At 48.2% G+C, this 70,089-nt stretch overlaps 3 protein-coding genes across 9 annotated transcripts in view; 2 read left to right on the top strand and 1 right to left on the bottom strand.

Moving 5' to 3' along the window:
• Window positions 1–4,798, top strand: part of GSTO1 (glutathione S-transferase omega 1) — a 10,695-nt gene extending 5,897 nt beyond the window's left edge. For both annotated transcript variants that reach the window (XM_079899399.1, XM_079899398.1), the window contains exons 4-6: window positions 1,142–1,240; window positions 2,652–2,758; window positions 3,549–4,798. In XM_079899399.1, coding sequence (XP_079755525.1) covers window positions 1,142–1,240; window positions 2,652–2,758; window positions 3,549–3,702 — 360 coding nt within the window. In that variant the 3' untranslated portion in view covers window positions 3,703–4,798. The remainder of the gene's footprint in view (window positions 1–1,141; window positions 1,241–2,651; window positions 2,759–3,548) is intronic.
• A 164-nt stretch (window positions 4,799–4,962) lies between these two features.
• On the top strand, window positions 4,963–27,315 carry GSTO2 (glutathione S-transferase omega 2). Of its 5 annotated transcripts, none has more exons than XM_079899395.1 (8): window positions 4,963–5,110; window positions 7,812–7,897; window positions 10,281–10,502; window positions 10,771–10,879; window positions 12,556–12,778; window positions 13,725–13,826; window positions 25,216–25,322; window positions 26,773–27,315. In XM_079899395.1, the coding sequence occupies exons 3-8, from the start codon at window positions 10,469–10,471 to the stop codon at window positions 26,930–26,932; spliced, it is 735 nt and encodes a 244-aa protein (XP_079755521.1). In that variant the 5' UTR covers window positions 4,963–5,110; window positions 7,812–7,897; window positions 10,281–10,468; the 3' UTR covers window positions 26,933–27,315. The 5 variants fall into 5 exon arrangements, with proteins under 5 accessions (XP_079755521.1, XP_079755522.1, XP_079755523.1 ...); XM_079899393.1 differs by lacking the exon at window positions 4,963–5,110 and adding an exon at window positions 6,558–6,613; XM_079899396.1 differs by lacking the exon at window positions 7,812–7,897.
• Window positions 27,316–39,463: 12,148 nt separating this feature from the next.
• Window positions 39,464–64,952, bottom strand: ITPRIP (inositol 1,4,5-trisphosphate receptor interacting protein). 2 transcript variants are annotated; one of them, XM_079899554.1, is made up of 2 exons: window positions 64,326–64,952; window positions 39,464–43,878 (listed from the first exon to the last, which is right to left on the bottom strand). In XM_079899554.1, exon 2 carries the CDS (start codon window positions 43,863–43,865, stop codon window positions 42,195–42,197), a length of 1,671 nt encoding a protein of 556 aa, XP_079755680.1. In that variant the 5' UTR covers window positions 43,866–43,878; window positions 64,326–64,952; the 3' UTR covers window positions 39,464–42,194. The 2 variants fall into 2 exon arrangements, with proteins under 2 accessions (XP_079755680.1, XP_079755681.1); XM_079899555.1 differs by lacking the exon at window positions 64,326–64,952 and adding an exon at window positions 44,158–44,946.
• Window positions 64,953–70,089: the final 5,137 nt, after the last annotated feature.

The following is a 70,089-nucleotide window of genomic DNA, read 5'->3' as shown; positions in this document are numbered from 1 at the left end:
CTTGGAAATGAGACACAGAGACTAAGACAATAAATGTTGAGGTTTTAGAGGTGTATGTATATATCATTGGAGATGACAAATCAAAGTCACACAAAAAAAGAATTTTTAAGGAATCAGAAATTAAGAGCATTGCAAAGGGATTTGACATTTGGAAAATAACAAGGAGCAGACATTTAAGGAGAAGCAGAAATGAAAGACCAGGCAGGCCCAGATGGAAACGTGGAAGGAAGGGCTGCCTGCACACCTTCAGTTCCAGTGACGGCAAGCTGTACCCTGGGATGGATGGGCTTCCTGTATTTTTTAAAGTGCCTTTTTACTTCCACTGGACGAGTGGACTTTTGTCTCTTGCAGTGAGACAATACCAAAGACCGAGCATTAAAACACAAACACTTCCACCACAAGCATCAAAGCATCTGACAGGACACCTGTCAAGTCTTCAGGTCATCAACCACTTTGAACTGTCTTCTCATGCCCTCCCCAAGATAGAAATCAGGAAAATCCCCTTCCCAGCTCCCTTTGCAGCTGGGGCCAAGGTCTGGACCTAGGCTCTTCCTCTCAGACATACACATGTTAGGGTTCAATTCAGAAATGAGCCATGTGGGGAAACAGGCTTGGTGTGGGGCACTGGTTCTACTGATGAGGGTGGCTGGTGGCAGAGCTCCTGGCTTTCAGGAGCTGCGGTGGTTGCCAGGTTGAATTCCAGAGTGGCATTGGTTACCTCAGAGTCCAGCTTCTGGCAGCGGCACAGACTGTAGCATCTAGTGCTCGGTTCACTGGTGGCAGCGGGTGCTTCCCATCAGGTCAGTTCCCAGCATGATTCTGAAATGTTCCAGACCTGTTTGTTCAGCCTCTCAACAATTCTGTGAGCCACTCAGTGTCCTTTTAGGACATTTTTGACCCAAGCTCACCAATCGGCTTCTCTTATTTGCAGCTTATAAAATCCTGACCAGTACAGCATCTAAGGCCACAAAACTGTTTTTAAGATCAGTACCCGACCTCTGTGAGCAAAGGAATTGGTGTACTTTTGAAGTTTCTAGAACATCCTGACACTGGGTCTATGAGGGTTCTATGGCGCTTTTATATGAGGGGGCTGGTATAGTTAGCGTCACACTGATAAACGAAGAAATTACTCTCTGTCTAGGTACCACCTTTGTTATTAAGCTTTCTTAGAAGGCAAAATAAGGAAGACTGCTCTGGCCTGAAAGAAGAATTGCATAAAGAATTCAGCAAGCTAGAGGAGGTAATTAATCCCTTCTCCTTGATTTTTATTGAAGTGATACATTGTATCTGCTGTCACCTTCTACTCTTTTCTTCATACTCCCATTTCCAAAATCACTTTAATTAGCAATAATACCAAATAGGAAATTTTAGTTTACAACAGATAGCAGCTGTAAGCTGTTGTGTTTAAGATACAAACCAAAACACCTAAAAATGGTTTGTCATGGGCTTGCTTTTAAAACGTTTTATCGCACTGACATGAAAATATCACGGAAAAATTTCACCCACATTTCCAGTTTTTCACCTGTTATTTTTCCATGCTTGTTTTCAGTCCTTGAACATATATATTTTTTATATATATAAATTTATTTATTTTTGGCTGAGTCAGGTCTCTGCTGCTGTGCACGGGCTTTCTCTAGTTGCAGCGAGCAGGGGCTACTCTTCATTGCGGTGTGCGGGCTTCTCATTGCAGTGCTTTCTCTTGTTGCGGAGCACGGGCTCTAGGCACGCGGGCTCAGTAGTTGTGGCTCGTGGGCTCTAGAGCGCAGGCTCAGTAGTTGTGGCGCACGGACTTAGTTGCTCCGTGACATGTGGGATCTTCCCTTCCCGGACCAGGGCTTGAACCCGTGTCCCCTGTATTGGCAGGTGGATTCTTAACCACTTCACCACCACCCTTCACCCTGTGTATGACTCCTGTACAATTTATCCATTTTAGTCCTGATAGACAGTAAACATTTCCACTTTGGGGATGTAACAAATAGTGCTTCAGTGAACATTCTTATACCTATCTTTTGGTGAACATATGTTCACATTTCCAAGGAATATAATTACTGGGTTATACAGTATGCATGAACTCAGCTTTAGTAGATACTGTTAAAACATGGTTGTACCAAATTATTGACACATTCCTATCAGCAGTAGATCCACACCCTTACTAAGTTTGTCTTGTTCATTTTAGCCATTCTGATGTATGTGAAGTGGTATGACATTTTGGTTTTAATTTGCATTTCCCTGATGACTAATGTAGTTGAGCACCTTTTCAAATGGTTACTGGCCATTTTGACCTCCTCTTCTGTGAAGTCCAAGTCTTGCCCAGTTTTCTGATGGGTTTTCTGCCTTTTTTCTTTTTGATTCCCAGGAGTTCTTTCTATATTCTGAATACCAGTCTTTTGTTGGATATATCTATTACAAAGATCATGCACTCTGTAGCTTGTTTTATTTTTCTCCATTTTCCAGTTTATTTTATTGACCGTTTTGCTTCATCCCAAACCAAGAGATTCTAAAGCTTAAACTAATCAGACAAAAAGCCAACTTGAATATGTCAGGGTTAAACCTGCTGCTCTCACTTTCTTAACTCTTGCCTTCATCATTTCTTTTGATGAATCTTACCAGATGCACAAATAACAAGTACTCTTATGCTGTTTAATGTTCAGGTTCTGACTAATAAGAAGACAACCTTCTTTGGTGGCAGTTCTCTTTCTATGATTGATTACCTCATCTGGCCCTGGTTTGAATGGCTGGTAGCCCTGGAGTTAAATGAGTAAGATATTTGAATATTTTGTGCTTAATTTAGGATAATGCCAACTGAAATAGTATATACTAACCTTTTTTTATGAACAAAAATTAACATATCTCACTCAACTGGCATGAATGGGAGCAAGCACACAGGAGGAGACTTGGACGTGCCAGGGCATGTCCTATACCTACACTCACCATTTTTCATCCTTGGGGCCGGTAGGGGTGGGGAGTTCTGTGGCATGTAGTAAAATGTTTTAAAAGTAATTACTCCTTCCCTCCTGGTTAAAAATCCATAAGGATGTGCATTTTCATAAGGATTTCAGGAAGGACTGTATGATCAATGCTACTTCCCATTTACCATCAAGAGTCCCACACTATTTTCCAAACTCAGTGTTTCAAAGTTTGGCGGCGACCTTGGCTTACTGCCAATTCTTCGGGCTTAGAGCTATTCAGGGTTACTTTTAGTCACAATCTGACCATAGAATAACAAATATATAACATTCTTGGTTGTCTTTCATTTTCTCGTTTTAAAGAACTATCAGCCTCTGTTTGGACAAGTTCTCATGCTAACTGAGCAAGTCACTTCACTCTAGTCTTAGATTCCTCTTCACAAACAAGGACCTCTACAATATCTTCCAAATCTCATATTCAATGATTACATGCATCTTAAATAAGTATTTTTAAAGAACTATTTTTAAAAGTTAGAGGAAAACAATATGAAACTGCAGAGTGGTAATAATGATATATAGGAGAATTTGCAATGCCTTCCTACTTAGCCTTGCTCACACCTTCATTCTTTCCATCTCCCACAGGTATGTAAACCACACTCCAAATCTTAAGCTCTGGATGGAAGCCATGATGAAAGATCCTGCAGTATCATCCCTCTTCATTGATCCAAAAGCCTTTCGAGGTTTCTTAGATCTCTACTTGCAGAACAACCTCGAGGCCTGTGACTATGGGCTCTGAAGGGGACAGGATATATCGGATAATATATCGGTTCGCTAATATGAATAATAACATGCTTTTATTTTACCAAGTGCTCTCACGTCTCACTGGATCACCTTCTCTGATTTGACACTATGGCCTTACTGTGGGCTTTCCTCAAGTCCCTCCTGCAGAAATGTAAACACATTTCCTGTCTCAGGATGCTCAAAGGATGCTAAGGGTTCTATCAGAGTCCATGCTGAAAACCTCTAAATCACCCCTAGTGAGAGCTGAACTTCAATCTGGATTTCTAACTGCCCATAGGACATTTCCACTTGGATACCGTGTTGTCATTCAAGAGATGCCCTTTCAAGTTTGTCTTCTGGGTTCTAAGTTAAGAACCTTTCAATTCTTCATTCTTTCCTTTCCATCACTGACTCAATTTTACACCTTTCTTCTTACTGTTGTTGCCACTGAAGTCCAGACCCACGTCACCTCAAAGCCAGGTGACTAGGTGGTCTCCTACTTGTTCTCCCAGTCTCCAGTCACTAAGCCCTTCAAATCCTTCCAACCAAATCTTATGCTGGGCACACAGAAGGTGTCCCATATATGTAAGTGAATACTGTGAAGACCACCTCCATCAGTTCAGTATATAAGGCTGGATTTCATTCTACAGATGATTCAACTAAGGTCCTGAGGTTAAGTGAGGCCTTAAGACGCTGGCAGAAAGTTCTGGGGAAACACACCCAGCACAGGGCTCTTATATCAGAACTAGGGGGCGGGCTGTCGACCTGCCCCAGTACAGTCTAGTTTCCTGTCCTTATTCTTAAACGTAAGAGCGCGTTAACAGTCACCTAAGGCTCACCCCTGGATTTCCGATTCGGTAGGGTGGGCCGGGGAGTTCACATTTGAAATGAGTCTTCCGCCCCATGGTGATGCAGGCGACCAGGGGGGCCGCACCCTGAGAGGCAGCTGAGAATTGGTTGACTTCACAAACGGCCTCCAGCCGTCCACCTCGGCCGCCACCAACGCCCAGGCTCCGGGCGGACCCATCTCTGCCGCCGTCCGCCTGCCCCACCCGGGGCAGGCTGCGGGCAGACTTCGATCGGATGTAGACCAGGGGACTGAAGTGCCATGACCAGCCACTACCTGGCTTCCACTTTGGCCAGCCACAGGCACCCGTGAGGACCCAAGACTCCGGGACCCAGGGGCCTGTAACGCGGCCGCCCATTGGCTCAGCTTGGCACTGCGAGGCCGGGGCACATACAAAGGCTTGGAAGATTGGCTGAAGCTCCGGGTGCTGCGGCCAATTGGCGGATAGGATCGCGTTCTCGGGGGCGGTTTCCGCCTGGGCCCCGCCTCTTCCTGCGGCTCACTTTCTCCCCATCCGGTTCCGTCGGCCGCGCACCTGGAGGTGCATCGGACTCGTCTCTCTTTTCACCTGCGCCGGGTGGGTTGCTGCTGCCTGCGTAGCATTTGAAGGGCTGAGGGGTTAGAGGTCAATTTTGAATTTTTCACGAATTTGGGAACCCAGAATAGGATTGCCAACTTTTAATTTTGCGTAACCGTTTTAAAAGAAAGCTCAACTACTTCACCAAAGTTTCATCAGAGAATTTACCATCAAAAAAAAAAAAAAAAAAGCGCAAGGGCTATAATCTGAGAGTAAGGAACAGGTCTTTAAAGCGAATACCTTTAACTTAAAGGGGAAAAAAAAGTCATTAAATTGTTCTCGTTTTCTGATTTGACTGGAGACAAGTAAGGACGACCCCATATCACTAATTGTCAGCCCTGCATTGGGCACCACTAATTTAGCTACATTATAGGGCACTGACAGACAGGGGCATTTGGTCCCCAGGAATGTTCTTTCTTGTCAGAACTATGGGTCTTCCCTGCAACATTCAAATAATAAAAATAATAGCTAACGGTTGCTACGTATTAAATGCTTCTCATCCATAGTCAGAATTACTTCAACCCAGACCATACAATGTGTTGGTACCATTAGCTCTGAATTAACAGATGAGAACATCAGGGCATAGAAAGTTGCTGTGATTTGTCCAGGGTCGACCAGTAAATGTTGAAGAGGTGATTTAAACCCAGCCTGAACTCTTTAACAGTCATTCAGACCATTCTTAAAATAAGCGTTTAAATATGCCCCTGCCTCAGACTCTTTATTCATCAACTTTTAAGTTTTGGAGATTGAGCTGAGAGAGGACTGTAGCCACTTTTTTGACACACCACTGTTGTTCCTGGGGTAGGACAGGAAGTGTTGATGTTCCTTTTCGAAACCCAAACAAATCGAAATTTGTTTGATTTTACAAGTGTTTCATTTTGGCTTATTTTAGGATCTTGAAAATCTGCCTTTGCTTATTCAAGTGTTATTATATAAGGTTGTTAATTTCTTTTCTTTGATCCCTTAAGCTATAAAATAGGGACAGGAAAGCAGAATCACGTACTTAAAAAGAAAGTCTCCTTTGACCCTGCTTTCCCCAGTGGGAAGATGAAGTTCCCCCACTGACAACTTTAGTAATCTTATTTAATGTCCCAAAGACATTAGAATACAGGATTCTCTCTGATCCTAACTTCTTTGAAATAAGTCCTAAATCTAGACCCGTTTGAAAAAGAGCCTTTTTCCTCACTTGCCTAACTCTTTGAACTTGGTGAATAATAGTGGAACTCTCAGTAACACAATCTGTCATGTAAATTAGGCTTCTGAAATACTAAGAGGAATGTCCTCCAGGTTCTGCCACTATCAGAGATTGGTATGACAAAAAAAAAATTTTTTTTAATTGCAAAATGCACACCCCACTTCCTCTCCTCAAAACAGAGACTCAGGTAAATAAGAGTGAAGAGATTATTATTAATGTGGTGGCACTTTTTTCCTAGAAGGCTTAAGTCATCATCACCCAGGACTGAAGTTCTCCACATTTTCAAAACAGATGCCGTCATATTTCAGGTAGCTGGAAACCAATTTGGAGTAGGTTTAATATAGCCTTATTACCATTTATTTCTTGAGTGACTCAGTATAATAGAGGTGTAAACATGATATACAAGGAACATTTGCAAAGAGGATTTCAAAGAGGTACTTACTGAGTTTTAGAGAGCAATAGGGTTAAGCTTAAAGGTCATAATTAAAATCTTTCTAGGGAAACCATAGTGTTCAGTGGTAAGATTAAAAACCACATTACTGAAAGGTAGCCTGCAGCATTCAACCCATTCAATTGGTATTAAACTGGTAACTGATGAAATAAGCATTCTGAGTTGAATTTTAATTCTAATGTGCTTGGCAAAGCCGAATTGCAGTGCACTTTATCTTTTTGGATATAAAATAAGAATGCACTATGCTATTAAAAATGTGTCCTTATTCACTAGTATTAATCATTAATTTTGAAGTACACTAAACTCTTACTATACTGAGGACGGCCACCTGAACAATTTCATTCGCTACATCAAAACCCTTCAAGTTGGCGCTTAGTGTTCTCATTTTACAGGTGAGGAAGTTGATGGTCAAAGAGGTTAGATAGCTTGCCTAAGTGCCAAAGCCAGGGTTTGAATATAGTGCCCAGTGAGAACTTTGACATAATATTGCTTCCATTCAGAGGAAGAACTTTCCATCCCTTTGTCCATTCTCCCCTGACTACATCAAATAGACTTGCATCATCTCAGAATGTGACTTCCCATATACAGGTATACAGCTGACCCTTGAACAACATGGGTTTGAACTGCAAGGGTCCACTTATGCGTGGATTTTTTTCACTAAATATGTACCGCAGTACTATATGATCTGCAGTTGGTTGAATCTGCAGGTTCATAACCACGGATGCAGAGGGCTGACTGTAAAGTTATACTTGGATTTTCTTCTGTGTGGCGGACCAGCATCCTGAAACCCCTAGTTGTTAAGGGTCAGCCATACTTTTAATAAACAGTATTTTCCAACTCTCGGAGTTGCTTTTCTTGAAAAGGTGGGAATGAGGAGACACAACATGAAAGTACATTCTTTTCTGGCATGGTAGAAAGGTGGAGCCAGGAACTTTTTACTTTACAATGGAATCCTTAGCTTAGCTATTGCTAATCCAGTCATTGTCAGTGTATACCAGGGGTGGGCAAACTAAAGCCAGTTGGCCGAGTCTAGCCCACTGCTCATTATTGCACAGTTCAAGAACTAAGAATGGTTGCAAAAAAGCATCAAGTGAAGAATTATGATTTGTGACATGTGAAAATTACGTGGAACTCCTCAATGGTAAGAAATGTCCCTCCCACCCTGATGCAGGATGCTCAGTAGTCGGGGAGGCTGTGCTCGTGTGGGGGTCGGAGGTTAGTGGGAAACCTCTATATATTCGGCTAAATTTTGCTGTGAACCTAAAACTTCTCTAAAAAACAAAGCCTATTAAAATATATATGAAGTTCAAATTCAACGTTCATAAGTAATGTTTTATTGGAACACAGCCACACCCATTTATTTATATATTATCTACGGCTGTTTTCACCCTACAAGGATAGAGTTGAGTAGTTGAGACAAGATGGCTTGAGAAGCCTAAAACATTTACCGTCTTGGCCTTTACAGAAAAAGTTTTCCCATCTCTCGTATAGATTAAGATCCTGGTTAGAGTGCTGCCCCTGGAGTCAAACTTCCAGGCTTCATAGTACCCTTTGTACCTCTTACTAGATGTGAGGCTTTGGACAAGTGACCTAACCTTGCTAGCCTCAGTTTACCGAGGCAGGAATACAACCCTTATAGGACTCTTTTAAGGATTAAATGAGTTAATACACATAAAGCACCTAATCCATGTTAGTATAATTTATTTTGATTTTTGAGAATTTCACATTCCTCATACGGCCTTTCCTTTTAGAATCTGTTTATATTTTCTCTCAACTATTTGAAATATACTTTCTCTATGTGAGCGTTATATTTGTCTGATCAGGAGGCAGCTCCTTGTCTACCAGAAGCTCTCACATGACATGGTTATGTTGATTGTTCCTATTTTACCCTCCAGTTTGTACTTTTTGATCAAAATTAGCTCCAGAAGAGTAGTTATTACTTCCTCTGTCTTCCAGATGCAGAACTGCCAGCATGGCAAGTCAAGAACCAGTTTGTCTTTTCCAATGCCAGGCTTCTTGGTGGCATATATGCATTTTCTTCCCAGAGGACATTTATTCATACATTTTGCCATTCCCCAGTTCTTAGAAAGTGACAACTTACCATATCTTACATAAAATCACTCTGAGTAACTTAGCAAAGAATGTAGTCGAGTGACTATTCTGAAGATTTTCAGATTCTTATTCAGCAGAAAAAAATGTAAACACAGTTAGCCAAGAATTTCTGGATAGGTTGGAATTCCAAAGACCAAAAGGTGCCCATTCATAAGCTACATAATTAGGTTCTGGTACTTTAATAAAAGATATTTAGATTCAGCTAACATTTGTTGAGCAGCTATTATGTACTATATCTTTTTTGGGCTTCATGTCCTTTCCACACTGTTGCCAGCTTTAGAGGCCAAGTCAATGAGCCAGACTTCGGACTTTTAAAGTTCTTCAACCCTACTAAATGGTCACTTTGGGCAAATAATTTTCTTTTTCTTTTTTTTTGGCCATGCTGCGCAGCTTGCGGTATCCTAGTTCCCTGACCAGCGTTAGAACCTGGGCCCCTGGCAGTGGAAGCACTGAGTCCTAACCACTGGACCACCAGGGCATTTCCTATTTTTCTGAGATTATTTTCTAACTTGTAAAATAGGAATAATAATAATAGCTGACTGAGTGGTTGTGGGAATCAAATAAGGTAACCCATGGAAATCATTTAGTCACTGTGAGTGAAACATAATACTTTTATTTCCTTCTTTACCTGTCAACCCCATAAAATGCATTTACAAGCAATTCCCATTTCAGCTCTATCCTGTAAAAATTAAAAGAATTGTATTTCCACCTGCTAAATTTTAGGATCTCCGCTTCTTAAGGTCAGAGCAAAAGATAGCTACCTCCTTTATCTCATGTAGATGGGCGTGCTATCCAAGTGGCCCCTGTATTGCTGGCTGTTCGCAATGTGTCCTTGGTAATTAAAAAGGGTCTTCTCTGAAATTTATACTGGGAGTTGGAAAGAGCTCACAAATTTGTCTTTGCCTCTAGGTATCTTGTTTCTGTTCATCACCAGTTTTTCATAGTTTGAGTAAAATCTCATAAATACGGCCAGAACTAGGGTGAGGCAATGAGGACACAAAATTTAAGGAGACACTTTTAGGGTCGTGCAAGATCTTAACACTAATACGTTTTTCTTCTTATCTGCTAGATCATGAAAAAGTTTGGCCTTATTTTAAAATAAAGTACTCATTATACACAGGGTATGGCCAATTGTCTTAGATAACACAAGAGGGAGGGTTTAGAATGGGAAAGAAAACGTTAGCGTTACCCTGGTCAATTTTTTATTAAACTCCTTTGAAATAAGTGGAGTTTAAATGCCCATTCTTCACGGATTCTTGATGCAGAGAAGAAACGGCACAGGACGTTGTGAGTTCAAAGCAAGGTGTAGTCTTCAGGTGTTTTTTGTTTCTTTTCTGTTGTTTGTTTTTTTTGCTTTTTGTTCTTTCCCCACTCCTGCTACGGCCTCCGAACCTGGGGCTATGTCTCTGCAGGTTGAATAATCCTAGCTGCCATCCTGGATCACTCCCCCTCTACCTCGCCAGTGACCTGTTGCTCCAAAGCTGAATATGGGGCAAGAGGGGAGAGCCGGAGCGCTGCTGTCCTTGGAGCCTGCAGTGGCGGCAGCAAGCCACACGGCCACAACTGTGAGTCTTGGTCGCTGCGCAGACTCCAGGAGAGCATGACTGACGATGCAGCCAGGACCTTGGGGAGAGGTGAGTCCTCTTGACAGCTGTCCACGGACTGGGGGCGCCCCGTGGCTGGATGTTGGCTCTGGTGAGGTGGCTGCCGGCCTTGGCCTCCAGACCAGCGTGGCGAGGAGGGACAGGGTTCCTCCGCACAAAAGGCACGTGCAAAAAAAAGGTGTCTTCTCTGGGACATGGGAGACGGAGCACCCGTGGCCCTCTTGGGGTCCTGGGGAGGTGAGTGAGCCCCTTTCCCCTCTGGGCTAATCCGCCTCCCTGTATCCCCCTCCGCCCGCAGGGAGCGCCCCCCCAGGGCCTGTCCCAGAGGGCCTGATCCGCCTCTACAGCATGAGGTTCTGCCCCTACGCGCACAGGACGCGCCTGGTCCTCCAGGCCAAAGGCATCAGGTGAGAAGCAGGGGCGCCCCCGTAGGCGTGTGGGAACGTCTGATATCTGGGGAGCCCTGGTCAGATTTCAGAGGCTCTCTGTGCCTTTCTTCTGAGGCAAAGTCAATAAGCGGTTAGCAAAGGACAGGTTCTTGAGAGTGCCATCCTGAAATGCAGAGACAGGCCTGTGCAGGAGACTTTTAGGGCAGCTCAGAGTAAACTGAATGATGGCTCAGTGAGCTGGTTCCTCCCCTAGAGCTTGTGAAGAAAGGCACCACGGAGGCTACCGGGGCCTTCTCTGACTGCTCTGTCCAGTGTAAACCCCACCCCACCCCAGGCGTCTTCAGGTCAATTCTGTTCTCTTCATTGCGCTTGCAATGTTTTCTTATTTGTTTATCCGTCTTTCCTTTACATCTCCCAGCCCCTCCCCCAACACACATAGAAACACACACTGACACACACACAAATGTAAGTTCTTGAAGGTAGGGACTTGTCTCTCCTATTCATGGGCCAGAAGAGAGCCTGGCACGTAGTAGGTGCTTAAAACTATTTTTTGAATGAATGAACAAATAGTTCCAAACAGTGAAATAGAAGGAACTGCTATCAAAGAGGTGTCCTGAGGTTTCCCACACACCTGATAAATAGGTACACACCCGTCCAGAAGGAATTTTGCAAGACGAGCTCCTGCAAAGGACATCTGGATTTGGAAGGCAGAGCAACTTTGCTGGAATGTGGACGGCTGGATGGACCAGCTCAAAGCCAAGGTGTTGAGAAGTGTTACTCCAGCCTCTTGACTCTGGCCTCGGAGAATCGGTAGTTCGGGAGTTTCGGATTCATGTTAAAGAGATGCAGAGACTAATACAGAGATGTTTTAAAGAAAATTATGTAATTCTGCTCTGTGGAGTTTCTACGGCTTATATTTCCAGGTTCTTCCTTCTTGCTCAATTCTACTTGGCCTTAAGGTTACTTTTTTTTTAAGAAAAATAACAATTGATGTTTTACCCCCAGTGATGAAGTGGCAGCTTAGGAACTGATGTAAATACTTCTTGGGGGCAGGGTTTCTCACCCTCGGCACTGTTGACATTCGGAGCTGGATAGTTCTTTGCTCTGTGTGTTTGGTGAGGGAGGAGCTGTCCTGTGCACTGCTGGATGTCTAACGGCATCCCTGGCCTCTATCCGTTAGATGGCAGTAGAATCCCCTCCCTCCAGTTGTGGCAAACGAAAAATGTCTCCAGATACCAGATTTGTACTTTCAAACTTTAAAATGTACTGAAATCTGTGGCGCCATGGTTAAGCTTGTGAGCTCTGAGTCAGACTGCCTGGCCTCCCATCTCGGCTGTACCACTTCTTAGTGGGTGATATTGGGCAGGAGATTCAACCACAGGGAGGCTTATTTCTCATAGGGGCTGTGTTAAATGTTTTCTTTGCCTCCCCTCCGTTGCTGCTCATCATGATTCCCCGATTCGCTGGGGAATCATGAGGAGCTAATGGGATAAGGCATCGAAAACATCCAGCACATCTTACTGCAGGAATGAAGACGATGTTGTTATGTATTTTTCTTTGTACAAACCTAAATTAAAAAAAAACTCATTGCAAATTTTAATTTTATAGATTGATTGCTTCTGCTTTCAAGATGAGTGTCTGCCTGCCTAAGCCTTTCATTTTTGTTCTGTCCTGTTTTCCCTTTGCTTTGCAAGACATGAAGTTATCAACATTAACCTGAGAAACAAGCCTGAATGGTACTTTACAAAGCACCCTTTTGGCAAAATTCCTGTCCTGGAGAACAGCAAATGTCAACTGATCTATGAATCTGTCATTGCTTGTGAGTACCTGGATGACGCTTATCCTGGAAGGAAGCTGTATCCATGTGACTCTTATGAGCGAGCTCGCCAAAAGATGTTATTGGACCTATTCTATAAGGTATATCCAATTTTTTTTTAAAGCCACTTACACTCTGTTTTACTTTGTATGTCTTTCCCAAACTCCAATCCATTTTAAAAGTCAAATCGTTGGTGAAATTGATATGTTTTAATACACATGTGTGCCTTAGGAGGATAACTGGTGTGGAATTATAGTAAAGCTGTGACCTCTGATATTAAAGGTTAAAGGCTTAGCCGATAGGTACTTTTCCATTTGAACTAGCAGTCTCAAGAGTTACGGTTATGGCATAGTTATGACTGTGTAACTTGAGACAGGAATATTGAAAGAATTGAAAACTGGTGATACTTTAAAGGAACCATTTCCAAGATCCCAGGTTAAAAAAAAAAAAATTGGGATGTGAAAAAGGTAATACACAGAAGGAGATTGGCCTTTATGGGGAACAAGAGTGCCAACCATCCAGGAAATGTGTAGAAGAGAGAAAAGGGGGCACCTGTTGATAGTGGGAGAGAATATGATGGAGAAATTTTACGACAGTTCTCTTTGAAAAGAAACAAAAATAACTCAATGATATTAATAGCTGATGTCTGTTGAGCACTTGGATGTGCCAAGCACTGTTCTAACTACCTTATAAAGGTTAACTCGTTTAATCCTCACCACTGCCCTTTAAAGTGGGTATTATTATTGCTCCATTCCTCAGATGAGAACATTGAGGCTTAGAGAGGGTAAGTGCCCTACCCAAGATTGTACAGCATGGAAATAGCTGACCAAGTAAGGAACACTGGAGAGCCCCCTCTAAAACACCTTGTTTACCAGGGTGCTGTGACAAGTGGATTCCTGAAACCACAGAGGCGGCCCTCAGAGGGAGCTGGGGAGCCTGGATGTGGGTGTTGGCCTGTTCAGCTGGAGTGACAAAGCTCTGGCTGCATTTTTAGGCAGAGCAGGAGCCCTCAGACTTCTCCACTAAGAACCTGTGTCCTCTGATCAGGTCCCACATTTGACCAAGGAGTGTCTGATAGCATCGAGATGTGGGAGAGAATGCGCTGATCTGAAGCTAGCCCTGCGTCAGGAGTTCTGCAACCTGGAAGAGGTACAAAACGGGTCCCCCTCCTGGCCAGATGCAGTGGAAGAAGTGATGCAGGTCCCCACCCTGGTCACCCTGGCACCCTCCACTTTCACAGATGTATTCTTTTCCTACCAGACTTTGATAAGTTCAGTTACTAGGCATCTGATTTTAACTTGTGGATACTTGCCCTCTGCTAACCTGCTCTGGAACTTTTCTTGAAAATCTGGCAAGGAGTGAGGGAGGGCATGTGATGAATTTCTTCCTTTCCCAGAATCACCACATTCCTTAAGTATCTCTGCACGGATCCTCTAGCTTCTGCCACTGAGTCCAAGGTCTATGTGGGTTAGAGATTGTGTTTGGCTGCTAGTAAAAGGGACCTAACCACTGTAAATTTGTCCTTTAGGATTTATTCTTTCACACACACACACACACACACACACACACACACAGGTAAGGTAGTACAGGGCTGTTTTGATGCCTTCTTCATGAAGTTACCAGGGACTGAGGCCTTTTCTCTCTTCCTGTTCTGTTATTTTTGGTGCAAGGCTTGTATACTCAAAATAACAAGATAGCTGCTAGAACTGCAGCCATCACATCCAAGTCCCAGGTCACAGAAAGGAAAAAATGGCAAAAGGCCATACTACTTTAAAGGCTTTCCTGAAAGTCCTACCCCATGACTACTTAAATCTCATTGGCCAGAACTTAGTTGTAGAGTCATAGGTATCTGCAGGGGAGGATGGGAAATTTAGTCTTTTAGCTGGGAACACCTTGCATAAAATCAGAGTTCTATAATCAAGAAAGAAGGGGAGGGCTTCCCTGGTGGCGCAGTGATTGAGAGTCCGCCTGCCGATGCAGGGGACACGGGTTCGTGCCCCGATCTGGGAAGATCCCACATGCCGCAGAGCGGTTGGGCCCGTGGGCCTGTGGGCCATGGCTGCTGGGCCTGCGCGTCCGGAGCCTGTGCTCCGCAACGCGAGAGGCCACAATAGCAAGGAGCAATGACTGTTATCAGATCCTCCATTAATCTGGCAGTAATGGGGAATTCCCTGGTGGTCCAGTGGTCCAGTGGTTAGGACTCTGCACTCTCACTGCTGAGGGCCTGGGTTCAATCCCTGGTTGAGGAACTAAGATCCCACCAGCCCTGTGGCGAGGCCAAAAAAAAAAAAATCCAGCAGTAATAGGGCTACTTACCCTGTACATCTAGAATAACCTGGAAGGCGGTTCTTTGACTTCCTTTATCTTTGTTCCAGAAACTGATAAATTACCCCTATGGGTGGGTTGTAATTCTTTTGGCAGCCAGAGAATGCTATTTTTATCCCCTAAAGGGAAGGCTGATTACTAATATGCTTCCATTTGACCTTTGTTAAGTGGAAGCAGTTCAGTTTATTTACAATGCCAGCTGCCTATCTTAGATTTATACAGTTGCAGTATTTCTGGATGATGAATAGTCATGTGTAAGAAATGTCAACCTTGGGGCTTCCCTGGTGGCGCAGTGGTTGAGAGTCCGCCTGCTGATGCAGGGGACACGGGTTCATGCCCCGGTCCGGGAAGATCCCACATGCCGCGGAGCAGCTGGGCCCGTGAGCCATGGCCGCTGAGCCTGCGTGTCCGGAGCCTGTGCTCCGCAGCGGGAGAGGCCACAACAGTGAGAGGCCCGCGTACCGCACAAAAAAAAAAGAAAAGAAATGTCAGCCTTTGGTCCTGAGAACACAGACTGTGGTCTTGACTCCAAGGAGGCAACTAGGATGAGGTAGACTCTTGGATCCTAGACTTGGCTTTACTAGATTACAGAACCTTTGGTAAGGTTCTGGACCTCTCTGTGCCTTGGTTTCCACATTTATAGGATGAGGAAGTGTTTTAAAACAGAGAGTTTCTGGGTTCTACAGAGGGACCACTGAGTAGGGGAGGTCTGGTGGGTGGTTCCAGGTCCTGCTTCAGCCACACCAGCCCTGCTCTTATCACCGGATTTAACAAGACATCCAATAAGCTCGAATTTGGAGAGGGAGGGGGACCTCTGCTTTCAAAAAGAAGTTTGAAAGCTCTTGCCCATAGAGAATGTTTAAGGTCTTTATTTCAAAGATCAGCTGAACTGATTTTATCATGTCTGGTTACCTTTTTACAGTTAATTGCTGGGCCAGGGAAAGGAGCTGGGAAACAAAACCCTTTAAACTCAGAGATAATTAAAAACACATTTTGAACTGTGTTCCTCCTACTCTGTGTTTGGATGATGGATGAACTTTGAAAATTACAGATTGCTAAAGAAACGTATAATAATACGACGGAGGCACAGTTCTTTAGCTGGGTTCTTCCAGGGGAAGTGAACCTGTATTTTTGTGCCAGGCATGATGCTACAGGTGCTTTGAATACATCCTCTCATTTAATCTTGCCAACAACCCTGTCAGATCTAATAAATAGCATCAGTGAAAGCTACCTAAACCAGGGCTGGTTCAAGGACCACTGAGTATTCAGCATTGTTCTACCAGATTTGAATGTAGCTTTTGGCCCTAAAATGTTAGCAGGAATTATAACTACAACAAAGGCAGTATCAGAATCTGAAACATGCCCACTGAGCTTGAATTATTTGATTAATTCCTCTCAATACCAGTGTATTGACTCTAGGAGATTCTAGTGAAATTGAAACTTGTCCGAATAATTCTAATAGAGATGGCCCCTCTCTATTAATAGAGATGACGTGTACAATTTTTTCCCATGGTTTTGTACAATCAGGATTTCTGTGAGTTGAAAATATTTTAAATATCCTTGGGCTTTCTGAGTGATAAACAACTTAAGAGACCAGTGTATAATTTTCTGCCACGTTATCCTCAAGCAAACGGCTCAGTTTAACTTTTGCAGCCTTACACTGACATTTTCTTCTTTTGAAATAAATGCCCTGTTTGACTTTTAAATTTTTCTTTAAAAAAAAGTTTCATCGAAATTAAAGGCTTATTGTGCTTGTTATATAACCATATTTTTCTATGTCATTTTTACAATTCTTTGAGATACATTACTGCTGTTTTTCTTTCTAACCAGCAGGCTCCCCTCTTGCTTTCCTGTTCTGAACATTTTCCTGAGTTTTAAAAACTGCTGGGCTGCCCTTCTCTAACCACACGTTCTGTCTTCAAACCTATTTGCTAGTCTTTACTGAATCATTAATCTCAGCAGCGTAATTTTTTTAAGCTTTAGTTTTTTAATCTTTCTTACTGACTTCCATTTCAAAATAGCACCTGATCCCATCTTTCTTTTATCTTTGTGGATTGGAATGTTGGCAGAACCTCTCAGCTGTTCTTTTTTCGGGTGGCAGTGCCTTCATTCTAAATATTTTCATTATGGAAGTAGTCCAGTCAAGTCTAAGTTCAGTGAAGGACAGGATTCAGCCAGCTTCCAGTCACTCCCCATCTCTTCCCAACCCTCCCAGTTATAGGCAACTACTAATTTACTTTCTTTCTCTGCGGATTTACTTGTTTTGGACATTTCATATACATGGAATCATTTAACGTTAGCCTTCCATGTGCTTCTTTTACTTAGTGTAATGTTTTCAAGTTTCATCCTTTACTCCTTTTCATGGCTTAGTAGTATTTCGTTGTATGGATACACCAACCTTGTTTATCCACACATCAGTTGATGGATACTTGGGTTGTTTCCACTTTTTGGCTCTTATGAATAGTGTTGCTGTGAACATTCATTTATGAGATTTTGGCTCAGACATATGTTGTCAGTTCTCTTGGATTTGTTAGCTAATTCAGCATGTCCACCTACGTGCCATTTTTTGGTTGTAATCACCATTCCTCCACATTAGGGAACTGGTTATCTTCTAGTCACCGTGGCTACTTGAGCAGTTTTAGTGCTGCTAGTTTGGTAACTTAATTCATTGTCCAATTCTGACAGCTGCTTTCTAGGTAAACTAATATTTGCTGTATTTCTTTTAATAAACTTCCTCTATACCTTCTCCCACCATGTAAACAATAGAATAATAGTTCTTCTTGTTATTTAAAAATTAATTTTACTCATCTTTGATTATAAAGTAATACTTGTTCATTAGAGAAAGTTTGGAAAATACAGAAAAATATAGAAACTAAGAAAAGAAATTCATAATCCCACTACCCAGAAACAACCACTGTTATTATTTTTTCTCTCCTTTTCTTATGTATATTATTATGTAGTTGAAATTGTACTGTATATAGAACTTGGTTACCATTATGACATAAGAATTTTTCCCATATTTTAATAAACTCTATAAATGCTTATTTATGGGTATAAGGGTGTTTATTAGAGCAGCCTTATTTGTTATGGTGAAAAATTATAAACCTTAATGTACATTAGATAGGGAATGGTTAAATGAAGGCTTCCCTGTGGCGCAGTGGTTAAGAGTCCGCCTGCCAATGCAGGGGCCACGGGTTCCAGCCCTGGTCTGGGAAGATACCACAAGCCGCGGAGCAACTAAGCCTGTGCGCCACAACTACTGAGCCTGCGCGCCTAGAGCCCGTGCTCTGCAACAAGAGAAGCCACCGCAATGAGAAGCCCGCGCACAGCAACAAAAACCTAACGCAGCCAAAAATAAAATAAATAAAATTTTAAAAATTTATATAAAAAAGGAATGAGGTAGATCCATGTGTACTGAGATGAAAAGATTGCCTAGAAATATTAAATGAATTACACAGTAATACAAGTGATATGATCCAATTTTGTAGAAGAAAACAAAACTTAACTATATATGCATATATATATACATGTAAATAAACGCCTGGAAAAATGTCTGGAGAGACACACATCAGACTCCTACTGGTGACCGCTACTGGGAAGGGGATTAGCACTGGTTAAGAGCAGGGATCGGAAGGGAGAGTCTTTACCTTTTATGCTGCTTTCTGTGTTTGAATTTTTTTAAATAATGAGAATGTATTTCTCTATTAGATGTGTAATTATTAAAGATGGAAAAAAATCACTTTTCATTCTGCATAATTTACCATATGTATAAGCCATAGTTATTTATCCAGCAACACTCATTAGAGTTATTTAGTTTGTTTCAGTTGCTTACTGATGTGAATGATGCTGCCAGGAACAGCAGCTTCTTTGCATAAAAATCCTTTTCTCTATTTTAGAATATGTCCTTAGGCTGCACTTCCAGGAGTGGAGTTACCAGATCAAAGGGTATGACCACTTTAGAGGCTGGAGCTGGATGTTGCTAAATTGCTTCCTCCAAGACATGTGCTGTATACCCCCCACCCTCAGTGTATGGAAAATGCCCTTTGTATCATCCCCTTTTCACTGTTGGGAGATTTCACTTAAAAAGATATTTGCCTGTTTTGAGAAACAATAGTTTCTCATCGTTGATTTCATGTATGTTTCTTTGATTGCTAGTGAGGTGGTAGATTTTCCCCCAAAGTATTCCATCTCTTCGTGTTTTATTTATGAAAATGGTCTACTACCCATCTGTCAAGGTCTTACTGATTTTCCTTGTTGATTTATTTTTTTAGAGTTCCTTATATATAAAGGATATTGGCCCGTTTCTAAGGCACATTTTTTGGTTTTGTTTTAACTTTTTGTCTTTGTTTTGTACATATATAAATATAACATTATTGTTCTATAAGTCTTTCCTGTTGTGATTTCTTCTGATACTTTTATACATAGGAAATCCTCTCCTCCTTCAGAGATTTGATATTCATTTATATTTTCATCCACCACCCATCACTTTAAAGATATTTGACTTGTCAAGACTTACCCAACTAGCTTTTCCCCCCTACTATCTTACAAATATATTTTGACAAAAGAATTAAGCCCGTGAAAAGGATTCCAGGATAGAATTTTCAGGGTGGTCCTTTGATCCCACCAAATGTTGACAGGTTGCATTCCGAATCTTCACAGGGAGCTCCAGGTCGTAAGTGGTGGTCAGTAGGAGCGGCGTGTTCTGCACAGACCCTACTTCTCAGGCTTCTTTCTAGAGAAGTGGCTTTATTTATACTCTAAGTTTGTTCTATACCCTTGGTTTGTTTTAAAGGGAATCAGTTCATCTTCGTTAGCTCAGCCTCAGCTATAGTATGTCAATGTAGCAGGGACCTGAAATTTGAAATCTTGAGAATCTCCCCCTTGTCTTATATGAACTTAAAAGATTTCTGCCCTGGAGTTGAGTACTTTGCTTCTGCTTCTGGATAAGGGCCTGCATTGCTGATGTACCAGCAAGTGGCTTTGTGTATTTTATTGGGGGAGGGGGGTCTGCTTCATTTTTTTTTTTAATAAATTGCTATTTTATTTTTAAAATTTATTATTTATTAATTTACTTATTTATGGCTGCACTGGGTCTTTGTTGCTGCATGGGGGCTTTCTCTAGCTGCGGCGAGCAGGGGCTACTCTTCATTGCGGTGCGCGGGCTTCTCACTGCGGTGGCTTCTCTTGTTGCAGAGCACGGGCTCTAGGCACGCGGGCTTCAGTAGTTGTGGCACGCGGGCTCAGTAGTTATGGTGCACGGGCTCAGTTGCTCCGCGGCATGTGGTATCTTCCCGGACCAGGGCTCGAACCCGTGTCCCCTGCATTGGCAGGCAGATTCTTAACCACTGTGCCACCAGGGACGTCCCAGGTCTGCTTCTTAAGAACTATTTCCATCAAGAAAAACCTCTTTCTTTCTCCTCCAACCAGGACAGCAGCACCCGCTGAGAGCCACCAAGCTGTCCTGGTTAGAGGTCCGGGATTTGTCGGCTGTGGTGTAAATGACCACGTGCAGGGCAAGTGGCCAAGTCAAGGTCTAAAGTGCAGTTATTGAAGCTGCACTTGAGAGTCCAAGATTGTAGACTGAAGCTTTTTAGAATGCTTGGTTTGAGGAAGTCTGGGTTTTGCTTCTCTTTACAATCTTGCTCCTTAAAAAAATTTTGCAGATTTCCTTTTCCTCCTTGTTGAACCTCCTGGCGGGGAAGCCACGGCCAGTGAGCCTCACCACGATGGCCACGAGGGAGAGCCCCGCGCCGCGCACTTCTTCCTTCTACGTGCGCTCTAGCAGGAACCTCCTTTCATCCACCTGGGGGAGCCCAAGAGGCCTTCGCAGTAGATGAGTGGCCCTTCCAGGCTTTTCAAGTTTGGGGTGGAAGTAGCGATACTCACGTCTCACCAAGCAGTCCCTCCCTCTTGATTTGCATGTTCACGCCTAACCCCTTGTCACATCTAAAAGCAAGGAAAGGATCTGTAGTCATTTTTCAGTGAAGTGGAGAACAGAAAAGTTTTAAAATTAGAGTTTTCTACTATTCCAGAGCATCAAATGGCTTTCCCTAAAATATCTCAATTCTTAACCTGAATTGAAGATGTGTGAACACTTTAAGGAAGCCTGAGGGCTTGAAGCTAGAGGCTCAGTTCCCTCCCCAGGCCATGCATGGCCTTGTGGGGATGTCTAGGGCCTTGGTGGAAAAGTGTCTTCTCTAAGCAGGCCATCTTGCCTTGCTTGATGATACCAAGGACAATAGTTCTGAGAGTGAGGGAGTCCATCATGAGAAAAGCTATTCAACATTAAGAATGGCCAATATCATTATATGTGGCAGGTGGGTGACAGGAATAACTCAAAACAGTTTTTTTAAATGACATTGGATATTAACATAAGCACTGCTAAGTGGGTGGAGATGTAACCACAGCTTCCTGTTTTGTTTCTGATGACAGAACAGTTAAGAACGATAAGACATTGGACATTAAGACGGTCGGTTTATTTTTAATTCTGAGTATCTGAAAATTTGTCAGAGCAGATAATTGGCTGTGAACAGGGACTTAGTTTAAACTGAGAGCACAGAAGAACTCTTTTGAGTCAAGTTGCCTGAAGACCTTCTTATCCATGGAATGAAATAGGAAGGAGAGAATTTTGAAAAGTTCCTTTGCCATGATTGTGTCACACTTCTTGGTTAGTTAGCTGCTCTGGCAGAGCCCCTGACAGAGAGACTGAGAAAGAGGAAAACTGAGGGGGAAGTTCTCACAGGGATGCTCAGAGCTGAGCCAGTCCTTGGATGTAGAGGGAAAGAGGCTTTCAGAGTTTGCTGATTCTAAGCTTTTTGCTGCTACATAAATTTTAAGAACAGGCAAAGAATTCACAAGAGACTTGGGGAAGCCTCTGTGATTAGAGTCATCATACATACATATCTGAAGTTGAATGACACAGGGTTGACGCTAGTCTGGGACTTAGGAGAATGATGTTTTTGTCTCAGCTCTGGCACTAACCAGAGAGCCCTCTTACTTCCCTGGGTTGGAGTTTCCTCCTCTGTAAGCGAGAGTCTCTTGTGCTTCCACGCAGGAGACAAGAATCAGCTCACCAGCATGTTTTCCTCTCCACTTGAACTGCCAGGAAACTCAAGTCAAATCCAAAGCTTTATTTATTAAAGAACTCTGCAGGAGCCTTGGCTTGATGTCTTGAGACCGTTTTCCTTCCTTATTTTGACCTTCTGTTCTAGCTTTTACTTTCCCTGATCTTAGCATGGTATTATTTTTCATATTTAATATTTTAGTGTACACGTTTTTGTACACTGCAACTCTAATCCTTTGTGTAATGAGCATAGTATAAATAAATGGAAAAATGGAAGGGGAGTCACACTAGAAGAATCCCAGTGGCCCTTCCAGTACTGAAGTTCTGTGATTCTAAGCGGACAAGTCATTTCACGTGTCCGGAAAGTCTCAGGTTTGCAGAGGAGGGAGCTCTCCTACTTAAGATCCTGAAGACGGTAATAAACCTCCAAGGAGGCCTGGCCAGGTTGTGCTCCTGGGTTACTGCAATGTGTCTGTAGGGGAGCCAGCACTTTGTGCTGGTTTATAGGAAGACTGCTTCTCTGTTGGGATTTTTAGACTTGCTCTGTATGAAATCTGGTGGAGAAATGCTTGTTTGAGGCAGGGCTCAAGAATCTACAGCTGTATCAAGAACTCCAAGGAATTTTAATGTCACACTTGGATTAAAGAAAGTCCGAGGGAACGTGTAAATGTATTTCAGGGGTGAGGGAGAGGCTGGCAGAAGATAATTGATGCCGCATTCATTTCATCCTTATGCTTATCTTGACTTTTTATTGTACCAAGCACCTTGATAAGGCTTAAATTGCTTTATGAGTGTTTATATAAAAATTGATTGTACCTGTAAGATCATATATATTCAAAGGCAGACTCCTACTCTGAGTAAATGAAAAGCTTGAAAAATACATACTAAATAAACATCAATTACTAAGCAGCTATTCATTTTCAAAATATCTCATCACTTTACCAAAGGACTCATCATGGGTTCTAGTAAATGTCCATATGTGGTCTGTTTTAACAAGGACTTTCTCAAGAGTACCTCTGCTCTGTAAAGCAGAAGAGTTATATAGAAGTTCCAGAGTCCATCAGTTTAGATTCAGTTCTCGTTTGTGCCATGAAAGGCCAATAAGAAGCTGGAGGTATATGTTTCAAAGCCAGTGATAAAAGTTTGGGTGATTACTATCTGTTCCTGAACATAAAGAAGGTTTGGGGCTTTCTGGAATCCATAAAAACTGAATAATTTGTTCCTTTCCCCTGTAAATCAGGACTTATTTACACATGACTGAAAATAGCCTCTGTTTCGAGTTTTCATTGGCCAGATTCTTCCGCTTTAGTACCATCTTGTGAGTTTCTTCGAACAAAGTAATGCCACCTAACATTTTTTCAGACTTTCAGGACACTAGTCAGGGGGGTCTCCTCTATGCCATACTGGGAGGTAATGAAGACATAGACTTTAGGGCACCAAGATTTGCTTTCTCCTCTGAGAAGGATGGCAGGTGGAGGATCCCATTGATCTTTTCTGTTGGGGAAGGATTTGCTTTCTGTAGATGTAACCTCTGGGGGGGTCTCTGTGCTTTCTGATCACGAGAGCTCATGTATATTCATGCATGATTCCGTCACTCCTCACCATAACCTCTGAGGAGGGCACTAACATTACCACTATTATACAGATGAGAAAAATGAAGCTTGGAGGAGGAGGTGGGTAAGTTGCCCTGGGTTCCATGTTGAATGAGACGTAGAGCCCAAGGTAGGATCAGGTCTGCTGGTACCAGAGCTCATTCTTTTTTTTTTTTTGTACATTTATTTATTTATTTATTTTTGGCTGCATTGGGTCTTCGTTGCTGTGCATGGGCTTTCTCTAGTTGCAGCGAGCCGGGGCTACTCTTCGTTGCGGCTTCTCATTGCGGTGGCTTCTCTTGTTGCGGAGCACGGCTCTAGGCATGCGGGATTCAGTAGTTGTGGCATGTGGGCTCAGTAGTTGTGGCTCACGGGCTTTAGAGCGCAGGCTCAGTAGTTGTGGAGCACAGGCTTAGTTGCTCTGCGGCATGTGGGATCTTCCCGGACCAGAGCTTGAACCCGTGTCCCCTGCATTGGCAGGCAGATTCTTAACCACTGCACTACCAGGGAAGTCCCCAGAACTCATTCTTAACTTCAGCCCTAGACTACATCATAGAGGCAACAAGCTGTCCTGGAGTACAAAGAATCAAACCTGAGAAATAAGGACACAGTAATCTAGATCTACACCTACGGGGAAGTATTTAGTTGATTATGCTTTTCGTGGGCCAAAGAGAGTCTTTTGCTTGATTTAACTAGGTAACTAGCGTCATACGTTTCTCTGTGGGAAGACCTGGCCCAGCAAAACCTCTGCTAAGCACTGTTGCTTTTTAAATTCTCAAGTACCTTTCCCCCCCACTGTCTTTGGCTATCTCTCTGTCAAGAGTTTATCTGTTTTCTTGATGATTCATCTATCCAGGTTGATTTGTCCCATTTGGGAATGCAAAATTTTATTTTAATGTAAAAAGTTGATAGTGTTGGGTGGCCAATCCATGTGAAGTTCAAAGAGCTCAAATAAACAAAGAAAATATGATAGAAAGAGAGTGTTGGGATTTGAGCGAGCCCATTAGATAGCCCTGCTCTTCCCTGCCTTAGTTTTGAATTGATCGAGAAACAAGGCAGAAGAGGAAGATGTGTGGAGACTGTGGTATCCCCTTTATTACAGATAAAGTGGACCCTGGAGAATGGGGGTCACAACTGCAACAAGTGGGGTTCCTAATGTGGCCTCTCCCTCCCAGTAACAGGCAGTGATGGTCAGGGGCAGGGCCCCCTCTCCAGGGGCTGAGCTCATCCCTGGAAAGCTTAGCACAGGGAGGAACCTGTTCTAGGCTGAGAAGGAGTGGCTGGGCTGGGCTGTCCTTCAAAATCCTCCAGTCAGATGAGCTGCACGAATGCCCCAGTGTTGAAAGGAGGGCAGGACTGAGCATGCCAGGAGTACAACCCTAAAGGAGGTGGAAGAAAACTCAGAAAAAGGGAAGACGCATTCACCTAACAAAATGGAAGGAGAATCAAAGTCTTGGTTCTCCTTCTTTGGGAATTAATTTGCTATTTGTACTTAGTGTCTATAAATACATTAGTATATAGGTAAATTAACTTGCTTCTGCTCTGTTTAAACTTTCAGATTCTTGGCTATCAGAACACAGTCTTCTTCGGTGGTGACTGTATATCCATGATTGATTACCTCTTTTGGCCTTGGTTTGAGCGGCTGGATGTGTATGGAATAGCTGAGTAAGACACTTAACTGTGTGGTTGTGGATTCCTAGGGTTGCCCTAGTGCTTGAAATGGTCTGTGTGCCATTTGTCCTTCTCTGGACATGTGACACATGTGAATGTGAAACACAGTCGGGTTTTAAACTGTGTGTTTCCTTGTTCAAAATGCATCTGTGCTCTTATGCCACTAACTGTGGACCCAAACTTTACCCATATTTCTGCTGATAAGACTGTGTCCGAAAGCCTCCTGCCATGCTACAGAGCCTGCTGTCCTCAACACCCACCCAGCACAGGCCGATGGTGAACACAGAAGCAGGGGAAGGGTCTCAGTCACAGGGTTTTGGCACCTTGTCTGCAGCTTCCTCGGTGGCCCTCCACCTGGTCCTGCTGTGTCACCCAGCGGATCCCACACACCTTACTCCTCACACCTTTGTTCCCCAAGGAATCGTTCCCCAGATAGGCAGACCCTTCAAAAAATAGATGATTTTTAAAGTTATATATGCTTGATGTTATACAAACAAACAAAATGGCCAGCCATACGCCATGGGAGTGTAGGGATGTTTAAGGTAGAAGAAATGACCTGGTAGACTCAGGGAGGCTTCATAGGAGCCCTGGGCAGAACATGTGCTTTGTTCCCACGATGCTCACAGGAGAGGTTGAACTTGTGCTGGCTCTGCTCTCAGGCCAGCCGGTTGCATGGTGGGTGCCGGCCACTCTGGTGTTTGGGAATCCAGTCCTGCAGAGGTAGAACCGCGTCTCCTTCATAATGCACACACTTGAGTCTTCCCAGGAGGCATCTCCTGTGCGTCTCACTTAGCGAAGTTCAGATATAACAAACTTGGATATTTAAAACTATGTCACACCATAAACTTTACAAAAACCTGTCCCTTCTGGGAACAGAGTGTTGAACCACATATTAGGAACCCTCACCTCTTCTCCTGGATTTTACACTAACAAGTTTATTGCCTGGGCAAGTCACTTTACAGATCCTAGACCTAAACATCCTGATGGGTCTTTGAAAGGACCCAGTCAGCTCCATTATTTCAAGGTTTAATGATTGTTTTACTCATTGCTTTCCAAAAAAAGTGCTTTTGGAAACTACTTGTCTTTATTTTTTTCAAGCCTCCTAAAGTAAAACCTGAGAATGACAGAAGGATGTATCTTTCAGGGGGTTGTCTTTTTGTTGGCAAACAGTGAAGCACAGATACCTTATTTCCCCAGAGCACTCAGTCCACAAGCATTTTAACCGCAGGGTTAAAAGCAACAACTTTTGCAATTCTAAAGCACACACAGCCATTCCAAGAATTAGATTTTCCTCCAGTAAGTGATTATGCTCAGTTGATAGTAAGGTAACTGAGATAACTTTATTGCCCCAGTAAATCCATTTCTTGTAGCTTGTAAGTCTAAAAAGTGATCCATGCCCCCTTTTGCCCTTTAGCCGTGCTAACGATTCTCTCCTGTCCTGCAGCTGTGTGAACCACACCCCCGCGCTCCGGCTCTGGATCGCAGCCATGAAGCAGGACCCCACAGTATGTGCTCTTCTCATAGATAAGAACATCTTCCTCGGCTTCTTGAATCTCTATTTTCAGAACAACCCCGATGCCTTTGACTATGGGCTAAGTTGCTGAGCCTTGCAGTCCACCCATTCACCACCCAGAATTCCCAAACATGTCGTGATTCTGCATCAGCACTTGTTTGGGTGGGGCAGTCAATCTCTGTTCATTTTCTTTGAGGTTCCCAATAAACATGGAGACAGAATCATTTCTGATAATCATTTGTATGGCTCCTCTAGCCCACAGCGTCCAGTGATTCTCTAGAAATCTCAGTGCTAGATTGTCCAGGGACATTTTGAGAGCCTGTGTGCCTCCCAGTTCCACGGTTATCGACCCGGTTTGACCTCCAGGTTGTTGGTGTTGAGGTTCAAGGCCGCTCCATCACTGGTGCTTGTCACTACAGATGGCACACCCTCCACAACTTCCTGGGAAGAAAATGCTTGCAGTCCAAATACTCTCCCTTTGGCAAATGAAAGCTGCAGTCCCTGTGGGTGTGGGCGAGTTTCATTCTCCCTCAAACTTTGGCTGTGGGCCTGGGAGGCACCGAGGGTCCTGTGACTGAAAGAATTCCAAAGCAGGAAATTAAACACCCATTATCACCCTGGACTACCGACGTCAGAATATCACCGGTGCTGTCAGGGCTCAGGATGGCTCACAAAATGTTCTATAGCCAACATCCTGCCTTAAAAAAGGACACACATCCCAAACCCAGTCAGAGGTAAAGGTCACTCTGTTGGATTTGCGTCACAGACGCTTTCAATTCATCCCAACGCATGCCTCTGGTTGCCTGTTGTGTACCAAGCCTGGGCTGTGTGGGTGATAAAGATGACAAAGACAAAGGAGCCCCTGATCTCTCCAGTCATCTTGGTTGAGATTTTAAACGTAGAGCTTTTGGAGCTGCTTGTCTTGCAGTGGGAATGCTTCTCTTTTTTAAAAAATTATTTTTAATTGAAGTATAGTTGGTTTACAGTGTTGTGTTCATTTCAGGTGTACAGCAAAGTGATTCAGTTCTACATGTATATATTCTTTTTCAGATACTTTTCCATTATAGCTTATTACAAGATTTTAAATATACTTCTCTGTTCTATACAGTAGCTTCTTGTTGTTTATCAGTTTTATACAGAGTAGTGTGTATCTGTTAATCCCAAACTCCTCCTTTCCCCTTTGGTAACCATAAGTTTGTTTTCTACGTCTGTGAGTCTGTTTGTGGGTTTTTTTGGTTTGTTTTTTTTAATTTTCCATGCCCCCTGCCTTGATTTGTGCCAAAATAAATGATGTTTCGCTTTTAAGATCAAAATCCATTAGTCCTTGATAATATGTAGGAAAACAATTGGCTTTGTACATTAACCTTGTATCCTGCAACCTTGCTATAGTTGTTTAGTAGTTTCAGGAGCTTTTTTTTTTTCTTGAAGTATAGTTGATGTACAGTATTGTGTTAGTTTCAAGTGTAGAACAAATTGATTCTGTTTTATAAATATACATGTATATCCTTTTTCAGATTCTTTTCCTTTATAAGTTATTATAAGATATTGAATACAGTTCCCTGTGCTGTATGGTAGGTCCTTGTTGTTTATCTCTTTTATATAGAGTAGTGTCTGTTAATCCCAAACTCCTAATTTATCCCTCCTCCCCACTTTCCCCTTTGGTAACCATAAGTTTGTTTTCTACGTCTGTGAGTCTGTTTCTGTTTTGTAATTAAGTTCATTTGTACCATATTTTTAGATTCTACATATAAGTGGTATCATATGATATTTATCTTTGTCTGACTTCACTTAGTATGGTAATCTGTAGGTCCATCCATGTTGCTGCAAATGGCAATATTTCATTCTTTTTTATGGCTGAGTAATATTCCTGTGTGTGTGTGTGTGTGTGTGTGTGTGTGTGTGTGTGTGTGTGTGTGTATCTTCTTTATCCATTCCTCTGTTGATGGACACTTAGGTTGCTTCCATGTCTTGGCTATTATAAATAGTGCTGCTCTGAACATTGGGGTGCATGTATCTTTTCAAATTAGAGTTTTTGTTTTTCCAAGATAAATGCTCAGGAGTGGGGTTGCTGGATCATATGGTGACTCTATTTTTTTTTTAATTTATTTATTTTTGGCTGTGTTGGGTCTTTGTTGCTGCGTGCGGGCTTCCTCTATTTGTGGCGAGTGGGGGCTACTCTTTGTTGCAGTGCATGGGCTTCTCATTGTCGTGGCTTCTCTTGTTGCGGAGCATGGCCTCTAGGCGCGCAGGCTTCAGTACTTGTGGCACATGGGCTCAGTAGTTGTGTCTCATGGGCTCTAGAGCACAGGCTCAATAGTTGTGGCGCATGGGCTTAGTTGCTCCGTGGCATGTGGGCTCTTCCCGGACCAGGGATCAGACCCGTGTCCCTGCATTGGCAGGCGGATTCTCCACCACAGTGCCACCAGGGAAGCCCCTATTTTAGTTTTTGAAGGAACCTCCGTTTGCTCTCCACAGTGGCTGCACCAGTTTACGGGAGTGCTTCTCTTGGCTGGATGTGGCACCTCGGCTGGCTCCGTCCAACAATGCCCACCACTGAAGACGATAAGGAGCCCCAAAGATGGCCAGGTGTGCCAGCAGGTGCCTTAGGAGTGGGACAGCTCTGTACAATGCCATTTTCTCTCAGGGTCTCAGGATCAGCCTGTGATCATTTGCTCTGTTCACGCAGGATCTTTTCCCAGCCTCCAGCCATGCTGAGACCAGGCAGCGGCAGGAGTGATGTTTGGACTTGTCAGTGCCCATGGAAGAGCTGTCTGCTGCTCCTGCCTCTGACTCAGCCCAAACCAGCCCCTCTCTCCTCATGTCTCAGCCTGGCCTGGCCTGGCCATCTGATGCCTCTGGGTGGATTTTGACTCATGTAAATACTTACCAGTGTGACTCCATGCCAGTTGGACAGAGCAAGCCTGCTTGGGGAAGTAGAGGGTCTGCCAGAACAGGCGCCACTTGGTGGGGCAGTCTCTGTACCATTTACTCAGGATGGGGCGCTCTGTTGCCATGGCACCCGAGCCAACAAAGAATGAGGTCTGCAAGTCACATTTCCCTAGGATCCTTGCTTGGCTTCTGTGGCCTCTCCTGGGACTCAGGGATTGATCATCTTTGCAGATGTAAATCCTGTGTGCTGGCCAGTGTTTGGCATGGGACTGAGACTGCTGTTGACTCAACAAATAAAGGCCTGTTTCTGGATGGCCAGAACCAAAGATGTTCTCTTCTGGGGCTCCACATGCTAATTCAGAAAGCTTGGAGAACCAGGAAATAAAGGATGGAGAAGAGTGTTCATGGAAAGTTTGCAGGCTGGTGGCCCACAGCCCAATTTGGGATTTGAAAGCCTTTCAGCCAGGCGTGCTCTGTGCAGTTGGCAAGGGTCATCTGCACTGCCTTACACTACTTCCTTATCTTTCCTTTATGTCACCTGTCAGCCACAGAGGAATTTGAATTGTCAACCTCTGGATGAAACTAGAAGCATTTAGCCTGGAGAAAAGAGGAAATTAAGTAAGGCTCCATGAGGAACTTTCAAAACAACTACTTCTTTTATGTGTGGGTGTTTAAAAAAATTACATCAGGGTTAACAAAAAATCAATGAAAGAGAAACAGGAGGTCTTCCATCATCCCATATCTCAGAGATAACCACTTTCAACAATTGGAGAGTATCTTTTTTTTTTTTTTAAAAGGTCCTGGATGGCCAACTCTTTTTTTTAAATTTATTTTTATTTTTTTAAATTTATTTATTTTTGGCTGAGTCGGGTCTTCGTTGCTGCGCGCGGGCTTTCTCTAGTTGCGGCGAGCAGGGGCTACTCTTCTTTGGGGTGCACGGGCTTCTCATTGCGGTGGTTTCTCTTGTTGCAGAGCACGGGCTCTAGGGCACACTTCAGTAGTTGCGGCACATGGGCTCAGTAGTTGTGGCACATGGGCTTAGTTGCTCCGTGGCATGTGGGATCTTCCCGGACCAGGGCTCGAACCCATGTCCCCTGCATTGGCAGGTGGACTCTCAACCACTGCGCCACCAGGGAAGCCCTTGGAGAATATCTTATAAAAGCATGTTCAACTATGGATTTAAGGTGAAATCTGTCCTCTATTAGAAAAAGAGAAAGACGGTTTAAACCACAGCATTGAAAGAGCCTCCTCGTCATAGATGATGATAACATCAGAACTGATGACTAGAGGCGGTCGTGTGGACCCCTTTCCTTGGTGGCTCTGGACTGGAGCGCATCTGGGCTGAGCCCAGTTACATCCTGGCACAGTGTGGGTGGGTTGGGATGGCCAGGACAGCTGGCAGTGGTTGTGATGGGTGCTAGGGATGCTGAGTAAATGGTACTTGAGTTCCCTTCTAGCTGTAAACTTCTCTGATCTCAGACAGCAGAGTGGCTGTGTTAGAGTGGATTAAACCTATCAACAAATGGTCAGGTCCAAGGTGGAGCATCTTCACTGCTGCAGGAACTGCCCTTGGGTACCTCCACATTGCTCCTTGGAGCTTTGGTGGTGAGGGCTGTGGTGGGGTGTCTCTCCTGTAACTTCTTACCTCACATCCCACCGGGTCCACATTTCCTTTGTCAAAGTCAATGATCATCTTGATGGAGGGGAGACATTGCTGCTCTGCCTTAGGCTCCCCTGTGGTTTATGTCAGCCTGGTTCCATTTATTATCAAAAGTCTACACAGACAATTAGACATCCATCCCGAGGAGCTTCTCACTGATTAGCCTCCAGCCCCTTCCCCGCCTTACACACACACTGAGCACTGGGTCCACCCAGGAGCCCCATTTCCCATTCATCCACCCCTGTGAGTCCCTGGAGGCCTGGGCATTTGGTCTTTGCGAACATTTTGCTCACATATGGCTTGTGCCAGAGCTCTTGAGCCTTTGCAAGTGCTGTTTCCTCCACTCTCGAATCTTCCTCAGAGCAGCCTCCTCGTGTTTTTCTTCAACCAGCTTTTTCTCTTGCAAAATTCAGATAAGAATTTTTCTTTGGGCAAAGAGGTGGTATACCATAGAGGATAAGAAGAGGGCTGTGTGGTCAGGTGTACCAGGTTCAGATTCTAGCTCTGCCGCTCATTAAATTCCATGGGCAAGATGCTTAATCACTCTGAGCCTTAGTTTCTTATCTGTAACATGGAACGACTAAGGACCTGTTTCATAGGGCCGTTGAAAAGTAATGGGGTCATCCATGTAAGGACTTAGCACCTTCCAGGGAAATGCTCAGTGAGTGGCCAACAACACTATAATCATGGCAACGCTTCTGAGGATGATTAGACATGAACTCTGCATTCATTCTCCCAACGCTTTGTGGAACAAGATGCCCTGCGTTGCACACAGCTTGATGCATGGTTTGGAGTTGTTTTCTGGTTGCTTCATGTGTGCAGGTTTAGACTCAAATGACCTGTGAACCCTTTGAAGCTGGGACTATTATTCCTTCCCCCACCCCCATTCCGTGCATCCCAAGCCTAGTTTAATATTGTGAATCTTGGAATCTTGCCATGTTGCTGATGATGGTAAAATAAATACCCTCTCCTGTGTTATGGAGGAGTACTCAGAATTCAGCTTCTCACGGGGCTTCCCTGGTGGCGCAGTGGTTGAGAGTCCACCTGCCGATGCAGGGGACACGGGTTCGTGCCCCGGTCCGGGAAGATCCCACATGCCACGGAGCGGCTGGGCCCGTGAGCCATGGCCGCTGAGCCAGCGCATCCAGAGCCTGTGCTCCGCAACGGGAGAGGCCACAACAGTGAGAGGCCCGCGTACTGCAAAAAAAAAAAAAAAAAAGAATTCAGCTTCTCTGCCCTCTCAGAGGATGTTATCATCTTACGAGGGTTAGTGTTAGGGATTTGAAATGCCTGCAGGCCTGCCCAGATACCAGGCAGCTTGGATGCTGCATGGAACACAAAACCACCCAGAACCGTGCTGCTCATGGAAAGGATGATTACACACATGCTCCCGACAAGAACTGTAGGATACGTTGCCCTGTCATTTCCTCCCAAAGATCCACCACAACCAAGAATCCCCTCGCAGACAGCAAGAGTCCCCAGCCCACTTAGTAGCAGACAGCCTTCCTCAGAGGGTGTGGTTGAACAGCAACGGTCAGCTCCCTGGCAGAGAGCAAGCAGGAGAGAGCCATTCACAGGCCCGTCAGCCAAGGAGGAAAAAGCAACTAAGGCAGGCTCTGTGCTGCCCACGCAGGGGAGTCTGAGCGTGGCACCCCTCTCCTGGCAGCGCAAGACTGGGGGCCTGGGAAGCAAGGATGTCTGTTAGCAGGGGTAGCCTTTGCTAAATCTGGGTGTATACTTCCAAAGCTGTGGAATATTTGGATTATACTCAGAGGTTTAGAAAATCTCTCAAAGGGGTGTGTGTGTGTGTGTGTGTGTGTGTGTGTGTGTGTGTGTGTGTTTCTGGGCATTTCTGCCAAAGGAGGAAAGTACCAGGATGAATACTGAGGAACCCTATAAATGATCAGAGCAGGAGGTATTTTAAAAATTCCATCCTGAAATAAGTGGTACTTGGCCATTCATGTGCTAAACAGAAAGAGTCCCTTTGGGGACTTTATCTGGGACACTGTTCTGATAATCTGCTGGCAGCAGGGGGTGGGGTACACACAGACTTCCCAGATGCAGGGGCAGTGGGGGCTGCTAAGCCTGGAAGCTGGGGTAAGAGTTAGCTGGGGCTCTGCTGAGGAAGCACTGGAGGAAGCTCTAATCTAAAACTGGCTTTGGGTATGTGGAGGAGGGAAACTGGGGTAGAGTCAGAACAACAGAAAGCCTTCTGTTTACTGAGTGCTTGCCATATGTCAGGCAGTACTTTACATATACTAGTGATACCTCACAGCCTTTGAGGTAAGTGCTAATTACCCCCATTTTACAGATGGGTAAACTAAGGCTTAGAGATGCAGTAAAGTGCCCAGATGTCACATGGCAAGTAATAGGCAGAGCAGGGGTTTGAATGCAAGCAGTTGACTCCAGAGGCCCTGCTCTTAACCTCTGCACTCCTCTGCTCCACCCTCACACATACCCCTCTGCCTCCTGCCCTCCCCGGCCTTCCCCTTCTGCTTCCCTCTCTAGACTGGGAGCTCTCTCGAGGCAGGAACAGTGTCTCACTTGAACTTTGTTTTCCTAGCAGCTGGCACAGTGCCTGTCATATAGCAGTGACAGCCACTCAGTGTTTCGTGAAGGGGCAAATACGTGATTGGATGAAATAAGGGGTATATGGATGACATAGAAACCTGGACCCCTTCCAGGGAGCTCATTATTATGAGGCAGCCGTCACAGCAGTTTCCCCTATTTGCTGTCCAGAAGAGGCACCTGGTCTCCCGAGAAGCAGGGATGCCCTGCCTGGTACCCTCTCTCTGGCTCTATTGTTGCTATGGTAACTGCTGATCTAAGCACTAGCTGTTCTGCAAAAGGACCAGGAAAGCAGAGCGGGCAGAGGGGCCAAGGAAAGATACCCCTTCCTATTCCCTCAAACTGGGGCCAGTGCTGAAGACTCCCTTTGGTTAGGTGTACAGACATTTCCTGAGCATTTGCCTGGCCCTAAGGTAGGTGTGGAGGTCCTGCAGGTCCCACACTGTGTGCTAAAGGAGCCCCCAGGGAAGACAGACTAATGTGTGATTGAGTGTGGCGGAGGAGGTACTAGAGGGACAGCCTCACTATCAGTGGGAGAACCACGAAGTAGGAGTTTGGCTGTAAGGGGCCCTCCTAAGAGCAAGGGTAGAGACCTCCCTCGTGGTCCAGTGGGTAAGACTCCACACTCCCAATGCAGGGGGCCCAGGTTCGATCCCTGATTGGGGAACTAGGTCCCACGTGCCACAACTAAGAAGTCCGCATGCCACAATGAAGACCCGGTGCAGCCAAAATAAAATAAATGAAAATAATAGATAAATAAATAAATATTAAAACATGGGAGAAATTTTTTTAAAAAAGAGCAAGGGTAATAATCGCTACCTTTTTAAAAAAAATAATTAATTAATTATTGGCTGTGTTGGGTCTTCATTGCTGTGCGCGGGCTTTCTCTAGTTGAGGCGAGCGGGGGCTACTCTTCCTTGTGGTGTGCGGGCTTCTCGTTGTGGTGACTTCTTTTGTTGCGGAGCACAGGCTTCTAGGCGCACAGGCTTCAGTAGTTGTAGCATGCAGACTCAGTAGTTGTGGCTCGCAGGCTCTAGGACGCAGGCTCAGTAGTTGTGGTGCACAGGCTTAGTTGCTCCGCGGCATGTGGGATCTTCCCGGACCAGGGCTCGAACCCATGTCCGCTGCACTGGCAGGCAGATTCTTAACCACTGCGCCACCAAGGAAGTTCCAACAACTGCTGTTTTTGTTGTTTATTATTCATCAAGCCCTAAGCTAAGTGCTTCACAGGTGCCCTTTACACTCAGTCTTCTCAATGGCTGTATGAGGTGGGCAGCATTATTCCCATTTTACAGGAGAAGAAACGAAAGCCATGACTTTCAGAAAAGCCATGACTCACAGAAATTATGTGACTTGCTAAGCAGGACGGTGGCACAGCTGGGATTTGAACACAGAGTCCAAGTTCTTAGCCCCTGTGCCATCTGCACTGTCTGGAATCTCAGTCTCATTGGTCTTTGCACGGTTTTGTCGTGGGAGAAGTCTGGGTCCCTCATGGGCAGAATTTCACACTGGGCTTCCAGTTTGAGTGGGCACATGGAGACGGGGCAGGGGGACCTCCCTTCCTTGTCTCTCTCTGGGTCACTGGACACTCAGGCTGAGCAATCTTGCTGCTTGAGGTCTTGTCTTGTCCTGGATGGGTGGGGCTTCAGTAGCTTCTATTCCTGGCTGATTACAAAATGCTGCAAGGAGGAAACAGATGTGTGGAGGGAGCTTCTTAGGAATCGTTCTGGTGGAAGCTGTGGCTATCAAGAGGGCCGAACGCCACCAACCTCCCTGGCCCTGAATCTGGCTCCGCTTAAGGTTTCTGCTGTTGCATCCGTTGGCCCTGATTCCTGGGGTGTCAGCAATCGCGGAGTATGTATGGGCTGATTCCTCATCTCTGGCTGGGAGATCTCGGGGCTGACCTGAAGTTCAACTCCTGGGGGGCTGACTCAGCACTAGCCATGCCTTTTGGGAGAGACCCAAGGCCAATATCTGCCTTTGGAGGCCCAGCCACTGTCCCAGGAGACTTTGGTCTAACACAGCTCAGTTCTCTGCAGGAATAGGTGAGCAATGAGGCCGGGGGTGGCTGTGTGAGTCATCTCTGGCCAGTTGGGAAGACAGGCCCAAGGGTGCCTTGTGAGAAGTGGCAGGAAGTGGGTCTTTGCTTTCTATTTCTATTTTAAACAAAGTTACCCTAAGAGAAACCTTACTGATCGGTGGGTTTTAAAGAAATAGAAAGGACTGAATTCTTCCCAACTCCCTACCCCGCCCCTGTCCTGAAAATCTCATCTCACACTTTTTTTTTTAAGGTTTTCAACATATGTTTATTACATTGAAGCCTTCAGTGCTAGGATCAGGGGGTGACACAGGTCAACGGATGTGAGGATGCTGAGAACTCAGATGTCAGTCTCAGCTCTCTTAGGAGGAAAGAAGGAGGGGCAGCCTCCACCTGCCTAGGTCTCAGCACGTCTGAGCAGAAACCTCAAGTGTTCACAGCAGCCAGCAGCCGCAGCTCCGAAGCAGCTGTGTTGGTGCTGAGCTGAAGGGGTGGGTGGAAGACAGTCGCGGAAGTGCAGCTCAGCAGAGTTCCGGCCTTCTAAGTAGAGGGGCAACAGGAGGTGTTTCCCAGCCCAAATGAGAGGGAGGGGCCTGAGCTTCCCAGGGAACAGGCTGGGGCACAGCAGCTGTCCTCATGCCCCCTCCTCTGGGCCGGTCACCTTAACACTCCTCTTTGATGTGGTAGGTTGTGCCACCCCTGAGGCAGTGGGGCTTCCGGCAAGCCCTCTGGTGGGCCCTCCGAGAGCCAGCCTGGCTCTGGTCCCGGGGCCTTCGGGAACCAGAACCACAGCCTCCTGCGCAGGGAGGGCAAGGAGCAGAGCAGGAAACCAGGGAAGGAGTTGGGCCTTGGGGAGCGGGCATCAGAGAGCACTTGGAATCTCCTGAGATTGCCGCTTCTGCTGGGACATCACCTGGCTAGCCCGTGGAAGCCTAGAGGAAGACGTGTGGACCACTTATCCCGGAGGAGTCTGGAGGCCTCTCATCTTGCACTTTTATGACCTAACCTTTTCCCCTCGAAAAAAGAAGTAATACCTTTGAACACCTCTGAGGTTTATGTGGTTCCATTTTGCTGGGAGTTTGTTGTTGACAGTTTTATTTTCTGTTTTCTTTCCGGGGCTGTAGAGGAACACCAAAGGGATAGAAAATGCCACTCTCACCCCTAGAGCAGGGTTCTACATTGTGCAGGAGGAAATAAGCCAGCCCTGGGCTCAGATGAATTTAACACAGGCATTTGGTGACAGAACGACAATCGTGTTGATTAGATTTTCTTTGGGGAGGCTCTTCACATTTTCCTGTATATAAGGACAAAGTGTCTCACGTGAACTTTGTTTTCCTAGGAGCTGGCACAGTGCCTGACATATAGAAAGTGATAGCCACTCACCAAGTATTTTGTGAAGGGGCAAATACATGAATATGTGATTGGATGAATGACGGTATGAAGGGTGTATGCATGACACAGAAACTTACAGCTCAATCCCAAAGCTGGTCCGGCAGCTCACACACCCCTGTCGCCATGCAGGCCTCAGAGCCACATCGTTTCCCTTTCAATTACTTACCAGTCTTCATTGTTCTCTGGCTTATTTTGTGGCCATTGGTCTTGTCTTCCTAATAGATCCCGTTTACTGGGGACAAGAGCCCTCTCCTTGTCTTATATTTCTGTTCCCCACATAGCATCTGACCCAGGGTGGAACACAAGCTGTGTTGTTCAGTACTTGGTTAAAAATGGCTTTTCCTCACTCCAGAGTCATGATGATTGAATAAATCCCAGAATAAAGGGATTATTCTTATTGTTATGTTAAGATGCTTGGTGGTGAATCCATATACAGCCAGTTGGTGAGTACAGAATATAGCGATTACCAGGAGAGGATCACTTCAAAGCAGGTTTTACACACAGAGATGTTCACTGCAGTGTTGTTTAAACAGCAAAAAAAGTGGAGACACCTTAAGTGTCCCTCGGGGAAGGGTGGGTAAATTACGGTACATCTATCACACAGGGAGATAGCAAGCAGCTATTTTAAACAATAAGGTAGAGCCAAATGTTCCAAAAAGATGTCCAAGAAAAGTGAGATGGTATGGTGCAATTTATGTAAAAAAGAACTAAAGGGATGCAGCCACGCACGTGATACGTACATATATAGAAACATTTTGGAAGGAAAAACAAGATACTTCCTACTGATTAATGGGGGAATGGGCTGAGAATTCAGGAGTGGGAGCTTTTATCTGTTACTTAATTTTTCTGTGGTTGAATTTTTTTATCATGACTGTATTGGTTTTGTTTTTAAAAAGAACAGACACACAAGTTAGAAAAACAAGCTATCTTTGGATGGCAAGGAAAAATGTTAACTTTGAAAGATGTCCCTCCAGGGTAGAGGGAGGGGGCAAGTCCGGGGAGGGCAAAGTGGGGGGCCGTGGTGAGGTGAGCCGAAGGCCCACACTTCCGTTACTGCATGGCTCTTGGCTCTCTGCTTGTGGTCAAACCAAACAACTTTCCTGCTCTATCCCGTGAGGCGGAGACCAGACAGGGCATGAGGATGTTCTGAATCCCAGTCTGCCGAGTGACTTAAGTTAGAACTTCCAGGACAGTCATTCCCTGCTGCCACAGCTGCCACCAACCCCGCTCTGGAAGGGTGCTTGGTACACAGGACGTGCTACTTAAATGTTGCCTATGTCTACGGTGCTTTCCTGCCCTCACTCCATGGTTCTGGCTGAAATGCTTTGCCTGGTCAGTCCTGCTCATCTTTTAGAAACAGCATCTGGCAGCGCCCTACCGTGAGGCCTTCCCTAGTCCTCCAGTATCAGGGGTTCTTGGGCTTCCAGCATCACCTGGGAAACGCGGCAGAAAGCAGATTCCTGTTCCTGACTCCTAGAGATTCCACTGAAGTCTGCAGTGTGGCCCAGGAACCTGTGCCCCGGTGATACCCATGCGTGACCTGCTAGAAAGGAGCGCTCACCAGCTTTGCCTCCCCCATCCCCCCTCTGCTTCTCCTACCACTAGCGTAAGTGTGGGTGTACTCACGGATGTCTGTGGTGTGGCAGGTGCCGCTTGGACCATAGATCCCAAGCAGGCTGGTCGGCTTCTACCAGGCCTTTCTCCCAACAGTTTTGCAGGTAAAGCAGTCCACTTGGGTTTTCTTTCACTTTCCATTTGGAAAGGAGGTGAAGAGCCATCCTCAGCCAGGGGTGTCATCAGTCACTTGGGGGCGCTTTAGAAATAGAGCCTTACCTGGTTGCCGTGTAGGTTCAAGGTGGGGTCTGGGCATTTGACCTAGCTCTCCATGGGATTCTGATGACACCCGTGATTACAAACAAACCAGTGCTGGCTGGTTTGATTACAAACCACGTTCTCAACCCAGGCTGTGCTTTTTTTTTTTTTGGTCATGCATCATGGCCTGCAGGATCTTAGTTCCTGAACGAGGGATTGAACCCGTGCCCCCCTGCAGTGGAAGTGCAGAGTACTAACCACTGGACTGCCAGGCTGTGCTTTGACAAGGCAGAGAGAGGGGCTGGGGCTTTTGAGGAGGAGGGGCCCTCGTTCAACCTAACCGACCTTGTGGCTTCAGGCCAGGCCTGCTCACTTCACTTGTCAAGAGGTGCAGCAAAAGTCCTGGGGCATTTGGTATAGCAAGTGAGCAGATGCTGGGTCATGTCAAGCATCCTTGGGAAGGAAAGAGATCCCTCGGAGAAAGTTGTCCTTACTGGAAAGGCCTAAGTGACCTAAAGGTCTAGAACTCTTCTGTTTAAAAGACATTCTCTTTTCTTCAAGCCAAAAGCTTCACATTACTCCCAGGGCCCACATTCTTTGCACACATCAGCTCTGTGAAATAAGGTTTTGTGTTGGAATCCACCCTATATAGCCTGCTTTCAAAGGCCCTTTCTGGAACTCTGCAGGCTGCCTCAAAGATGGGCCAGAAATATTCTGTTTTGCTATTTTTTAAATTTCCTGAAAGCATAAGAATAAAAAGGGAGTGAAAGCGTCCGTGTGTCAATAGGAAATCTACCCCCTCCTCAGCTCTGCCCTGGGAAGCTCACAGATTTCCTGAAGTTAAAAACAAACACTGTGACCAGTTTCTACTCCTTGCAAGAATTTAATTCTTCCTTTAACATAAATAAGGCAGCATGAAACACCAAGAGTCCCGCTGCTCTCTGCTTCAGATGCAGCTTTGGTGCATAAAAGATCCCCATTTCCCCGCTGAGTTGTTGTCTCTGTATAAACAAGAAGCCGGAAGGTAAGTTCTCAGTGAATTTTCTCCTGGAAGCAAAGGGGAAGCTGACGGAGACTCAGGCTTGGTCTTGGCTTCTGGAGGCTGCTCCTTGGTTGCTGGGGTCTCCTCAAAGCACATCAGATGAGGATGGGAAAGGAAAGGCATGGGTGACAATAAATAAGGAAATTCCCCCAAACTGCAAATGGGGCTTTGGGGTTACTGTTGGAGACCATGTGGGCCTGGGGAGGGGCAGACCCAGGTGCTGCCCAGTCTAACCCCAACTCACATGGAAGGAAGCTTCCTACAGCTTCCTATGGGCTTCGATGCCCCATAACAGCTGAGCCTCCTACTGTGAATTAACCCTGTCAGGCAAACTGTCCGTCTTCTAGAACACTCTGAGGCTAGGTGAGAGCACTCCTGGGGTAGAGACAGGATCCTTTCTTCAGTTCATGGTGAGCCCAACACCCCTGAGGAATTGGGTACGTGTCTGGGAGGCACGGCCAGTTTCAACCATGGAAGGAGAGTGCTGGGGAAGGAGAACTCATTCTTGCTTCACCTTGGCCCTCTGCCAAGGTTACTGAGGCAATGCCAAGAGGGGAGCTCCCAAAGGGCAAGTGAAGCCATAATTGGAGGAGGGAGTGGCTTCCCAGTCCCTCTGAACCAGGCCTGGAGACTGAGGCCAGCTCTGACCGCCGGCTCTGGGGCCTGCCCAGGGGTCGCAGCCCAGCAGTGCCAAGGTGGCCTCTCTGAGGTCTGAGGGCTGTGCTTGTAGTCTGTCCTTACGTGTCCCAGTCAGCCAAGCCTCTGTCAGGCTCTTAGGGTGTTGGTCATCTGTGTGGCCAGGAAGGCCCATCCAGAAGGGAGGGCTCTGTGCAGTGAGGGAGCCCCACTGGAATGAACAGCCAAGGGGATTTGGGGGCCTGCATGTGGAGCTGGGTTTCCACAGCAATCTTGTTTCCAGGCACGCCCTGCTCTAGGATTGGAACCCTGCGGAAAACTCAGGGCCACAGCATCCCTCACCTCTCAGCTCTATGACCTTCTCTGAACTGGGCATCAGAGGCCAGACTGCAAACCAGACCCCAGGTAACAGGCTCTGCCCTTTGCCCCAGTGACCCTGTGCTCCTCTTTCTCTCTCATCGTCTATCTTCAGTGCCCCCCACCTCTCAACATACTAGTGGCCAGAGAGACCAGCTGTGGAGAGAATAACGAGGGTGAGGGGCCCACATACCATGCTTGTACCCAGCGTAGTATGTGGTACCCACAGGGTTCAGGACATAGCATCCCGGGAGAAGGGGCAGAGAAAAGGGGGTGCACCCTGAGTGAGATGTGTAGCTGAAACAACGGCCAGCTTAAACTTCTGTCTGCCACCAAGTACCCACTTCTGTGTAACAGAGACATTAGCCACCTGTGGCCTTGAATATCTCTAGGGCTTTTCTCTAAATAGTATAAAAATGGCAGCCACAGTGGGGACCCCGACTGTGCAGGCTGTGGATGGGACACTGCAAATTCCCACACTGGTGCCCACTGCTTGGCTGCAGATGCCTGGGGGCAAGGGTTACTGGAAATCAGGGTGCAAGGTCTTAACATGGGTCCCTGTTAGCATTCCTGTAGATCTTTTGTTGATATTCAAGTAATGACTGGACCTGGGATATAAAAAGAATCACACCCAAATCGATGTTTGCATTGTGTGTAACTCAGCATCCACAGAGTTCTATCATCATCTTGGCCATTGGTGGTGATCCAAAAGTAAGCTGCGAAGGATCAGTCCCCAAACCCAGACAACAGCTTCACCAGCAAGCCCCGACGGCATGAAAGCAAACCAGCTTCGGCTTGGAATTCTGTTTCCTCTGTGCTCTAGGGTCTGGCTCCCCCGGCAGGCTGAGCCACGGCGCCCTACAAAGCCTGTCGTTTTCCCGGGACCGGGCCTGCACATGCCCCCAGGGGTGTGGACATGTAGGATGCCTTGTGTCCTGGCCCTCTGGGTCGTGGATGCTCTACAAGATGACAGCTTTTGAGGGCAGGCTGCCATGGTCTGAGGGAATATGGAGGGAATACTCGCTAATGAGCGCTGGGGCATTCTTGAGCATCTCATAGAAGGAGTCCACTGTCTTCCGGTAGAGACTTCGCTGCAGGACGAAGGGCCGGAAGAGGTTGAGAGGCTCAGCCCTGCGTATGGCCTCAGGGAGCCCCATGGCCTCGGGCACCTTGCAATTGCCGATGAAAAAGTGATGGAGCTTCTTCTCCAGCAGGCTCTTCTCCAGGAAGCAGAGCAGCTCGTGCAGACGAGCATCGAGCTGCTCAGCCTTCCAGGCGGCTGGCCGCCGGGCAAGCAGGAGGTGTAGCAGGGCGGTCTTCAGGTGGTAGTTGCTGAGCCTGCTGGGGCCGGTCAGGCGGCTCTGTTTGGAGAGCAGGAAGGAGGCAATCTGCAAGCAGCTGAGGTGGCAGGCGCCCTCGGGCAGCGCCTTCGAGGTCATCCTAAGGAAGTGGCGCTCATAGACAGCGAAGGACAGGAGCCAATCTGTGCTGGATGGTGGGGTCCCCCCACAGGGCTCCCTGGTAAGATGGGAGACCAAGTACAGGTCGGAGTCATCATACTGGATCACAGGAATCAGGTTGAAGGGCATGAACTTCCCCGAGCGGAACCTGATCTTGAGGGACCCTGGGGTGTCCAGCTGGCCAAAGGCCAGGTCGAACTCGTACTTGTGGTTGATGCGGTGCCAGGCTCTGGTGAGGGCCGTCTGGAACCACTTCAGGACTCGCATCGTGTCCAGGTATGGGGAGTCTCCGACGCACAGCGGGTCTTTCGCCTCACTGCCTGGCCGCACCACATTGTTCTTGCCGTGGAGGAGACACAGCATATCTTCCCCGAGTTTGGTCTTGCCGCAGATACAGCCCAGTGTCTCGTCATCGGCCCGGACCACCTTGATCTGGCCGTAGCCCTGGCGATCCAAGGGCACCGAGCGGCTGGAGCACCAGAGCTCTGGGTGGAAGCGGTAGGGCTCCGGCGGCATGAAGGGCACAAAGAGGTCGCACAGCAGCGGCTTGTTCACCTGCCAGTTCTCATACATGCTGTCCACGCCGATGAAGTCCTCCACCTCCATGTCCGTGTCCCGGCTGCAAAGGCTCCTCAGGGCTTCCAGCAAATCATCCACGAAGCCTTCCACAAACTCCCGGGTGCGGGGGGCGTCGGCCGGGGCCCCCCGGATGCAGCGTTCATAAAAGTGGTCGAGCGTGGCCTTGCTGGGCAGGGTGAGACCCCGGAGGGGGGCGCCCTCCAGGCCGGGCAGCTCGTCCTCGTCGGCACCCAGGCACTCGGGCGAGGGCGCGTCCTGGTGGTCCTGCCGCCACACCTCGATCACCAGGAAGAGGATCATGCAGAGGGTGCTCCACAGGTCCCAGGCGGCGCGGCTCTCGTTCTGCTGCTGGCCCTCCTCCGCTAAGCGCTCCAGCGCCTCCTTCTCGGCCTCCTTCTCGGCCGCCAGCCGCGCCACCTCCTCCTCCAGGCGCAGCTGCTCCAGCTGCAGCTTCTCCTGGTGCGCCTGCATCTGGCGGATGATCTCCTCCTCGTTCTCGGGGACCGTGGCGTTCTCTCGTGGGAACAGCAGCGGGTGGTTGATGATGGCCGTCACCACCACCAGGCACACCCGGAAGAGCCCCAGCGCCATGGCTGCAGCTTTCCTGGGAACAGGGAGAGAGAGGCCGACGGTCACACTGGGCTCCCCTCGGTGCCGCTTCTTCCCTCGTGGTTCCCTCCCACTAACCTCCGCCCCGCCGAGCTGGTGGACGGACGCCTTACGGTTCTTCCCCGTCCCCACGCCCAGCCTAGCCTCAGGAACAAGAACCCCGAAGTCGCACAGCAGCGATCCTGGCTACGCAACCGCAGTGGTGGACCTGTTTCGGTCCGCCCAGACAGCCCTCTTTCTGGCAGCAGCTCCCCACTTTCCCTGGGAACCAAACCTTTTCTACTCCCAGTCCTTATGGTCTGGGTGGGGATGAACCCACCCCCTGCTCAAGGGCTGAGCATGTAACCCAGGCCCACGGCTACTTCATGGTCCTCCTCACCAGCCACAGTGGTTGTTTCAGGGTGAGCTTATGACCCTATGCTGGCCACTGGGAGACAGAGGTAGGATTTGTTGGGACCGGTGGGGAGAAAGACTCACCCTGATGCCTAGGGTTGCTGAGGGAACAGGAGTACACCTGCTGGTGGCTCTCTGGCTGCCTCAAAGAGGGGATGAGAAAGATGCCAACATGGAGGAAAGCATATGCCCTGGACCCAGCTGTGCCTGAAGCCATTACCTCTGGACTTCGTAGTCATATAAATCAATAGATTCTCTCTCTTTTTTTTTTTTTTTGGTAGCACCACGTGGCTTGTGGGATCTCGGTTCCCCAACCAGGGATTGAACCTGAGCCGTGGCACTGAAAGCCCACCAGGTCGGTCACCAGAGAACTCCCGATACATTCCCTTTTTATTTAAGTCAGCTTGAGTTGTTTTCCAACACTTGAAACCAAAATAGTCCTGTATAAGACATCCCCCCCCCCCCCCGCACCCAGTGAATGCCTTCCAGTGAATGCTTGTTTCCGCAGTACAGTATAGCCTAGTGGTTAAGAACAGGAGGGTTGGGTTCCAAAGCCAGCCCTGTCACTCACTGGGTAGCTGTGTGACCTTGGGCATGTTAACTCACCCCTCTGAGCCCCAGTTTCCTTACTGTACAAAAGGAAAGCCAGAGCACCCAGAGGGTCATCGTGTTGATGGATGTGTTGATCCATGCAAACTGCCTACACAGCACAGTGAATGGTGCACAGCATACGTTCATTGAACAGTAAGTGAAGCAGTCTTGAGCCCTTATCTTTCCCCACTGTAAACCTCTCCTTCTGATCTGGAAGGCTCCACCCCAAATTCAGATATTGATCTCCTGGCTACTCCTGGGTCTTCTCCCAGAACAGTCTAGGAGACAACCAGAGTGACTGAATCATTGGCTTTCCTCTCGCGAGTCATCTGAACTTTAAATTTGACTTCTTAATTGTGAAAGGAAACACACCATTCCTCCAGGATAAATGGATTTTAGCTCTCAGGTGACTTCTGGGGAAGGACTAACCTCTTACAACACAGTACTTGCTATTCAGACTGCAGCTGCAGCATCTTCTGGGAGTTGGTTGGAAGTGCAGAATCTCGGGGCTTCCCTGGTGGCACAGCGGTTAAGAATCTGCCTGCCAGTGCAGGGGACACGGGTTCAAGCCCTAGTCCGGGAAGATCCCACATGCCGCGGAGCAACTAAGCCCGTGCGCCACAACTACTGAGCCTGCGCTCTACAGTCTGTGTGCCACAACCACTGAGGCCGCATGCCACAACTACTGAAGCCCGTGTGCCTAGAGCCCGTGCTCCGCAACAAGAGAAGCCACCGCAATGAGAAACCCACGCGCCGCAACAAAGAGTAGTCCCTGCTCGCCACAACTAGAGAAAGCCAGCGCGTAGCAACAAAGACCCAACGCAGCCAAAATAGACAGATAAATAAATAAATTTATTAAAAAAAAGAAGTGCAGAATCTCTGCCCCACCCCAGACCTATTGAACCAGAATCTGCATTTTAATACCATCCACATTAAAGTCTGAGAAGCAGACTCACATGGTAAGTCTTATATTATACCCTCTTCTCCCTGGCTGGAATCTTGGGAAGTAACAACTGGCCTTTTCCACATTTGCCCCACTTGCTTCCTGCCGGGGACCTCAGCTAGGAGAGCAAATGGCCAAAGGAGGTCATTGTTGGAGAACCAAGAGCCCACCCCCCCAATATATGCCAATACACCCCATTCCCTGACCTTGAATTTGCACCCTGAAAGCCACCTGTTCTGGTTCTTACCCTAATGGTGCCAAGAGGCAGGTATCTGTCATTAGGTAAGAGGACCTCTGTGGGTTCTACCCAGCAGTGCCAGGATGTACTGGTTTGGCCAGAAAGTTTGTTCAGGTTTTTCCAACGTTACGGAAAAACCCGAACGAACTCTCTGGCCAACCCAGTAGATGTTGCCACACTTGGGTAAAGCCGGCTGCTCAGATGTGATCCCACCCTGTCAGTGAGAACCAAAAGGCTTGGCAGGGAGGAGGGAGGTCCAGCAGCAGCAGAGTTCAGTGTGCAGACACATTCAGGCCTCTGAGGTGAACTCTGAAGCCCTTATGTATTTCTACTAGAGGAGGAAATGGAGGACAGGAGAAAGTGGAGGAAGTCTCAGGGTGGAAGGGAGGTGGGGTGAGGAAAAAGAACGGGGGCAGCCAGCCAGCTTCTCTTCCCCAAGACAAGAAGCGGCTTGCTGGATAATTGAAGAAACAGGTCAGCCCCAGATTCTACATTAGACAAATATCAGTGGACAGTTTGGCCAGGGTGGTCCAAGATAAAACTGTAAGGCCGGCTGATAAACGTGGATCAGAGTTTTAGGATAAAGGTATGGAGTACTAATAGTAGAATACTAGGCAGCAGCCAGTTAGGAGATAATTTGGGGGTTTTGAGGCCCTTCCGGGCCTCTGTACTATAGGCAGCCACATTTGGGCACAGCGGGCCCTGACAAGTCACAGCAAAAGTCTTTGGCAGCACCTGATTCCAGAGGTCAGTTTCCACGCCAGCTCAGGGTAGGATGCTACCAGCCGGGAAGGGGTGCCGTCACCACGTCCTGTGACTGGGAAGTCCCCCTCCTCTCTACCCAACAGCTTCCACAGGGCTACCTGTATATGTCCTCATGTCTGCTGGAAGATGATGGGCTGTACTGGGGCAGGCAAGGTTCAAAACTCCTAACCAACTGGAGCAACTGACACAGTGCATGAGGGGCTAAGAGGATGGACTCTGGAGGAGACGGACCGACTTAGCACCCAGCATGTGTACCTACTGGATATGTGACCTTGGACAAATCATTCAACTTCTCAGAACCTCAGTCTCATCATCTGTAAAATGGGAATAATTATACCTGCTGTTGTAAAGGAGATAATGCATAGAAAGCACTCAGCAAAATGCTTGCCCCTGAGCAAGTTTTCTTATAAAAGGGTAGCTGTGATGGGATGGGAATAGCAGATGAACTTGCCTGCAGGGGTTTGCGATGCAGTGGGCCACAGAGATGCCCCTACAAGGGACTCGGGCAGGAAGCAGGCAGCCACAGGAACACTGCAACAGCAGGGTTACCAACAAGACTCAACAGGAGCACAAGGGAAACAGGAAGGAGCCCAGGCTGTAGAAGCAGACAGGCCTAGGTTTGAACCGCGACCGCTCCTTGCTGAGGGGTCTTGGGTGAGTCACTTGGCTTCCCTGGGGCTCCACTGCTGTACCTGTGAGATGGCGCTAACAGCAGGCCCTCCTTCATAGGAAGGGGAGGCTAAGCGAGACCATCCAGCTCAGGTGCTGAGCACAGTGCCCGGCATAGGGTCAGCACCTTACAATACCAGCTCCTTCCCCCTTGGCGTCCATGGGCCTATTTTCTCACCTGTCAAGCACACCAGCCCTGCCCAACTCCCATGGGCCTGGAGGAACACATGCTCAAAAGTGCTCTGAAAGCACAAAATGTTCCCCTGGGACCGCTGTTCCTTGGCACGCCACTCCTTCCACCCTGCCCCCAAGCAAATGGGGAGAAGCCTTCGGAGCCTTGGGTCCTCCTGGAGGTGGAGTTCTCTCTGACTCACTCCCAGCTTAAACCGCCTCCACCCTCCCATGGATGGGATGGGATCCCAGCTGTCATTTTGCTCCTGGTACCCTCTGTGCAGGCTGGCTCTGCCTGCGGCACCTAAGTGATGGTGAACAGGGCAGCGGCTGCTCAGTGCCCACGATGTGGGGCTGGGTTAGAAGCCTCCACTACTTCCCCTCCCCAAACCAAGTCACAAGAACCCTGCCCTAGGGGCTGCGGGGGTCAGAAGAATGAGGGGAGAGAATCTGGACGTTTGGACTTTTGGAGACCACAGGGACAGGACAGTAGCTGAGAGCCTCTCACAAAACCGTGGATAGATGCATGCACGCGTACACACGCACACACACACGCACACACACTACTCACCAAAGGGCCCCTTTCCCCCAATTTCAAGTATGTCCACCTCTGCCTTGGCCCAAAGCTCTCACCTCTACAAGGCTGCCCCATGCATGCAGTCTGAGACATCCAGTTGGGTTTGGCTTTGAAAACAAACCTGGGCCACTTGGAGGGCTTTTGTTGGTCTGCTTGGCCGGAAGCAGGCAGGAAACCTTCTGAGTTCCTCTCCACCCCTGCCCCGGCCCACAGAGTGTAGTGGCCCATGCAAGTCACGGCTAAACTTAGCCTGGCAAAGGGCCAGGGTCACAGGGCTGCAGGTGGTGGGCCCAGACCAATGGGTTACTCAGGCCCTTACTCTGAGCTTGGCCGGAAGCCTCAGACCCTGGGGGAGAAATCCAAGATGGCCCCTCCCTTCCATGGGTCCCTGATTCCCACGGCCCCCAGACCTCCATAGCACACCCACCACAGTTTAATCCAATAAATGCCACTGAGAGCTGGCTAACAGTGGGACTTCTCTGGCGGTTCAGTGGTTAAGACCCTGCGCTCTCAGTGCAGAGGGCACAGGTTCCATCCCCGGTCAGGGAACTAAAATCCCACATGCCACACAGCGCGGCCGGAAAAAAAAAAAAAAAAGTTGGCTAATAGTGATACACTAACGTTTATCAAGCCCTCACTAGGATGTGCTGGGCACTGCACACAGCGAGCCCTGTAACCTTCTAGGTGGTGGGTGTCACTCCTGTTTCACAGTTGGGTTAACCATAACCCAGAAGTAATTTTCTAGCCCCACAACTAGAAAAGGCAAAGCTGGGCTGAGAAAGCCTACTCTGACTGCCTCCGCCAAAGCCCAAGTTCTGTCCACTGTGTTATGTCTACAGAGCACCTACAGTGTGCAAGGAACACGCTGGGTGCCACAGGGCCCACGAAGATGAGCGTGCCATGATCCTCAGCAGTAGAAACGCCACAATCCACATGGGAGGCAGACGGCCACCAAGTACCCTCACAGGACAGAATGAGCAATAGGCTGCAACATCGCAGAGAGTTTCATGGCCGTTCTTTTGGGGACCCTCCTTGTCTGTAGACCTTCCCTGTGCCCATCTGCTTGGCTCCACATCCATGCCCCTTCCTTCCAGACAATTCTTACAACAAACTGAGACCAGTAGGAGCCTGTGTCCAGCCCCACAACGTGTTCATCAACACCCCTCTGCCCTGTCACCCACCAGCCCCCTCCCGGGGCTGGCTGACCGTGGCCTCAGCAGCGGAGGCGCCCTTCCCAGCAGCCCGGCAGCCCCCCTGGGACAGTAGTTCTCCAAATGTGGTCGCGGTTCAGCATCACCAATATCACCTGGGGACTTGTTAGACGAGCAAATTTTCAGGTGCCCTCCCAGACCTGCTGATCAGAAATTCCAGGGGCGGGGCCAGCACCTCCAGGTGGTTCTAATGCCCACTCCAGCTTGCAAAACACCCCTTCCCACACCAGGCAGGCCTCCAGGGAGGAGGGGGGTGGGGCTCCAGTGATGCTGCAGCCCAGATCCTGGAGCTCGCCAAGGGTTTGCCCCATGCCCAGACTGTCAGATGCAATTAGCTCTGCTAATTACCACAGCTAAAGTAGCTCAGGCCCTGGCGTCATCTTCAGAGCCGAAAGGAGAGGTGATGTGTCCTTACGAAATGGAGTAAGGAGGTGCGCTGATGGCAGGGGAGGCACTTGTAGCCCAGGCCCCGTTGGGTGACTTGAGTCCCTTTCTCATTGCTTAGGTTCTGGGCCTCCTGAGAAAGAAGGGGCTAAGGGAGACCCAAACCGTTGATAAGTTTGGGCTGAACCCCTCCCGTGTGCTTGGCCTTGTGCTGGAGTTTCACAGTCCTGGCTAATGACATACATGTTGTTTGGGGGAAATAAATCCACAAATTTAAGAAAGTCAGAGTTTACAGTGGTACTAATCTAAGCCCCATTTTACCGAGGCGAAACGAGGAGACACACTTGACTGAGAGATGGGTGAAGGTGGAAGTGGTCCAGGCAGGCTGGACATCACGCTGTAGACCCTCACAGACAGGAGAGGTTTAGTGAAAGGTGATGATGTTTTCATGAACAGCTGATAGGAAGCTAATTACTCTGCGTGTGTTTTGTCATTTAATTTTCAGAACACCAGTTAGGTAGTTGCAACACCCCTACCTTGTGAAGAGACTGATGGTCAGGGAGGTGCACTGGGTGGCCTCTAAGATTCCCTGGACTGCAGTTTGAGACGGAGTCTGCCCCCCGCTCTGTTCCACCTCCATCCCCCAGGGGCTGATGGGAAACTGAGTGAGCCCTGCCACCTCCCTGGCATCACTGTCAGTGGCAACCACCAAAATCATCAGGTTGACTGTCCCCCAAGTCTCCCAGGCCTTGGAGACACAGGACTGTAAGAAAAGAGAGATTGAGGGGACTTCCTGGAGGTCCAGGGGTTAAGACTCCGCGCTTCCAACGCAGGGGGCGTGGTTTCCATCCCTGGTTGGGGAACTAAGATCCCACATGCCACGCAGACAAAAAAAAAAAAAAAAAAAAAAAGAAGAAGGAAAAGAAAAGAGAGGTTGACTGCAGAGCACAGAGTTTGACCCTGAGTCTTGGTTTGGAGTGTGGGCCCCAGGAGCAGTTCGTCTGAGCCCTGGTGAGGCGCCCCTCCTGTGGTCCCGCCTGTCCCATCCCCGATTCCACACTTCTCTCTGGCAGAGCCCAGGCCGCGTGCTGGAGTCTGACCAGCTTTCCTGCTGTTGAACAACACCCGCCGTTCAGGCCCAGCTCAGGGACCCCTCCTCCAGGGGACCTGCCCTTCTCCAAACTCCTGCGGGTCAGGTCGCCTTCCTGCTCTTTACTGCGTTGGTTTACCCATGGGTCCCTGCCTTCCCACCCACGGTGCCAGCAGGGGCCCCCTCTAGGCACCAGGCATGAGGCTGGACACCTGCAGGCGCCCAGTGTGTCAGTGGGAGTTGGCTTATCCCATACTTGGGAGGAGACGGCCGGCTGTGCGAGTGATGGGTCTCCACACACTCCTTCCTCGTAGCCTCAGGGCCAGGGGACAGACAGGCTCGGCACAGACGGTTCCAGAAGGGAACCTCTGCAGCCACTGTCTGCCACCCTTACAGGATGGGGCTTCCCTGCTGGAGAGGAGAGAGGCCCAGCAGGGGCAAGGCCAGAGAGCCACTGTCTTCATCTGCATCCCACACAGTGATGGGGGAGGCAGTTTAGGGGGGTGGGAGCGGGACGGCCTCAGGCGTGGGCAGAGAGGGAGGGGCGGGCAAGGAGAGGAAGTGAGGAAGGAGGAAGGAAGGGGACCAACAAAAATTAATTGAGCAAGTGGGTAGAAAGGGTGTGGTTCTGGGCTCCCAGGGCCTCCTCTTCTCAGTGCCTTTGCAGTGACCTCCTCCACCACCTTCCACCCCTCCCACTGGGCAGGACCTCTGTCATGGCCTCCAGCCTGTGTCACCTTCCTGGGACCTGCCACCCTCAGGGCCACTGGGCTCCTTCCCTTATCTCCTTTCCCCTTCCTGGGGGCAGGAGTGGTGGTGGGAGACATGCCTGGAGTAGGGGCGTGGAGAGGGGACACTTCCCCACCACAGATGAGCTTGGCTGCCGACTCCAGACAACTGGGCCGAACAGCCCTTCTCTAGGGGGAGCTACCGTACTGCGGTTCTATGCACCCAAAATGGCATAATCTTTTTTGTTTCCCCCAAGAGAAGCCAGAAATCTGGATTTTATCAAAAATCCCAAGTTTACAATGTCTTCTACTCTTTCAAAAATTCTTTAAAACTCATGTGAGCCAAATAAAATATGTCAGTGGGCCACCCAGAGCCTGCTGCCCCTCACCCGCCTCCTCTCCCTGCCCACTGCTGCCCCCCACTCCCCACCAAGCATCCCTCAAGGCGGCCCGTGACCCCAGGGCTCACCTCACTCTTCCCCCTCATACCACCACCTGCTAGCACCCCTGCATCCAGGACTCCCCAAAATACCCCCCTGGCTTGACTTTTCACCCCAAGTCCAGGGCTGACTCTAACCCAGTGTCTCCCAGTCGGCCCTGGCAGCCACCCTCAGAATAATCCTAACCAGCCTGTGCTAGGGGCTTATACGTGCCTTCCCCACAGCCTCTCTAGGGACTAGAAGGAAAGAGAGAGACTGTGTGGCCTAATGGGTGTGCATCAAGGCCTGTGGTCCCTACTGAGAGCTGGACCCCCACCAGTCCTCCCTAACCTGGGGAAACCCCAAGGGTCAAGACTGGGCCCTGATGGAGGTTGGGGAGCAGGGCAGAATGAGGGGGAGAGCAGAGACCCCGCCCCCATGCCAGAGAGGTGGACCTACTGATGGGTCCGTGGGAAAGTGCACACTGCGAGGAGAGTGGCCTTTCCACTGACATGAGCTCTGCTGTCGCCGCACGTGGCCACACTGGCCAGACTCACAGAGGATACCCAGTCTTACCCGCCAAAGTGTGAAGTTTCCTCGAGGCCCACTCTCGGAAGAGGGAGGCGTTTCCAAAAAAGTCACCAGGATGCCAAACCCATCCTCTGGACTGGGGTCATGCAGCCAGCCAGCCCAGGTGCAGGAAGGACAGTGGGCTGGACTCCAGCCACGTGGGTGGGAGAGCCCACATCCTTCCTGTTTCCACTCCTCCATCATAGCCCATGCATGTCCCTTGGTGGGCAAGGGATGGAAAAGGCAGGAAGCAATCAATCTCCCAGGAAGGACAGGGCATCCTTCCTCCAAGCCATGCTGCCTGACTTCCCCACAGCAGAGGCCCTGACCCACAGGGAGTCATGGAAAATCACAGCATCTTAGGACAGACAGACAGACTGCAGCCTGGGGTCTCAGAGGCTAAGGGATGACAAGGAGGCCTGCAGGTCACAGAGATAAGGAAAGGCTCCCCTGGCAGCCCTGAGTCAGGGCCCACACCTCCCCCGCCCCATCCATATTCCCCAGGGCTCCTCTGGCAGTCACTGCAGTGGGTTGAATGGCAGCCCTCAAAAAGACAAGTCCACGTGCTAATACCTGGACCCTGCGGATGGGACTTTATTTGGAAGAAGGATCTTTACGGATGTAGTTAAATGAAGGCTCTTGAGATGAGACAGTTCTGGATTACCCTAAATTCAAAGACAAGTGTCCTTATAAAGAGACAGAAAAGGAGAGAACAGACAAAGAGGAGAAGGTGATGGAAGACAGAGGCAGAGGATGGAGTGATACTCCACAGCCCAGGAAGGTCTGGAGCCACAAGAAGCTGGGACAGGCAAGAGAGGATTCTTCCTTAGAGCGTTTGGAGGGAGTGTGGTCCTTCGAGTACCCTGATTTCAGACTTTTGGCCTCCCGAGCTATGAGATAGTACATTCCTGTTGTTTTAAGCCACCGCGTTTATGGTCTTTGGTTATGGCAGCCCCAGGAGGCCAATGCAGTCTCAAAGCACAATGCACCCCCCTCCCCTCCCAGTTTGGCCACTGACATTCCCATTTCTGCTGGGCACCTCCAACCTCCCCAGCTGCCGCAGCCATCGCTGTGCACCAAAGCCTGGGGCTTCCACACCAATGGGACTCTCCCTTCTGGCCTGGTGTGGTCCTTTGGAATCAGCTCCTCTAAGCTCTCCCTAATTCCCAGACACCCCAGGTAGCCCTGGCCCTGGAGGTCTCCCTGCCCCACTTCAGGGAGTTCTTGTGTCCATGAGACACAGGCCTGAGCTTTAGTTCAGTCTGATGTTCAGGGCCTGGTCTCAACCAGCCTCAGGGGACCTCTCAGGTCACTCCCCTCCTGCCCAGGCCGCTTCAGATTATCTACTGTCTTCTGAACACCTCCTAGACTTACTTTCCCACCATTCCCTGCAATGTCCACGCCTAACCCTACCCAATGGTCCTCACAGCCAGCCCATTTCAGAAACTGCTTCCAAGATTCTTCCAGATCCCTCCTGAGGGATCCCTTCTGAGACAAATCCTTTCTTGAAAGGGACAGAAGAACAAGGGGAGGGAGATGGCCTATTTATTAAGCCCCTCCGAGTGCAGGCTGGTGTCTGGTGCCTCGTGTAGATGGTGTCTCCATAGATGCGCCCCTAGCAGGGACCCAACAAACACTTGCTCCTCAAGCATTTATTCTTAGCTCATTTCACCTGTGCAGCAGCCCCATATCCCAGGCAGGAGCCCAAGGCGATGAGAGGTTGAGCAATTGCTCAAGGTCACACATGTAGGAAGAGAGCCCAGGAGAGCCAGACACCATGCCAGGCCCAAGGCTCCAGACCCTGCTGTCTGCCCGGTGGACCCCAGGCTATTCTTTCATCACAGCAAGCTGCTTGCCAGAGATCTGGTCTTATCCCACTGCCTTCCTTGGTTGGGCTCCTCTTGGGTCAAGGTGGGCCTGTTTGCCTTGACGCTCTCCAGAGCGCCTGGCAGAGACCAAATGCAGGGCTGCCTGCTTAGTGTGCTAAGGACAGGGCGGGCGACCTTGGGGACCCACCAGCTCACACACTGCACGTGGGAGACACCCGCTTTCTAAAGATGGCCTCTATAAACGCCTCCATTCTTAGGAAGGATGCATTTCCTACAGCAAGCGTGCACCCAAGGGCCTCCCTTGACCCCCAATTCCCTCATCAGGTTTCTAGACCTGAAATCACAGGGTGCGTTTTAACAATACGAGCACAGTGCTAACCATTTCCCACAGCGAAGCAGCCCTCACGACTGTCAGACGTTGGCGTGGCTTGAACTAGTATTTCTTGTAAGTTCCCCTCTGCCCATGGGCCCCATGTCACTCACGAGAGCGGCCGCCCAGAGGGAAGAGGCACACCCACCTCAGGGCAGCCAGGCCAGGGCTCCCAAACTTGTCCGCTGTCTCGCCCTTCACCCTGCGTTTTCTACACCCCAGGCCTCCAAGCACAGCAGCAAACACTCAGGACAAACCCCACTTTTGCTACGGGTCAGGGAGGGCAGTCTGCAGCGGGGGGCGGGGGACGCAGGCTCCCGACGACGCCGCCAGCAAACTCGGCAAACTCGCGGGCTTAGGGGAGGGGACTTAGGGGGTGGAGCAGGAAGCCGAGAGTAAATACGAAGGACAACAAAGGGAAGACAGGGCCCTCGCTCGGCCACCCGCTCAGAGCTCAGCTGCGGATGCATGGGATCAAATAGCCTGTCAGTGCCCAGCAGCCCCCTTCCCTGTGAGCCCTGGATGGGAACAAAGAGAGCCCAGCTCAGGAAAACACCCCGGCGTCTCCGGCATGGGCGTGGGGGATGGGCCCCGGGGGCTTTTCTGTGGCCACAGAACAGCCGGGTCCCCCACTCCCTCCCTCCCCACCCAGCGCCTCTTACTCCTGTTACTCACGTGCCGGCTTAGAGGGATGCTGGCCCCTACACGGTGAAGTCCCAGGCTGCGTTCCCACCCTGGTCCCTGAGGCTTGGGTGTACCTGACACAATGCCTGGGCCCCAGCTGGGCTGGGAGAGGGGGAGAGAGATGGGGAAGAAGGGAAGTGCTCTGGGCCTCCTGCACACACACACACACACACACACACACACACACACGCACACGAGTCATGCTCTGTGACTGCAAAGATCTAAAGACCCCTTTCATCTTAATAAAGGGGAACAGCAAGAGACACAAAGGCAAGTGGGAGGCCAACACAGCTGTAAAAAACTTAAGAGTTGTGTTTGGCCTCTTGGCTGTGCTCTCTGCTGCAGGGACCTGGGCTGAAAACAAAGCAGGCAGTCGGCCTGTCCTCCCTCACCAGAGCTGCATCGGTTGTCAGAGCAAACCAGTTCTCTTCCACCAGGGGAAGCTGGGGGCCTAGGCTGTAAGGCCAGGAACTGTTAGAAAAATGACCCCCAGAATCATCTATGAACACAGTCACCCGCCCTGTGAATTACACAAAACAACGACCTACAACCACATGGTTTTCCAGCCACAGGGATGGAGTGATGATGAGGTTGTGAGGATGCCCATGCTCTGTCCTGGCTTCTGCTCGAGGCTGCACATGGCACACAGTAGGTGTCCCAGAACCAACACACAGGTCAGGCTGGTGTAGGGTGCAAGCAGCCACCGATACTGCTGAGTTCACCTGGACATATTATACTCCCCTCCCAAGGCCGCCCAGAATGAAATAGCTCAAAGCTCTTCAGCCCAGAAGAGCCTAACACTTCGTAGAGGCTTAGCAGCAAAGGGGCCAAACTCTGGAATCAGAGGCCCAGAATTGAATCCTGGTTCTCCCACTTGCTGTGACAATAGCACCTACTTCATGGCATGGCAGTCACATGGTCGTGCTCTGGAAAGGACATTGTTATTGCCATTGGTATTGGTGACAAGGCCAGGTCTCCGTTTTGATTTGTTAAATCCTGCCGGGTGCATCTTAGGACTCCTCTGGGCAGAGGAGGGTGGCCTGTATCCCTGCAGCAACTCCAGAAGCCTGGGGACAGGGTGAAGTTGTCTCCTCTACCTCCCCGTTTTCTTCTAAAGGCCCCCAGGGGCTGCCACAGAGGGAGAGCAGGAAGTTTGGCACCTGGGAAGTTCACAGCTCCCTCCTGCCCATCTGGCAGCGACACTGAAAGCTCCTCTACTGCACGTAGAAGGAGAAACCAGTGTTGGTCTCTGCTGGCTGGCATTAAAGGTGCAGGCGCTCCATGGATGCTTGCTTGCTGAATGAATGAATGAAGTCAGGACTGGGAAAAGAACCTCACTGCCTTTACTCCCAGGAGCAGGAATTTGAGATGGGAATGGAGCAGGGCAACCTGGATGAAGTAACTTCTAAGTTTTTTTTCTGGGAGGCACCCTGCCGTTAGAAAAGCAAAGCAAAGCACTAACAGTGGTAAATGACTCGGGAAATGTGAGCAAAAACCCAGACACACCCCTGGAGACAGACCACAGCCGCTTTAGCTCTGGACAGCCTTCAGCTAATTGCAGGCTGACTGATTCATCACCAGCGCTGACCATGATAATGACCCAGGAATGAACTCTGCCACAAGTTATCTGACCCCCAGCTGCGTCTCTCCTTGACACCCACATCCTCGCTTGAGACCCTTGTAGAAATGGACGATAAATGGAGGATGACAGGGTTTGATGCAAAGCAGGTGAGAGAAGAAGCAGAGGAGCAACCCTTGGTAGAGTGACGATCAACTCCCCCTTTCTGGAGAATACCAGACGAGCCGCATGGCCCTGACACCCAGGGGAAGGTTTAGTAAATAGCAACCAATGCACTACATTTATTGAGATTTAAACATTGTGCAAAATGCTTTACATTGCTATATCATCCTCACAATAAACCTCTGAAGGAGTCACTATCCTCATAAGGAAACTGAGGCACAGAGAGGGGAGGCCATCCACTCAACATCACAGAGCCAGGATCTGAACCCAGGACTGCCCAACTTTCAAGCCTCCGATCTTCCCATGACACCATGTTGCTCAGTGACCCGTGAAACATCAGTCATGCACCTGTGGGCTTTCCTTCCCTGCACTGTTTAGGGAAAAGCAGGTGACAATTTAGGTGAAATATGGGCATGAAGCAGGGAGTCAGACTTAATGAACCTATGATGTTCCTTCCACCCAGAGATTCTGGGAGTGTGGCCTGGGATATTGGAGATGGCTTTTCCTGGGGAAGCCTCCTCTGCAATGGATTAGGAAAAAGGAGTGAGGTCTCTTCTAACCCTGGGTGGTGGGTTTGGGGGTGAGGCATCAGGAGGAAGAGGCATGGATGCATGGGGGCCTCCTGGGTCCCACACGGGGGTGGGACCCAGGCACCCCCACTCTCTTCCCCTCCAGCCCAGGCATGCCTGCCTCCTCAGTGACTCTGAAACAAAGTCTCAGCAAACAAAGGACCTTTTCATGAACTCCAGGCAGGTCCCCTGACTGCTACTAAGAAGGCTATTGAAACAGGTTCCCAGGAGAACAGTTAGGAGCACGTGGCTTTGCACCAACCAGCAGGGCCAAAATGATAACGCCCTCCCTTTGGTTTGATGCAGGTTGGTAGGAGACTCTCCTGAATCTGCTGCAGGAAAATAACCTGGAGGGAGAAAGTCCAGTTGGGCTTCAAGCAGAGCCCCTCCTCCTGGGCAGCAGAGTGCCCCACTGTGTTATTCACCTGGAAGTGAGCCAGTTAAACGTTGTGGGCTTTGAATTTTTTTCTTGGGACTTCCATCAGAGGATCTCAAAGTGCTCTGAATATGACCTGGTACTGGCCATTACTGTCCCCATTAAACAGACAGGGAAACTGAGCCCTGTCTGTCAATATCACAGAGCAGGAGGGGTCCTGGGGTTGGTGGTCTGCCTGTTGTCTTCTCACCTTTGACACTCAGACTTTGTGGGATTCTGTCCTTAGGCAGGACACTGTGAAAACGGCTGTCCTCTCTAACACCACTCACCAAATCTCTGGTACATCTCAGACACCCTCAAATTCCTGCATAAACTGCTGGGGAGGAAGGGATTCCACAGTTCTCATTTAGCCCACCTAGAATCCCATAGGGAATGCCAGAGCTGGGTGAGAGGTGAACTCTGAGACTTTACTTCTATTTCCAGCTGGTACCTATGCCTGGGGCAGTGGATTCCGGACATTCCTCCTCTGAGTGCATTTGATCCGCAAGCTCTGAGGCCACAGGAGCCCCAGCAAGGGCCCTGGCACATCGTAGGTGCACAATAAGTACATACTCGCTCCATCAATGAATGAAGGTTCTCTCTTAAGTCAGCCCCCACAGGAAGGACGTGGGCAGCCTTGTTTCTCACTTTCCTTTGGGGGAGCGGGGGTTGGTGAAGAAGGGAAAGCACTTCTCTGATCTCCCCATCACTGCTCTGGCCCGCTCTTGCCCTACACCCTTCACGGATTGATTCAGGCTGTAGAAGGGAGACCCAGAGCCATGGAAGCCACCAGAAGCCCCTTAGGAGTCATGCTTTTGCCCCAGTTGCAGTTCAGAGAACTAAACAAGATAGCATGCTGACAGCGGTGCTGTGCTCCCTCGGGGCAAATCCAAGGCCTTCCACCAACTGGCTCATAGCCCAGACCTGTGGCCTGCAGCCCCGCCCTCTTCCCCTGGCCCATCCTCTAAGAAACATACCTGTGGATGTAATGCCTTCTGAGCTCCTTCCCTCATCAACGTGCCTTACAGTTGGGTGGTTCCTGTTCCCCCCCCCCCCCGGCCTGACTTAAGGTGGAGGTGTTGCCTTGGGCAACAGCGACATCACCTGTGTGGTGTTCCATTCTGCTGACGTCATGGCTGACGTCATGGGGTAGGCCATGTGGGTGGAGGGGGATGCGCTATCTACAGGAAAACGTCACAGGTCCCAAACTGCTCGGGAGGATCCTATACACCTCTCGGGCACAACCAACTGATGCTCTTCTTGTCCCAGAAAACGTTCTCCTCTTTCTCTCCCCTCTGGATGCCTGTTTAGGCCGTGCCTCAAACCTGACTTTCCCTCTTCAAGTGTCAGTCAAAAGGTCGGGATGGGCAGCATTATCCTCAGCTCTGAATGAACCCCACGCAAGGGCACCAACGATCTCCTTCTCACCATCTGGGATAATCTGGGTCCCTGTGGCCTTGCCGTTTGCCCAGACGTCCGAGGAAGGAGCAGTGGCACTAATGGGGGGAGTGAGGGTCCCAATCTGGCAGAGAATGTAGATCCTCCATTGACCTCTACTGTCTTTAAAAGCTCATACTAGCCAGATACTGGTCTGTACCAGGCACTGTGCTCAGTGTTTCATAAGCAGGCCCTATGAGGGGTTATCCACATTTTATCCGTGACAGAGCTGAGGCTTGGAGTAGTCAACACACTTGCCCAACTGCTGAGAACGCCCAACTCCTGAGCAGTGGAGCCAGGACTGAACCCAAGCCTTCCCTACTCCAAAGCCCATGTGAGTCCTACCTCCTTGGCTCTGCGGCACCTGGAGGCTGTGGCTTTCTAAAGATGAGCCATGAGGGGGCCTGGACAGAGACCAAGGAGAGCCCTTTAAATCCAGAGAGGCCAGCCGGGCAGGCCAGGTGGCTAAGGCAGCCAAAGCAAAGCACTCAGGACTGCTTCACCACGCCCACGCCCACACGGGGGCTGCAGTAAGTGGCCAGCCCTGGAGCATCCGTGTTGACTGGGGACCATGTTTCTTTGCTCTGCTTGACTTCCTGTTGACCCATCCAGGTCACCTGACCACCCCCTTGATTTGAAATGTGTGCAGCATTTGCCCCTGTGGCCTGAACCTACAACCCTGAAATTTTATAGTAGTTATTTAACTTATGCAAAAGCAACTCAGTGTAGTCGGGAGCTAATGCTTAGAAAGCACTAAATGAAATAAGTAAATAAAATAAAAACTGCTAAATTATGAAAGAGGACAGGGAGAAATCCTACCGGTACACTGCCTTTGAGGGACTGGCCAAGGAGATACACATAGCATACAGGAGTGCTAGTCTACCTGACAGGTATCTCTCCACTGGTGAGGGAACCACAGAAGTGAACAGAGCCCATGCTATTGGACCATCACTCCCCCTGCCCTCTCCCTCCCCTGATCTGAATCCAGCTTTGCCAAGCAGAAGCTGCCTTCTGATCTTTGGTTTCCCATGTGCCTTGCCCAGGACGCAAGAAGCAGGTATCACTCAGGCTGCACGATAGTCACAAAGTCTCCTTGCAAGTTAATACACTAGCAATTTTATTTGTACACTCACTTTGGGGAGCTCTCTTGAGATGACTCAGCAGCCCAAGTCCAAACCGTTCTGAAAACTGTGGAGATGGGGTTTCTAGAGGGCGCAGCTAAGAGCCAGATTCTGGGACAGGTGACATGACTGCAGGTAAACACCACCCTTCTGGGAAATCAGCTAGGCACCAGCCGACCCTTTCCAGGAGACATCGTGACTTTCCCATTAGTTGAGAAGGCTATTTTGTTTAAAATATAGACAGTACGTAGTAAAACCCTCTGTTGCACCTAATTAAGTGCTGAAATGTATAGTGTGAAAAATAAATGACCATATATATGGAGCTGTGAAATGGAGTTTTGGAAAGTCTTCCTGGACGAGCCTGGGAAGGGCATTTGCACGTGAACGGTACTGGACAGGGGTGGGGCCTGTGGGGCTTGGAAGTGTCAGGACAGCGTGTTCAGATACTTCTCCCATCGTCCACTCCGACAGGCGTTCTCTGCCTAGCTCAGGGGACCTGCGTGGTGCCTTTCCTCTGCACCACACCCAGGCAGCACTTACTCATCACCCTCATGCCAGGCCCCAAACTGGATTTGCGACCTCATACTGCCTAGCGATTAAGAAGGAAAGCCATCTGAGGCTTGGGCCAGGCCACTCCATCAGCCCCCGAGGCCAGGCCTGCCTCTTTCTTTCCTTTCTTTTGGCTGCCAGGGGAGTTTTACAGGTCTTTTTCCATCTGAGCTGAGAGCAGGTACTACTTCCTTTGACAAAGAAAAAGAGCAACCGCCCTTCTCTCTTTTTCATGAGGGCCCCCCAACCAAACTAGCTTTTGAAGCTTAACCTGCTTCTTGCTCCATGAATGCTCAGTGACTGGAACATTCTGAATACTTTACTTCTCTGTGCCTTAGTTTCCTTGACTATAAAATGGGGATACCAATACCTATGTCACTGGGCTACTGAGAAGATTAAATGAGTTAAGACAGACAAAGTGGTTTTGGAAAAAAAAAAGCCTGGCAAATGTTAAGCCCTCACTAATTGTTGGTTATCAGGGCTGCTGTGTACAGTTGTATGGGTGGTACATTGCTCAAGAACACCCGGCTGCGGGGTGGTGAGGATGAACCCAGCTCGCGTGCTGCTTGCCCAGCTATGTGCCTTGGCTCTGTGCACCCAGATGAGGCCCCTTTTTCTAAATGGCACCAGGGTGCCATCCTCTTGCCAAGAGGAAGCACCTTATTCTAATTCATGCAAAGGATGGAGCAGGCTTGCAGCAGCCTTGGAGGTTATTATCAGCTCTCGGCACTCTCACAGCTATGTCCCCCTCCGCAGCAAGACAAGATTAGCCCCAGCCACAAGTACGGTTCTGCTCCTCAGGTGCCCAGCACACCTGGAGCACTTGCCCCTCCCTTAGGATGCTCGGGGGGGGGGGTAAAGCCTTCCCCAGGATCCCCCAGGGGCTGCCCTCCTATTGAGGGGACTCTGCACCCCAAACATGGAGCCACAGCGTCTTGGACTCTGAAGGCACCTTCTTCGTAATTGTTGATGGCCACCTGTCTGCTGACAGTGATGGCAGCGCTTTACCTACTGAGGAGCTCTAGTTGTCGGCAAGTTCCCCCTTACTTCTAAGTAAATAAGATCTGCCTCCTGCTTCTCCCACCCAGTGAGTCTCTGAGGCCAGAAAGAGCAAGTCTCCTCTTCTCAAGGGACAATGTTGGAGATTCCTGAAGGCCAGAGCCCAGTCCCCCTAGGCTTCTCAAACCTGGGGGAAATATTGCCAGTTCATTCCCTTCTCCCTCACAAGAAGCACCTTCCAGACCCTCCATGGCATTCCATCCTCTCTCCTGCGGACAAGTGACAACAGGGCTGTGCACTCCAGACCCCCACCCAGATGTGCACCCTTTCCCTCAGTCAGAATCCCCCATCTTCTTTCTCTTTATTGACCCCAGGGGGTCCAAGAAGGAAAAAATACAAAACCAGGTTCCTCCCAGATGATACCTTCTCAGGTGGGCAATTTTGCCAGAGGTCTCTACCAGAAGTTCCTCCCCTTTCTTGCCCTCAGATAAAAAATTCACCCACACACCCTCATCTTCGTTTCCCTCATGGGCACTGCAGGAGCCAGGAGGCGTTCTTGGTAAGGTGACAACTTCTGGGCTGACGGCATGAGGATAAAAGTTCAGATCCTTTGCCACCCGAAAGCTGGAGCTTGAAACTGCTGCATCTTTGAAGATTGCGGAGCTAGAGGATGGCGCTTGGACAAAAGCCTTTCCAGTGGAGAGTAAGTCTAACCACTTTATGGTACCCACAGTGGAAAATATGAGGGAGGATGGCCGAGAGCAGCACACACAGGGAATTAGCGAACAATGAAAGCCACTTAGGCACGTAGGCTGGAATGAGGATTCAAATGCACAGCCTATTGCGTTATTAATAAGAGATGAACGGCAGCTATTCTACCTGTCTACCAGGCCATTGTCCAGGCTGACTTGGACCTGTGACTGCATCCAGCACAGATGTACTTTACCTGGCAGCCTCTCCGGGGTAGAACTGGTTTGTAAAAGGGAAGGGCCCTGGGTCAAACCCAAAAGAGGAACAAAGAAAAAAAGAACAGGACTCTGAAACCGATTTAGATCCAAAAGGATAGGGTCCAGGATCTGCCAGTGGCTGGTACTCTTCTAGTTTTTTTGAGGGGGGGGGAAGGGAGGGAGGGGTGGTGCTCAAGCCAGTCAGAGGAGCAAAAGGCAAAGCGTGGTCCCTGAGAGGTTCAGTAAAATATTTTCCCTTCCTGGGAGGCAGCATTTTTGTTTTTAAAGAGAAAGAGCATTTTGAATGGGAAGCCCAGCCCTGGGGAGTCTGAGTCCCTCCACCCGGCAGCCAGGAAGTTGGAAACTCTGGGAAGGGGTCTGGGGATGCTATCAGAGGTCAGGTGGCAGACTAGCTGCAGCACCAAGAGAAAGTTCTGCACGGCGTGGGGTCTCTTCCACTAATAGGCCCGAAAGAGGAAGCGGCGGGGGCTTTAATCGGCTCCAGCAACCTCATAGCTTCACTACGTTAAACCGAGAAAAAACAGGCTTCACACCTACTCTTCCAGGAAGGGAAGGAAGGAGGGAAGGGAGCGAAGGAGCAGGACGACTCGACCACTCTTTCAGCTCTAGCACTCTGCTCGCAAGGTCGAAAGTAACGGATCTTCGGGGCGGTAGACACAGCAACTTGGTCCCGCTTCCGGCACCGCGGCTCGGTGCGCGCGAAGGAGGAGCTGCCAGCCGCGCGGGGCTGCAACGAAGCGCCCACTGGGGTCTCCGCGGCCCGGGAGAGGCCCGAGCGGAGAGGCTGGGACGCAGGACCCCGCGCGGCGCGAGGAGGGAGAGGACAGCATCCCCTCTTTTGCTCGTAACCGGGTTCCCCAAGTCAGCCCAGACCTGGGAGGGCCGGGCGGGAACGCCGCTCCAATCCTCCTCCATCTCCGGCGCAGCTCCGCCTGGTCCCTCTTCTTCCTTCCAGCACTCGAGATGCCCGGGGAAGACGCAGAGCCTCGCGGCCGCGGGCCCAGTACTTACGTTCAGCTTTGGTCCCCGCTCTCCGGCTCCGGAGAGACCGCGCGAGACCCGGCTGCGTTCGCGGGTCCCGGGAGCCCCGAATCCGCTGTCTGGCGGCGGCTGCGGCTGAGCGTCCGGCCCGGTAATTAGAGGGACGGGGACGGCGATACCCCGGCCGGCTCCCGCCTTCTGGCCCCCATCAACAGGCTCTAAAGGGCTTCAGACTTACTCATTTCCTGGATGTCAAAGAAACTTTTCCTCCTTATAAGAACAAAACACCCGCCTCTACTCCCGACCGCGGAGGCTCCTTAAGGTGGACCATGAGGGTTAGGAGGGGCTGGACCCAGGGTCCGCCGCAGAGGTCTGCCCATCGACCACCCCAGAAACTGCAGAGGGGACAGCAGAACTGGAGGGTGATCGGGCGAGACGGAATCTGGCTACTGGAGTAATCTAGGGCGAATGGACAGGGAGTCGGGGGAAGGCGCCCTTAAAATTCGTTCTGGGCCGGCGGAAAGGAAGGGGTTAAGTTCCAGCACGCCTACAAGCGTTTTCCGCGGCGCGTTTTACAAGCTGTGGAATTCCAGGGGCCACCTATTTTGTTCTCTGGAGGGAAATATAAATCGAGACACAACGCCGGCCCTTTTCTCTTTTGCCGCTTGAGTGGATTAAAATAACTCACCAAATGCTATGATAAATGAATGCATCGTTGTCTTTTCCTTAGTAACCAGGCACAAAGGAGAGTCATGACTAAATGCTTTTATCTGTAGAGGGCGCTTTACTGCCTGAAGCCTGTTTACAGTTGGGATGTTAGACCCCTATTTTAGACCCGAGGAACAAGGCCAGGAGGGACAGCAGCACCCTGGTCATACTTGATGGGTTATGAAATCCATAACCTATTATCTTCTCTTTGTGACCTGGCCAAATTCCACAGCCAGTAAAAGTGGCTGGGAAGGGCTTGAATAAATCCTACCTAGCGGGAATCAAACGGCATTGAGGGTACATTGGGGGCAATTACGAGAACACACTGTCCGAATGAGTATCACCATTGCCACTGCAGTTTGGTTTTAGATCACCTTCTTCCTCGCCTCGGCAAGCCAGCCAAATAGCTTTAACAGTCGCCTGGAAGACATTAGGCTGGGTCTGAAAGATAAACAGGCAATGAGAACAAGTTCTAAAAATAGACCCCCTGGCCCTTGGCCCAGGTTACTCTTGTTTTCAAGCTTCTGCAGCTGCGCACAGCTCTTTCCTTACATCAGGGACAGTTATGGCAGAGTTTTGGGGGCTGGTGGGGAGGGGTGGGGAATAGGGTGATCTGGGCAAACATTCTTGAAAGGGCGATGTATTTCCAAAACGTCTGCTAGTTGGATAGGTGGGGTATTCACCCACCTACCCCAAAGCAGGTGGGGGAAATACCTGGGATGTGGGGACCCTGGACTGAGCACCACTAGCATGCCTTGTACTCCTTGGGGTAAGAAGTCAGGGTTATGCATGGTGGAACGCCAAGGTTCGTGCTTGAATGCCCTCTGGGATTGTCCCGTGTGCAAAGTTGTTTTAGCATTTTCTAACTGGCTGTGTATATTTGCTTATACAAGCAACATCTATTACTTTTGTTTTTCTTTCAAACCTGGTGATTTCACTCTCCATGACCTGATGGTCAGCTTCAGCTCCACTCTGTTCTCAGCACAAGGTCCACTGTCCTAACCAGGCCCATGGTCATTCATGAACTGGCCCTTACTTATCTCCTCAAGCGCGTATCTCGTTCCATTTTCCACACCAAACTTCTTGTAGTTCTTGGAACTTGTGCTTCTCAGAATGTGATATGAGGTTTGTTTTCCCCCCTTGAATGTTCACATGGGCTCTATCTTCCTGCCTGCAGCCTTCACCCCACCTCTTCATCCAACCTGTCACCCCTGATGCACACACATTTTCTTTGCCTGGCTAATGTGTGCTCAGTCTTAAGGTCTGCTGAACAGGTGATTTCTCCTCTAGGAAGTCTTCCTTGAACCCGCACTCCTGATTTAGACACACACCCCCCCCACCTGCCATGTAGTTTCCAGCACCCTGTGCTTATTCTAGAAAGGGTTTTTTTTGTTTGTTTGTTTTTGTTTTGTTTTGTTTTGTTTTTGCGGTACGCAGGCCTCTCACTGTTGTGGCCTCTCCCGTTGCGGAGCACAGGCTCCAGACGCACAGGCTCAGCAGCCATGGCTCACGGGCCCAGCCGCTCCGTGGCACGTGGGATCTTCCCAGACCAGGGTACGAACCCATGTCCCCTGCATCGGCAGGCGAACTCTCAACCACTGTGCCACCAGGGAAGCCCTAGAAATGGTTTTTAAAAGATAGGAAAGTACAAAGATTCAACTTCTGGGAACATGAAGGGAATTCAGGGAACCTCTGCTGAACACAAAAATGCTGAAAAAAAAATCAACAATTGAAAGAAAGAAAGGGGGATAGCTAGGTGTGAGACAGGAAGAAGGAACTCAAAGACAAATAGGGGTATTTGACATGAATATAAACACAAATGGCTGAGGACTGGGGTTGGTACCAACTCAAGCCCTGTATTCTAGAAAAGCAGAGATCTGAACTTGAGACCCCTGCCTAAAGCCGACACCCTGGGAAGGATCTTAGGAGTGCCACAGCAAGGAAGTCTGTGGTTTGTCTGGGGGCTCTGAATGAATTAAAAAATGTGTGCTGTAGGAACCGAAACCACTAGTCTGCCTCTGTCATGCTTAGGTGTGAGGTCCCAATCTATATTACCCATCCTGAAGTCAAGAAAGAATATAAAAGCTGGTTCCAAAGTGAGGAATCCCCTCAGTCCTGTCAGAAGTAGATGCAAAGCACAGTTGTTTTTTCTGATCTCTAACAGATAAAACAAATTCCATTGGAGATGAGTTTATAATAAGAATTAAAAACCCAACTAGGCAATGAACCACATGCGGGACTGGATCAGTGATAAACAGGAGATTAGCCCCTTAAGAACTTGAGGCAGTAGAACAATTTGAAAAAGACTGTAAAATAGTTACCTTCAACATAATTACAGAGACAGAATGATAGAACATAGCACTATGAAAAAATAGGCAAATTTGAAAAAGTACGAATACAATATGTAGAAATAAAAAGTTTAGTGATTTACATTTAAAAAACCCTCAATGGGTGGAATTCTTTTTTTTCTTAAGTCAGTAGTAATATATCAGTCAAAAATACAATAAAAATAACTCATTAAAAAGGGGAAAACAAAGTAACACACTAATCTCATTTATGAATACAGTTTTCGCAATCCTAAATAAAATATTGACACAGAATCTCAGTAGCACATCAGAAGAATATTACATCACAAATAGATCAAAAAAGAAAAACTGAGATATCATCACCATAGATTAGAGCTATTAGAAAAAATTCATCATACAAATATAGATCAACACTTCTGTAGTATGATCAAAGTGAAGAGTGAAATTCAGTTCCAAAGCCAATATCATGCTCAATAGGAAAATACTAGAAGGCTTCATGTTAAAATTACTGCAAGATAAGAATGTCCTCTTTTACCCCCACCCCCCTTCTTTTCAGATTTATCAATCAGGAATGTGTTAGGTTGCAAGGAATAGAATACCTGACTATAATTTTATGTGTGTCTAAGCCTACAAGAAATTAAACAAATAGGACTTTATTTTCCTCCGAGGAGAAGTCTATATATAGGCTGCTTTAGTTCAATGCCTTCATAGTTTCAGGGCTGGTCAAAGGTTATGCACATTTACTCTTTTGCTATTTATGGCAAAATTGTCCTCCAGAGAAGTTTCACCAATTTAGACTCTCATAAGTGCATGAGAATGTTTATTTCCCCACATCCTTTTCTGCATTGGCTATTTCCTAACTTTAATTAGTTTGCTTCTTTTATAGGTGAAAAAAGATATCTCAATGTCTTGATGTGCATTTCTTTAATTATCAATACAAATGAGGCTGAACAGAACATTATTACTGACCATTTTTATTTATTTGTAAATAATCAGTAATAACTTCACCTATTTTTCTCTTGGCTTCTTGTGTGTGTGTGTGTGTGTGTGAAAGTAAATGGAATTTTTTTTCATGATCTTTGGTGCTAGACGTGACTTCAAATTCCACAGTGAAAGGTGACTTGTGACCAACGCCGGACCAACTGCGGGACAGCCTCACACTGTACTTCACAGCCAGGAATGTTGGAAACAAAAAAACCAAACAAACATGGGGACAGATTTCCTGCTCACCCCAGCTGTGGTTATCCCAGTATATGGAATAAAACACATGGCAATGGGAGAGACAGGAAGCCAATGCTGGTCATGAAGGGTCTGATGGATGGAAAAAAAGAGCATTTTCCTTAATTTGGTCAATCCCTCACCATCCTGAATTCACCTTTGCATGCAATTTAGAGAGATAATAACAAGTTGGCTTATGGGGTTTTTTCTTTGGAACAGGCTGCTTTGCTGAGACCTCAAAGGTGTCCATTTTACAGGATGGATGATTTGCATTTGGCTATTTCTTTCCTCCAGGTTTGTGTAGGGAAACCACCTCCCACCCCTTCTTGGAATGTTGGTGCCAGCAGGGCCTTTGGAGACTTTTTACCAACAAAAATGAAACCCACAGAAGTTAGGTCACATACTCAAGTTCACATTATTGGTTAGTGACAGCATAATAATAGCTAAAACCTGTACTGCGTGTTAGGTATTGCTCTAAGCGCTTTACATATAACAATTTGTTTAATTCTCATAATAACCCCATGTAATAGGATCATTAGCATTCCCATTTAACAGGTAAAGAAACTGAGGCCCAGAGAGGTGAAGTAACTTGCCCAAGGTCACACAGCTAATAAGCGGCAGAGTCAGGATTTGAACCAGGAACTTTGGCTCCAGAATCTTGCCTTCAACTACTATGCTATGTTGAAGTAAATCCCCTTCAAATGTACAAATACATTGAATTTCCCCAACAATGAGATTATAATAGTTAGAACATTTTTCAAACTTTTTTGAAAATACGTTCTACCCCAGAACCCAATATACTCTCACATACCAGTACATTGTAAGTGAAAGACAGTTTCCTTAGAAACAATCCTTATGCTTACTACATGTGATAGACCTTGGCGTATTCCCTCTTCTTTTTCTCTTTGCATCTCTTATCCTTTTTTGAAAACAAAACGCAGGCCACAACTTACTCATGAGTCATGATCCACAATTTGAAAAATATTCTTCTTTAAACTACTCTTCTAGTTCACATCTCTGTTATGAACGCTGTTAGTGGTTTGTACTTGCTAAGTTTCCATCCACACACACTACTTGGAGAGTGGGAAAGACTGTTAGATAATTCCTATCAAGCTTATTTCTGTTCAGGAGGTATTCATTTCTCTCCTTGTACTTAATGTCTAATAATGGTACACAGGGGGCTTTAAGACAAATCACTATGCCATTACCTTAGGAAAATCTTCATTCCCTCATTTGTTCATTCACTCATTCATTCATTCAATATATGAGCACCTACTATATGCCAGGCATTGTGCTAAATCAGGAGTTGGCAACTCTGGCTGGCAGGCCAACTCCAGAGCGCCACCTGTTTCTGTAAATAAGGTTTCCTTGGATCACAACCAAGCCCATTCATTTATGTGGCTGCTTTGTGCTTATGGCAGAGTCAAATAGCTGCTACAGAGACTGTGTGGCCTGTGAAGCCCAAAATGTCTCTTAATCTGGTCCTTTATAGAAATAGTTTGCATATTACGGTGCTAGATTCTAAAATACAATGGTATTTTAGGCTGGTCTCTACCATCCTG

Source organism: Stenella coeruleoalba (assembly GCF_951394435.1).
Source record: "Stenella coeruleoalba genome assembly, chromosome: 16".
Taxonomy (NCBI): Eukaryota; Metazoa; Chordata; class Mammalia; order Artiodactyla; family Delphinidae; genus Stenella; species Stenella coeruleoalba.
The sequence above is the reverse complement of the archived record's forward strand: the minus strand, read 5'-3'. Positions and strand labels throughout refer to the sequence as shown.

Bases quoted from the DNA above. Each gene is read 5' to 3' on its own strand.
- GSTO2 (XM_079899396.1), top strand. From the start codon at position 10,469: ATGACTGACGATGCAGCCAGGACCTTGGGGAGAG. The intron at 12,779-13,724 runs GTATATCCAATT...TCCTCTGATCAG, and splicing joins TATTGGACCTATTCTATAAG to GTCCCACATTTGACCAAGGA. The intron at 25,323-26,772 runs GTAAGACACTTA...CCTGTCCTGCAG, and splicing joins GATGTGTATGGAATAGCTGA to CTGTGTGAACCACACCCCCG.
- ITPRIP (XM_079899554.1), bottom strand. From the start codon at position 43,865: ATGGCGCTGGGGCTCTTCCGGGTGTGCCTGGTGGTGGTGACGGCCATC.